At 37.8% G+C, this 72,089-nt stretch overlaps 2 long non-coding RNA genes across 3 annotated transcripts; both read right to left on the bottom strand.

The window, feature by feature from the left end:
• Positions 1-41,321: 41,321 nt before the first annotated feature.
• LOC122027515 lies at positions 41,322-47,505 on the bottom strand. Of its 2 annotated transcripts, none has more exons than XR_006124434.1 (5): positions 46,971-47,505; positions 46,761-46,888; positions 46,569-46,661; positions 46,044-46,137; positions 41,322-41,470 (listed from the first exon to the last, which is right to left on the bottom strand). It is a non-coding gene; the product is annotated as an uncharacterized LOC122027515 (long non-coding RNA). The 2 variants fall into 2 exon arrangements; XR_006124433.1 differs by lacking the exon at positions 41,322-41,470 and adding an exon at positions 44,728-44,969.
• A 5,115-nt stretch (positions 47,506-52,620) lies between these two features.
• Positions 52,621-55,334, bottom strand: LOC122027525. The gene is made up of 5 exons (XR_006124442.1): positions 54,801-55,334; positions 54,591-54,718; positions 54,387-54,501; positions 53,879-53,969; positions 52,621-52,841 (listed from the first exon to the last, which is right to left on the bottom strand). It is a non-coding gene; the product is annotated as an uncharacterized LOC122027525 (long non-coding RNA).
• Positions 55,335-72,089: the final 16,755 nt, after the last annotated feature.

Raw genomic sequence — 72,089 nt, 5'->3', positions numbered from 1 at the left:
TTGTACGCGAAGTTCTCCAAGTGCGAGTTTTGGTTCGATCAAGTGTCCTTCCTAGGTCACATTATTTCCAAGGATGGGGTTATGGTAGACCTAACAAAAATAGGAGCTGTGAGTAACTGGAATAGACCCAGGAATGTCAATGAAATAAGAAGTTTCCTTAGACTAGCAGGCTATTATAGGAAATTTATTGAGAACTTCTCAAGAATTGCCTCTCCATTGACAGCACTTACCAGAAAGAATAGAAAATTTGAGTGGACAGGAGATTGTGAGAAGAGTTTCATTGAACTAAATAGGAGACTGCTGTTAGTTAGAGCCCTAGAGCCAATCATATGATGATTGTTGTATGGACCCGATGTATCATATTCCTATATATATATAAAGGCATTTCTTTATGGTTATTATGCTTACTTGTATTGGTGCCAAATAACTAAGTATAATAGCATCCCTGAGTAGAAGGTTCATATCTATATCAATTGATTGGTTGAATCGATAGCAAGATGATATAGAGAACACTACTCTTAATCATTCCTAGTCAAGTATTAACGTCCAGGGACATGTTAATACGACGAGACTAGCATGTAGGTCAACTTGATGACTTGATCTCACAAGTCATGGATATAGAGATATCAAGTTGACACATGGGTATGCATTGGAGAATGTATACTGAATGACCCACCATGAGAAAGTATCATGGATCGTTATATGAGTGTCATATACTTTCTCATGCGACTATTAGTATGAATATTAGTCCTTGGACCTGAAGTCACCATGGTTCCCTACATAAGGAGTTGCATACTTTGACTTCGTCAAACGCCACCCGTAATTGGGTGGACCATAAAAGCGATTACTGGGCATGTAACAAATTATGCGGAGGGATGTGAGTGATGTAGATGGGATCTATCCCTCCTATATGACAGGAGTGATATCATTATTCTTGATAGAGTGAGACCACTAAGTGCATGGCCATGCCCAAATGAGTCAATATGAGATATTGAGCTCATTTGATTAAAGTGAGTCTACTTGGAGTTCAAGATTTAGATTGATTAGAGGATGACACGGTCTATGCCTCACATTAATCAATCTAGATGTTAAGGATAGAAGGACATTATCATATATTGTGAAGGGTCACAATTAGTAGTCACAAGATGATGTTGGATCTCAACATTCTTGTAACTTGGGTAGTAATGATGTGTTGCTAGATACCGATCATTACTTATGCTTCTAAATGGGGTTAGGAGCATTGCCAACGTTATAAGAACCTATAGGGTCACACACAAAGGGCAATTAGATGGAGAATTGATTCATATGATAAACCAAGAGGATTAGGTTCATATGATGAACCAAATTGGATTAAGAGTAATCCAAATTAGGCTAATTGAGTTCGACTAAATTTGATTCATGTGTTGAATGAGTCTAATTTAGATAATGACTCATTAAATTAATTTAATTTAATGAATAGAGATTCATTAAATCAAATTGGCTTGAATCAATGGTTAGATTTGATCAACCATGGGAGAATTTAAGTCAAGTTTGACTTGACTTGAGAGGGAAGATGAAAGGTCAAGTTTGACTTGACCAAATGCCACTTCATTATTCAAGTTTGACTTGACCAAAACCACATGGCATGGGACCGGCCAATGATGGTGTTCCACATCATCATGGCTACATTATGTGTGTGCCACCTCATGGAGAAAACCAAGAGGCATGACTCTTGGTATCCCAAGAGTGGCCGACCACTTAAAAGGGAGAGGAGTTACATTTTTTGATTATTCAAGACAATTGATTTCATCTTCTTCCTCCTCTCTTCCTCTCTTCTCTCCCTCTCATCCTCCTTGTCCGAAACATCCAAGAGTGCTAGCACACTCTAGGTGTTTTTCTTCCATCTCTTGTCCCGTGTGGATACTTCTAGAGGTGTGTACACTTGAACACACTTGAGATCTGAAGAACCTTGGACGAGCGGGATAAGTGAAGGGCTTCGCATCAAAGGTATACATTCTTTCATGTAGATCTAGGATTACAAACATGTACATGTAAAATTTTTAACCTTCGCACGGATCCGGTGGCATGACTTCGGGGTTTCCGCAACGCAAAAAGTGGTTTTTGCGGCCCGAAAGTCCCAACAGTGGTATCAGAGCCACGTGCGAAGCATGTACATGTTTCTTTTGTATTTTTATGAAAAATATCATATCTGTAAGTTTCTGTAAATTTACGATTTTTATAGATTTTATGAGTATTTTTCTTGGAGATGCGAAGCAACAAGTGCTTGGACACTTGTAGGCTTCGTATACCGAGAAAAACCTTCCGAAACGGCAAGGTTTCGCCCAAATAGTTTTGGGACAGTGGCTTAAGGCGCTGTAAGATCATAGTAGGATACTCGTGAGACTCATTTCATGAGAAGGGGCGCTTCCCCTAACCCCGCAAGGGGCATTGTCCCGCAATCGCGCCCGAAAATCGCTAAATGGGACCGCCGGGAAATTATAACTCTTAAAATTGTAAAAACAGTAGTAAAATTACAGAAATTTATATAAAATACATAATTTAGAATTATGTATGATTTTGTGATGGTCATGGCCCAAAACCTAATTTGATTGGACTAAATGTGTTGTAATTCATAATATGGCCTGCGCGCCATTTTGTGTAATTGTGCGTGTTGTATTTGTTATATGCGACCTTCGCGTCGTACCTCTCTTTTATATTCCTGTTGTAAAATAATTTTAGACTCGAATGTAACTCGAGTTTCATATTTGTAATGTACAAAAATTGGAGCGGTGGAAGGTCCACTCGAGAAGGAACGACGAGGAGGGTGCCAGCAACACATGGTGGTCAAAGGGAGGAGCTTGGAGAAGTTGTTGACCCTAGGTTGATCGTCCGATCTTTTCATTGGTTGAGAAGATCGTAGTAGGGCCATGACCTAATCAAAATTTAATTAATTGCTTGTGTGTATGTGATGCATGCTAGAGTAGAGTAATTAATTAGTGCCTTAACGATTAGATTAGATCTTAATCGTGTATATGATACATCTTAACGATTAGATTAGATCTTAATTACGTATATGATACACATTAACGATTAGATTAGATCTTAATCGCGTCAACTCGAAATGCCTACCACGTTTTGATACCCATCACTACCTCGATCACATGTTGTTGTTGAATCTGCCAAAGCATAGCAACGCATATTATCTTGGTAGGGTGCGGAGGGACAATCTTGGTCCTGCCTATCAAAGCTTGGGTGAGTACAAACTCAATTAGATTGAGTAAAACTAGTTAACTCAATTGAATCGGGTTTAACTATAGACATTTTTTCAATGGTTGGAAGATAGGTCAAAATCACATTTATATTAACTCTTGGGCGTTTAGCCAAAGCTAACTCAAGTTTTAATATACATGCAGATCTTGATCCTATAAACAAGAGTTGCATAGAGATGTAATTGATAATTAGTTACCTACCGATCATACTAAGTCTTGGGCGATTTAGCCAAAGCTAACTCAAGACATAGTATGATGTGGATCTTGTCCCGCAAGAATTATAGCTAGTTGGTTAGAATCTAGTGAGTGTGGTTTGACCACATCCATGACTCGATTCTACAAAAGTTCTATAATTCAGTGGGAGCATCGTTTAATTAAATACCTAATTAAATGATTAGTGGAATATGATATTTATTTTCTGTATTTTTCTGTTGTAGATTGTCATGTCGACAAACACGAACACCTTCTCTCTGCGTTCTGTCCTTGATAAGGACAAGCTCAATGTAGCTAATTTCCTGGACTGGTACAGGAATCTGAGAATAGTTCTCACTCAAGAAAGAAAACTGTACGTCCTAGAGCATCCCATTCTTGAGACACCTCCTGCCACTGCCACGCGAGCTGACCGAGATGCTTACAAGAAGCATCAAGATGACACATTAGATGTGTCATGTCTCATGCTCGCAACCATGAACTCTGAGCTTCAGAAGCAACACGAGTTGATGGGTGCTTATGATATGGTTGAACATCTTCGTCAACTATATCAAGGACAAGCAAGGCATGAGAGATTCGAGATCTCTAAGGCACTATTTCAGTGCAAGATGCAAGACGGGACTCCCGTAGGCCCATCTGTACTCAAGATGATTGGGTACATAGAGAACCTACAGAGGTTGGGATTCCCACTTGGCCAAGAGCTGGCCACTGACTTGATCTTGCAATCCTTGCCAGAGAGCTACAGTCAATTCATCATGAACTACAACATGAACAAAATTGATAAGTCACTACCCGAGCTGCTTAGCATGTTGAGAACTGCTGAGCTCAACCTTAAGAAGGTTAAGCCCAACTCCATTTTGATGGTACAAAAGCATAAGGGCAAGGGTAAGCCTAAAGGTAAGGGAAAGTCTCAAGCCAAGGGCAAAGGCAAGGCACTGAAACCCAAAGGAGGGGTCGCCAAGGATGCTACCTGCTTCCACTGCGGTCAGACCGGGCACTGGAAGATGAACTGCAAAGTTTACCTGGAAGATCTTAAGAAGAAGAGAAGTGAGACTTCTATTTCAGGTATATATGTTATAGAAGTTAATCTCACTATTTCTTCATCATGGGTATTAGATATCGGATGTGCTTCTCACATTTGTACTAATGTGCAGGTGTTGAGAAATAGCAGGGCATTGACAAAGGGTGAGGTGGACCTACGAGTAGGCATTGGAGCACGGGTTGCTACTGTTGCTGTAGGGACTTACTTTCTATCTCTGCCCTCTAGGCTTGTACTAGAATTAGATGAATGTTGTTATATGTCTGCTCTTACTAAGAACATAATTTCAGTTTCTTGTTTGGACAAGAAAGGTTTTTCGTTTATAATAAAGAACAAATGTTGTTCAGTTTATTTAAATGATATGCTCTATATTCTAGACTTAGAGAACTCCATCTATAACATAAATACCAAAAGGTTCAAATCAAATGAAATGAACCAAACCTATCTCTGGCACTGTCGCTTAGGTCATATAAATGGCAAACGCTTATCCCAGCTCCATAAGGATGGTTTGCTGGACTTATTTGATTTTGAATCATATGAGACATGCGAGTCATGCCTACTAGGCAAGATGACCAAGACTCTCTTTAGTGGACACAGCGAAAGAGCGACTGACTTGTTAGGACTTATACATAGTGATGTATGTGGCCCTTTCAATGTCGCTGCCAGAGGTGGTTATAGGTACTTCATTACATTTACTGATGACTTCAGTAGATATGGTTATGTGTATCTGATGACACATAAGTCAGAATCCTTTGAAAAGTTCAAAGCATTCAAGAATGAAGTACAAACCCAGCTTGGCAAAAGTATTAAGATACTTCGATCAGATCGAGGTGGTGAATACCTTAGCCATGAGTTTTGTGACTATCCAGCTGAGTGTGAGATTCTATCCCAACTCACTCCTCCTGGAACACCACAGTGGAATGGTGTATCTTAAAGGAAGAATCGTACCATATTAGATATGGTGTGATCTATGATGAGTCACATAGATCTTCCTATATCTCTTTGGGGTTATGCTCTGGACACAGTAGCCTTCATATTCAACCGTGTTCCATCCAAGGCTGTGATAAAGACACCATATAGGATATGGACTGGGAGAGATTCCTAGGTGTCTTTTATGAAGATTTGGGATTGTGAGGCTTACGTTCGACGTCGGATCTCGGACAAACTGGGACCCAAATCTGATAAGTGTTATTTATTGGATATCCCAAGGAAACGAAGGGATATTACTTCTACATTCCCAGTCAACACAAAGTAGTTGTGGCTAAGACTGGGATATTTCTAGAAAGGGACTTTGTTTCTAGAAAAACTAGTGGGAGTAAGTTCAATCTTGAAGAAGTTCAAGATATGGACCAAAGCACTGAAGCCTTGATGGAAGTTGAATTGGAACCACAAAGTGTTGTGGATGATGAGATTGTTCCACAAGGAGTTGAGGAACAACAACCAGTTCAGGTAGACCTACCTCTTCACAGGTCTGATAGGGTACGTCGTCAACCTGAGAGATACTCATTTCTCTTGTCTGACCATGATGACGTTATGCTCATTGAGAATGAGCCTACCTCCTATCAGGAAGCTATGATGAGACCAGATTCTGAGAAATGGCTAGAAGCCATGAGATCCGAGATGGAATCCATGTACACCAGCCAAGTATGGATTTTGGTTGATCCACCTGAATGGGTCAAACCCATTAGGTGTAAGTGGGTCTTTAAAAGAAAGACTGACATGGATGGACTTATATATAAGGGTCGTCTGGTAGCTAAAGGTTTCAAACAAATTCATGGTATTGATTATGATGAAACCTTTTCTCCAGTAGCGATGTTTAAGTCCATTCGGATCATGCTTGCTATTGCAGCATACCACAATTATGAGATCTGACAGATGGATGTCAAAACCATGTTTCTGAATGGAAACTTGCTCGAGGATGTGTACATGACACAACCTGAGGGTTTTGTAGATCCACAGCATACTGGTAGAGTATGCAAGCTGCATAAGTCCATTTATGGACTAAAGCAAGCTTCTCAGAGCTGGAATCTTTGATTCGATGATGCAATCAAACAGTTTAGTTTCATCAAGAATGAAGATGAACCCTGTGTCTACAAGAAGGTTGTAGGGAACACAGTTGTCTTCCTTGTGTTGTATGTGGATGACATACTACTCATTGGGAATGACATTCCTTTACTGCAGTCTGTCAAGACTTGACTGAGGAATTGTTTCTCAATGAAGGACTTAGGTTAAGCAGCATGTATTCTAGGCATAAAGATCTATAGAGATAGATCTAAGAGATTGCTTGGCCTAAGTCAGAGTGCATACATTGACAAGGTATTACTACGGTTTGCCATGCAGAATTCCAAGAAAGGTTTTCTGCCGATGTCACATGGTGTGAGTCTTTCGAAGACTCAAAGTCCCTCTTCTAGAGAGGAGAGAGACCGTATGGATAAGATCCCTTATGCTTCATCCATAGGATCTATCATATACGTCATGCTATGTACTCGTCCTGATGTTTCATATGCTTTGAGCATGACGCGAAGATACCAGTCAGATCCAGGTGAGTGTCACTGGATAGTGGTCAAGAATATTATTAAGTACTTGAGAAGGACTAAAGAATATTTCTTGATATATGGAGGCGTTGACAAGCTAGCTGTAAAGGGTTACAGTGATGCCAGCTTCCAAACTGACCAGGATGATTATAGATTGCAGTCTGGGTTCGTGTTTTGCTTGAATGGAGGTGTTGTGAGCTGGAAGAGTTTGAAGCAGGACACAGTTGCTGATTCTACAACAGAGGCCGAGTATATTGCTGCATCAGAAGCAGCAAAGGAGGCAGTTTGGATCCGCAAGTTCATTACTGAGCTTGGGGTGGTTCCTAGCATTGCAGATCCTATTGAGCTCTATTGTGACAACAATGGAGCAATTGCACAGGCTAAGGAACCTCACTCACACCTACGGACCAAACACATACTACGGCGCTTCCATCTCATTCGAGAGATTATTGATAGAGGAGATGTGAAGATTTACAGAGTACCCACAGAGGCTAACATCGCTGATCCCTTGACCAAGGCTTTGGCACAGAGAAAGCATGATGGTCACACTAGGTCATTGGGCCTTAAGCTTACACTGATTGGCACTAGTGCTAGTGGGAGATTGTCAATTAGAGCCCTAGAGCCAATCATATGATGATTGTTGTATGGACTCGATGTATCATATTCCTATATATATATAAAGGCATTTCTTTATGGTTATTATGCTTACTTGTATTAGTGCCAAATAACTAAGTATAATAGCATCCCTGAGTAGAAGGTTCATATCTATATCAATTGATTGGTTGAATCTATAGTGAGATGATATAGAGAACACTACTCTTAATCATTCCTAGTCAAGTATTAACATCCAGGGACAATGTTAATACGACGAGACTAGCATGTAGGTCAACTCGATGACTTGATCTCACAAGTCATGGATATAGAGATATCAAGTTGACACATGGGTATGCATTGGAGAATGTGTACTGAATGACCCACCATGAGAAAGTATCATGGATCGTTATATGAGTGTCATATACTTTCTCATGCGACTATTAGTATGACTATTAGTCCTTGGACCTGAAGTCACCATGGTTCCCTACATAAGGAGTTGCATACTTTAGCTTCGTCAAACGCCACCCGTAATTGGGTGGACCATAAAGGCGATTACTGGGTATGTAACAAATTATGCGGAAGGATGTAAGTGATGTAGATGGGATCTATCCCTCCTATATGACGGGAGTGACATCATTATTCTTGATAGAGTGAGACCACTAAGTGCATGGCCATGCCCAAATGAGTCAATATAAGATATTGAGCTCATTTGATTAGAGTGAGTCTACTTGGAGTTCAAGATTTAGATTGATTAGAGGATGACACGGTCTATGCCTCACATTGATCAATCTAGATGTCAAGGATAGAAGGACATTATCATATATTGTGAAGGGTCACAATTAGTAGTCACAAGGTGATGTTGGATCTCAACATTCTTGTAACTTGGGTAGTAATGATGTGTTGCTAGATACTGCTCATTACTTATGCTTCTAAATGGGTTTAGGAGCATTGCCAACGTTACAAGAACCTATAGGGTCACACACAAAGGGCAATTAGATGGAGAATGGGTTCATATGATGAACCAAGAGGATTAGGTTCATATGATGAACCAAATTGAATTTAGAGTAATCCAAATTAGGCTAATTGAGTTGGACTCAATTTGATTCATGTGTTAAATGAGTCTAATTTAGATTATGACTCATTGAATCAATTTAATTTAATGAATAGAGATTCATTAAATCAAATTGGCTTGAATCAATGGTTAGATTTGATTAACCATGGGAGAATTTAAGTCAAGTTTGACTTGACTTGAGAGGGAAGATAAAAGGTCAAGTTTGACTTGACCAAATGCCACTTCATTAGTCAAGTTTGACTTGACCAAAGCCACATGGCATGGGGCCGGCCAATGATGGTGTTCCACATCATCATGGCTACATTATGTGTGTGACGCCTCATGGAGAAAACCAAGAGGCATGACTCTTGGTATCCCAAGAGTGGTCGGCCACTTAAAAGGGAGAGGAGTTACATTTTTTGATTATTCAAGGCAATTGATTTCATCTTCTTCCTCCTCTCTTCCTCTCTTCTCTCCCTCTCATCCTCCTTGGTCGAAACATCCAAGAGTGCTAGCACATTCTAGGTGTTTTTCTTCCATCTCTTGTCCCGTGTGGATACTTCTAGAGGTGTATACACTTGAACACACTTGAGATCCGAAGAACCTTAGATGAGCGGGATAAGCGAAGGGCTTCGCATCAAAGGTATACTTTCTTTCATGTAGATCTAAGGTAGATCTAGGATTACAAACATGTACATGTAAAATTTTTAACCTTCATACGGATCCGGTGGCAAGACTTCGGGGTTTCCGCAACCCAAAAAGCGGTTTTTACGGCCCAAAAGTCCCAACAACTGCCCAGTGCTCCAATACTGACTCTTCCAGAAAATGGCGAGAGCTTCGATATGTATAGCGATGCTGCTAAATTGGGACTCGAAGCTGTACTGATGCAGAATGGCAGAGTCATTGCCTACGCCTAGAGATAACTCAAAGATTATGAGAAGAACTATCCCACGCATGACCTCGAGTTAGCAGCAGTAGTCTTTGCTCTTAAAGTCTGGAGGCACTACTTATATGGAACTCAGTGCAAGATTTACACAGATCACCAGAGTCTGAAGTATTTCTTCACTCAGAAAGACCTAAACATGATACAACGGAGATGGCTTGAGTTAGTCAAAGACTATGATTGTGAAATCCTCTACCACCCAGGGAAGGTGAACAAGGTAGTAGATGCGCTAAGTAGAAAATCTAGCGCAACTTTATTGTCCTTATTTGCTATGTCTCAACCCCTACGAAAGGAAGTAGTAAATTTTAGGCTAGAAATTATTACTAGGCAGCTCTCCACCTTGACACTTGTAACGCCCCAAATTTCCTCAATTAGAGTCCTAAAAGTAATTTAAAAATATTTAAAAATTCTATAGAAATATTCTAGATATTTTTAGAAATTTTTAGAGTATTTTTATGTAATTTTTGGAGGTCGTTTGATAATTTTACTAAACGAAGGAAGTTTCGACAAAAAATGTTCAAGTCGAGATTCGAACCGTGGACCTCGAACCTGAACCGAATCCAACTAAGCCAACTATTCCAACGAGCGTTTCTTATTAAAGAAGGAGAAATATTCTATTTAAGCAGTAGTTAATGAATAGGAAATAAATAGGAAGAAAAATGGTTGCAGCTGAGTTTCGAACCAGCAACCTTTGGCTCGGTCGAAACCCGGCTGACCAGGTGTGCTGGCAATCGTTACTAGTAAAATAAGAAGCGAAATTTATTTAAGCAATGATTAAAACAGAAAATAAATTGGAAAAAGGGTTCGGCTGAGGATTCGAACCAGCGGCCTTTGACCCAGTTAAAACACAACTAACCAACTGTTCTGCAAGTGTTTTGTGAACAAATATGGAACGATTTATATATATGTTATAATTGAAACCCTAGTTATAAGAAAAGAGAACTTAAGTTTTCTTTTTCCCCGAACCTTTCTCTCCTTTTCTCCTCTTCCCTTCTGCGACGACGCCGATTCTGTCGAGCGAAGAAAACGAAGCCCTAGCTTCGTTTCCAGCGGCCGACGAGGGCGTTCTCCGAAGGTTCCTTCACCGTCGTGATTCTTGCGTTGAGGGGAAGCCAGGAGCACGAAGAGGAGGCCAAGATCTCAGCCAACCGAAACCCTAGAAGTTCTTCTCCTTCGGTTTGAATTCAGTAATCGTGGTAAGTTGCTACTCACCTGTGGTAGGAGTAGTTCTGGACCCTAGTTTCTTCTCTAGTTCATGTTTTTTTTGGGATAGGCTGCAGGTTGTGTGTTTTTCGGTTGTACATGCAGTGTTTTTAGATCCATTGATAGTGTAGTTTAGTATTTCAATTTAGAAATTTCTTTGTTAAATTTGAGTATGAAATAGTTTAGTTCTTTTGAGCAAGTAGTCTTTATTTCATTTGTCACAGTGATGAGTAGTTTCGGATTCCTTTATTTACTGCCATGAATTGAAGTTTCATATTCCAGTTTCCATTTGTTAAAGAAGAGGAGAAGGGAGTTGAATGGATTTAGCATGCTGTTTAGATTTTTCTCTTGCTGTTTAGTTTTCATTTGCTGTTAGTAAAGCATGAGCATATTTCTTTTCCATTGCTAATAGAAGTGCAGTTTTCTAGCTTTATCTTAACTATTTGTAAGCATGAGCAGATTTCTTTTCCATTGCTGATAGAAGTGCAGTTTTCCTTTCCTTGCTATCTTATTTAGCATGAACATAACATATATGTGTGTGATGCCTGGACTATAGAAGCCTTGGGATTTAGCATAAGAATTTATTAACAAAGAGTTGAGTAGAATGTATTAGATGAGTCATTTAGTCTTCCGCTGCTAGTTAATTATATGTTTTGAGTTCTCCGAGAGTTTTAGGAATTACTATCAACATATGTGCAATGTTAGTTAAGTAAAGTTAGTAGTCCAGTAGTGCTCCGCCCTCACAGTCCAGTAGTGAGGAGGGTGGGGTGTTACAACACTAGTGTCAACCTTGCTTAACGATATACAGAAAGGGTAGGACGAAGATCCTAATATTCAGAAGATCAAGCAGAGAATACAAGAAGGAGAAAATGGAGAGTTTCGAATATCAGATCGTGGGATGATATATTATGGTAATCGTCTTTGTGTCCCTAATCAAGAAGAACTGCAAAAGAAAATTCTATATGAAGCCCATAGAGCACCCTATGCAATGCATCCTAGTTCTACCAAGATGTACCAAGATTTAAAGGAATGCTTCTGGTGGTCTGGAATGAAGAGAGATATTGCAAGATACATCAGTATCTGTCTAACGTGTCAACGGGTTAAAGCGGAACATCATAGACCAGGCGGAGTTCTGCAGCCTATCCATATCCCAGAGTAGAAGTAGGAGGATATATCTATGGATTTTATAGTAGGATTACCCAAAACTACGAATGGTTATGATGCTATCTAGGCAATAGAAGACAGATTGACCAAGTCTGCTCATTTCCTAGCAATCAGAACATCCTACTCTATTGAGCAGTTAGCACAATTGTATGTGAAAGAGGTTATCAGATTGCATAGAGTTCCCAAAACCATAATTTCTGATAGAGATTGTCGCTTTACTTCACACTTCTGGGAGTGTGTTCAGAGAGCTCTTAGTACTAAGTTGCGGTTTAGCACTGCATTTCATCCTCAAACTGACGGGTAAACAAAACGAGTGAACCAAGTTTTGGAGGATATGCTACAGGCTTGTGCCTTAGATTTCAAAGTGTTGGTGCAATCGACCTCCAAGGTTTTAATGTCAGACAAATATGTTTAAGTATGCTTAAGTATGTTTAAGTATGGAGTTTGATCTAGGGAAGTCCTAGTTGTAGGCTAGGCAAGGGTAGTCCTAGTTGGAGGCTAGGAAAGGAGAGAAATCTCGGTATATCGTGGAAGCCAGGTGGATAGGTCTGGAGGACTTGATCCCTGGGTAGCCGAATACTGAGTCCTAGTTGTAGGCTAGGTAAGGAAAATCTCAGTATGTCATGGAAGCCAGGTGGATAGGTCTGGAGGACTTGATCCCTGGGTAGCCGAATACTGAGTCTTGGTGAGTGAAGCCAAGTGGAGAAAATCCTAGGGGGTGGTAACCTTAGGTAACGAGAAGTCTTGGATGAGTGAACTCCAAGCAAGGTTGATCGGATGGTTTTCGGTCGACCGCGCGCGGTCGACCGGACTAGCGGATCTCAGTAAATCTAGGTTTAGGTTTACCATTGTTTTCTGTATTACTATTATTGTTGTTGGCTAATATGGTATTGCAGAAAAAGTCTTAGTTAGTGGATCAGGCGATCAGACACTGAGCAGACAAAAGACCAAACATGTCTGGAGGATCATGTTTGGCAGGTAAGTTGAGGTATGCAACTGGAAGAGCGACAGTGAGGTCGGGTTCCTAAAGGGAACAACCTAAGGTCGCTGATCCAACTAAAGAAACCGGGAAGGTTTCCAAGTTGAGATCAAGACAGCCCTAATTGTCATACTAATGCATTATATATTACTATGCTAACCTTTGTGTTGCAGGGATACTTTGCTTAATACTGTGTTGCAGGTTTGGCCGGATCGGTCGACCAAACCAAGATGACTCAGCATAGTTCAGTTTAATCAGCAACGATCAGATGCAGAAGGAAAATACACTGATCGGTCGACTGAACCCGAGGATTGGTCGACCGAACCATCAATATTAAAGGCGCAGTAAAAGCAGATCATGGCAAATCTCGACGAACAGGGAAGGAGCCTGTTCGGTCGACCGAACAGAGGGATCGGTTGACCGAACCATTGAAATCCTGTTAATGCATAATATGGAGCCAGCGTCAGACTCCAGCTGGAAGGGATCGGAGCTGGTTCGGTCGACCAAACAGAGGGATCGGTCGACCAAACATCCATCATACCTATAAATTGAGGCTCGAAGTCAAAGGCCAGTGAGAATCTTTTCTGATCAATTCTGGTGCTACTCTACAAAACTGCTCGTGCAACACAGTTCCATCAACACTGTAAGCTACTTCATCAGATAGTGCCGACCGAGCTTCGTCTTTCAATTACTTGTCGATATATTTAATTTTAGCTTGTATTGTAATTTCATTTAAGCAAGATAGTAGGGTGTTACTATCTTGATCCATTGTACGATTCACTTCTTTCCGAGGACTTCGGAAAGAAGGATTTTAGTGCTTTGCCCATCGGTGCGGTCAAGGACTGCGAGCCTTCGAGTAGAAGTCGAGCTAGGCTCCGAACGAAGTAAATACCTTGTCTCTTTTTCTTATTTCCGTTGCACGACTTTGGTTTCAAAATACGAAAAGATTAGTTTTAAAAAGCGCGATATTCCCCCCCCCCCCCCCCTCTATCGCTTCAAACGATCTATCAATTGGTATCAGAGCCTCGTTAGCTCTGAAATAACTTAACCATTTTTCAAAGCATTTTTAAAACTTTTTCTTTTCTTCAATTTATTTTCTTTTAGAATATTTTTTCAAGCACTACTAATCCCAAGACGAAAGTCTTGGAAATCAGTTTGTTATTTTCTTGCAAGAATGTTGACATCTTATCAAGAAGGGAGAAGTATCTACGACCCTCCGCTGTACAATCAAGTCTACTTCAATTCCTAGAGGCAAATGATGGAAAGCTTCATTGGAAGCAACAATTTCGACAAATGGATCGCACTGAGACAATTTTCTCAAAACTCAGAAGCAAACACAAGGGTAATAGATATTTTAATTAGTATTTTGCCTAATAATGTTTTGTGTCAATTACAAGATTACAAGAACGCATTTGAGATGTGGACCAAATTGATCGAGCTTCACGAGACTTCGTCGAGGCTAGAAGATCAAGGCGAAAATGAATTTGAACTTGACTCTGAATCCGGACAGCTATCCTTAGAACCAGATCTAGACCAAATCAACTTCATCGCACTAGTGGCTGAGGAGGAGGCTGATGGATCTAAACCCGAGCACGACCAAACACTCGAGCCTGATTTCGAAATGGCAATGATCAAGGGGGAGAATCCTAATGAGGATTCAAAAGGTAATATTTTTAATTCAAAATTTAAAGAACACATAACATGTTTTAGTTGCAGAGAAAAAGGACACTACAAAAATAAATGCCCGATGAGTCGATCTGCACAACCGGAGGCAAAGGAGGAGCCGAAGCCTAGAGTACGGAAAAGGAAGGACCACATCGAATGTTTCAAGTGCAAAAAGATAGGACACTACAAATCTCAATGCCCAGAGAGAAGACCCAAGGATTCAGGGGGAGCTAGTATGGTAAATAAATTTAAATTATATGAAAATTTGCATGCTTTAGATCCTTCTTGTTTGAATTGTAATATGAAATTAAAAATGCATGAAAATCCAACATTAAAATTACTTAACAAAAATAATCTAACTAATAAAAACTTAATTAATTCAAATATAGCTAAAATTGACCAAATCAACCAAAAACTTAATCAAGACCCAGATCCAGTTAATCAAAATTGTTTAACAAAAAATTTAAATAAAAATAAGAAACTAAACTATAAATCAAAGTTTAGAAAATTAGAAAAACAAAATAATGTTTTGAAAAACAAAATTAATATATTAGAAAACATTATTAATAATTTTATCAACTCACAAAATCTAGATTTAAGTTATAAATCAAAACCAAATCTAAAACAAAATCTCCACAAACCTAATTATAATCATGTTCCTTTTAATTATGAAACTAAATAATAATAATAATAATAATAATAATAATAATAATAATAATAATAATAATAAAAATAAAAATAAAACAACAATAATAACAAAAATACTAAATAATAATAATAATAATAATAACAACAAATCAATAAAAGAACAGCAATAAATCAATAAAACAACAATAACACAATAAATAAACAACTAAACAATAATAAATCATATATGACTTGTTTGAATTGTATGACTTGCCATGTTCATGCATACTTATCTATTATTTAATATGTCATGCATCTTTTCTTTATGTTACTAGTTTAGAACGATTAGTTAAAAAGGTTTACCAAACCCTAACAACATAGCACCGCAATGGATTGGGATGATAGTACGTCAAGGAAACTTTGTCTAAGGCATGTCTAGGCTGAATATGGAATTCTACCTGGTGCACTAGACTTAGTGGATCTGACCGAAGCTACCCCAGTTAAACATGGGCTAGTTAGACCAAAGTTTAGTATTACGTTTTTTGGGCAGGAACAGTTTGGAAAGTCTTCAGCAAGTGGTCTAATGATATTCAAGTAGGCCATATGCCTCGCCACTGAACTGAAACTTATCCTTAGGACGTCTGCTTGATTAACCCAAAGCTAAGTTTGAATCTAACATGGGTTCAATAACCTTTTTCAATAAAATCTAATTCAAACGTAATTCAAACCTAACTTAATTCTAACTTAATTCAAACCTAACTTAATTCTAACTTAATTCAAACGTAATTCAAACCTAATTAAATTCAAGCGTAATCTAAACCTAATTCACACCTAATTCAAATCTGATTCAAACCAAATTATTTTTAAAAACTTAATTATTTTAAAACTTAATTAAAATTATTTTTAAAAACTTAATTATTTTAAAAACTTAATTAAAATTATTTTTAAAAACTTAATTATTTTAAAAACTTAATTAAAATTATTTTTAAAAAATTAATTATTTTAAAACTTAATTAAAATTATTTTTAAAACTTAATTAAAATTATTTTAAAAAACTTAATTATTTTAAAACTTAATTAAAATTATTTTAAAAACTTAATTAAAATTATTTTAAAAAACTTAATTATTTTAAAAACTTAATTAAAATTATTTTAAAACTTAATTATTTTAAAAACTTAATTAAAATTATTTTAAAAAAACATAATTATTTTAAAAACATAATTAAATTTATTTTAAAACTTAATTATTTTAAAAACTTAATTAAAATTATTTTAAAACTTAATTAAAATTATTTTAAAACTTAATTAAAATTATTTTAAAACTTAATTATTTTAAAAAATTATTTTTAAACCTTAATTAAAATTATTTTAAAACTTAATTATTTTAAAAACTTAATTAAAATTATTTTAAAAACCTTAATTATTTTAAAAACTTAATTAAAATTATTTTAAAACTTAATTATTTTAAAAACTTAATTAAAATTATTTTAAAAGTAATTAATAATCATACTCAATTGAAACTAACTTTTAAATTATGTTTAAACCAATTATTAATCTAACAATCAACCTATAACCATAGCAATTAAAATTAATTCTTAACCTAATTAATAATCATTGAATTTTAAATTAATCCTTTATTAATTAGTTAATACATTTAAAATCTCTAAACTAAATGTTAGTTCAAATAATGTTACCATTAATTAATCATTCATTTTAACCCAAAATTAATTTAAGTTAAACTAAAATTCAATTTAAGTTTTTTTTAAAAAAAAAAACTCAAAACCAATAAAGTCATCTCACACAATTATAGGATTACCATACTTGGAAATTTAGAATGGGTGAGATGCTAAGAAAATTAAAATTTAAACTATTTTCTTAAAAAGGATTTTGAAAACTTATAAATTTATTTTCTTATGATACATTTTTCAAATCTTGATTGATGATTGATTGGGTGTATTATATATATAATTATTGTTATTCACCGCCTAAGTCTTTAGAACCTTACGTCAATCGTGACCCTTAGACACACATAGAAAAGTCTTCCTTGTGGGTAACAAGGATATCTAAAAAGTAGTGTCCAGTTAAGGGGGAGAGACTTGGTTGAAGGACATATTTTTTTCAAAATCATGCTTTTGAAAACTTATTTTTTAAAAAAAATGTTTCGAAACACTCTTGATAAAACACTCTTTGAAAATTGCTTGATAAAACTTCTTTACAAATCTTTTTGAAAAATATCTTAAAATCTCTTAATCAAATACTTTTTGAAAATTATCTTTACATACTTATTTAAATAAATCTGATTTTGAAAACCTAGAGAATTCAAAATTCTTTAGTTTACAAAACTCAAAATACTACTTTTTAAACCTAGCTCAAGCATTATCTTTTCAAAATCATTCTCTTCAAACTTTTTGAAAACCTTCTGAAAAATCATAGTTTCCAAAATACTTTGAATATTCCTTGAAAATAAAATTTTACTTAGATAATTCCTTTGAGAATTTCCTTGAAAATTACTTGAAAATATTTTTTGACCTCAACTTTAACAAGGATGCTTGATAAAAACTCTTTCCAAATATTTTTGAAAAGTATTCTTGAAAGAAATTCTGAGAAATTTTTGCAAGCATTAAAACTTCTATATCATGGTTTTGCAAAAATACTTTAAGTCTTGAAATACTTTTTGAGAGATTTTACATAGTGCATTCTTCAAAATTATTTTGAAAAAGATACTACAAATTTCCTCAATTTTTTAATGGAATGAGGCTTTTTCAAAATCTCTATGACTCATTTTTGAAAACTCTATTATACATCAAATGGGTGAGGGAATACCTTAGACATATCTTGAAAATATTTACAAGTATTCCATCATTGTTGGTGCAAAACTTAGGGATCCTTAGCAATTAAAGCCATTTATGGAGAGTTCTTTTTGTTGTATGACAAAAGGGGGAGAAGAAGTGTTTAAGTTAGAAATCTAAAACTTTTTGAATTGACCTAACTTAAACATATTTGTCAAACATCAAAAAGGGGGAGATTGTTGGTGCAATCGACCTCCAAGGTGTTAATGTCAGACAAATATGTTTAAGTATGCTTAAGTATGTTTAAGTATGGAGTTTGATCTAGGGAAGTCCTAGTTGTAGGCTAGGCAAGGGAAGTCCTAGTTGGAGGCTAGGCAAGGAGAGAAATCCCGGTATATCATGGATGCCAGGTGGATAGGTCTGGAGGACTTGATCCTTGGGTAGTCGAATACTGAGTCCTAGTTGTAGGCTAGGTAAGGGAAATCTCGGTATGTCGTGGAAGCCAGGTGGATAGGTCTGGAGGACTTGATCCCTGGGTAGCCGAATACTGAGTCTTGGTGAGTGAAGCCAAGTGGAGAAAATCCTAGGGGGTGGTAACCTTAGGTAACGAGAAGTCTTGGAGGAGTGAACTCCAAGCAAGGTTGATCGGATGGCTTCCGGTCGACCGCGCGCGGTCGACCGGACTAGCGGATCTCGGTAAATCTAGGTTTAGGTTTACCATTATTTTCTGTATTACTATTATTGTTGTTGGCTAATATGGTATTGCAGGAAAAGTCTTAGTTAGTGGATCAAGCGATCAGACACTGAGCAGACAAAAGACCAAACATGTCTGGAGGATCATGTTTAGTAGGTAAGTTGAGGTATGCAACTGGAAGAGCGACAGTGAGGTCGGGTTCCTAAAGGGAACAACCTAAGGTCGCTGATCCAACTAAAGAAACCGGGAAGGTTTCCAAGTTGAGATCAAGACAGTCCTAACTGTCATACTCATGCATTATATATTACTGTGCTAACCTTTGTGTTGCAGGGATACTTTTCTTAATACTGTGTTGCAGGTTTGGCCAGATCGGTCGACCGAACCAAAGGATCGGTCGACCGAACCAAGATGACTTAGCACAGTTCAGTTTAATTAGCAACGATCAGATCCAAAAGGAAAATACACTGATCGGTCGACCGAACCAGAGGATCGGTCGACCGAACCATCAATATTAAAGGCGCAGCAAATGTAGATCACGGCAAATCTCGACGAACAGGGAAGGAGCCTGTTCGATCGACCGAACAGAGGGATCGATCGACCGAACCATTGAAGTCCAGTTAATGCAGAATATCGAGCCAGCGTAAGACTCCAGCTGGAAGGGATCGGAGCTGGTTCGGTCAACCGAACAGAGGGATCGGTCGACCGAACATCCATCATACATATAAATTGAGGGTCGAAGTCAAAGGCCAGTGAGAATCTTTTCTGATCAATTCTGGTGCTACTCTGCAGAACTGCTCGTGCAACACAGTTCCATCAACACTGCAAGCTACTTCATGAGATAGTGTCGACCGAGCTTCGTCTTTCAATTACTTGTCGGTATATTTAATTTTAGCTTATATTGTAATTTCATTTAAGAAAGATAGTAGGGTATTACTATCTTGCTCCATTGTACGATTCACTTCTTTCCGAGGACTTCGGAAAGAAGGATTTTAGTGTTTTGCCCATCGGTGCGGTCAAGGACTGCGGGCCTTCGAGTAGGAGTCGAGCTAGGCTCCGAACGAAGTAAATACCTTGTCTCTTTTCCTTATTTCCGATGCACGACTTTGGTTTCAAAATACGAAAAGATTAGTTTTAAAAAGCGCGATATTCACCCCCCCCCCTCTCCTCTATCGCTTCAAACGATCTATCACAAAGGAAGCTGATGTCGATATCTATGCTTAGCAGAATTCGCATACAATAATAGCTATCAACCTACTATCGGAATGGCACCCTACGAGGCTCTATATGGGAGGAGATGTAGATCTCCTATCTATTGGTATAAAGGTGGTGAAAAGAAAGAAATGGGACTCTAGACAGACCTTATCGAAGACACCACCAAGGTTATTCAGAACATTCGCCAGAGAATAGAAACTGCTCAGAGCCGGCAGAAGAGCTATGCGGATGTGCAACAATGATCGCTAGAATTTGAGGTCAGGGATTCAGTATTCCTCAAAGTATCTCCTATGAAAGGAGTGATGCGGTTTGGGAATAAAGGAAAGTTGAGTCCACGATATGTGGGGCCATACTTGATCACCAAAAGAGTTGGCAAGGTAGCTTATGAGTTGGAACTACCTCAGGAAATGTTAGCTATTTATAATGTATTTCATGTCTCAATGCTGAAGAAGCATGTTCCCGATGCAAACCAAGTGATTGAACCACAGACGGTACAAGTTCAAGAGGATCTTAGTTATGAAAGTCGGCCTATTCAGATAATAGATCGAGAAGTTAGAAACTGAGAAACAAAGAGATATCATCAGTAAAAGTGTTGTGGCAAAGTCAACAGTATAAAGAAGCAACATTGGAACATGAGGATGATATGAGAAAGAAGTATCCACAATTGTTCTAAGTTCGAGGACAAACTTTTTATAAGGTATGAGGAATTGTAATACCATAAATTTCCTCTATGTCAAAAGCGCAAAAATAAATAGGAGACAATAAAAGAAATTAAAAAAATAGATTTATAAATAACCTTGGCTAGAATTGAACCCAAGACCTTTTATTTAAGATTAGTTGAAGTTACCATTAGGGCGGTGGTAAAGCATCACATTGGGAATAGGAAACAATTGGTTATAAGTAGATTTTGTGTGAAAAGATGCTTCAACTTCCACCTAGTATAAAAGGGAAAAGAAGAGATGAAAACATAGCTTTTCATCTTCCTCTTCTCCTCTCTAGCCAAAATCTCACCTCCCTCCTTTCAAGTTTCGGACAAGAAACCTAGGGCTACAAGTCTTTAAGATTTTCAAGGGAAGAATCTAAGGGGAGGGTCTCTCCCAAGGAAGTAGAACGTGCAGGAAGGTGTCTTGGGAATTAGGGAGGGCAAGAGAAGCTTGTCTTCCCTACATCTTATACTAGTAAGATTTAGCGAAAGGATGTAAGTACTTCTCACCTACGGTATAAGTTGCTTCGTCGATGCATGTTGTAGTATGTTTCTATGTAAGTTAAAAGAAGATTCATGCCATGATATGTTTTATGTATGTTAAAGGTGATAGATATTATGATTGTAAAATGCCCTCTAAAGGTTGGAATTAAGAGCACATTTAGAGTATTTGATTTGCTTCCCATTAAGTTTTGGGACTAAGAAACATAATCAAGTGCCCAAGGTGCTTCCCTATAAGTGTGAGAGATTAAGTGCACACAAGGTATTTGTTGAAATGACAAGTTAGTACAAGTATAAGAAAGAAGTATTAAAAAGAAAGTATTTTACTTTAAGATGACATGTACTGGACACAAGGTCCATGGGTGGGCTCCTAGATCACCCCTAGATCACCTAGTAGTACCTTAATAAGTTCAGGATTAGCTACCTTAGACTTTATTAAAGATGCGCGCAAAGTGGTACAATGTCGGAGCCTAAAGTAAGTGATTATTATTTTCACTAGTATGTAAGATAAAGCTTTCAAAGCTCATTGATTTTTTAAAGTGAAAATATTATTAAGTTGAGAACTAGAGTTAGAGAGTGCAGGGTTTGATCTATATAGCATAGCAAGTTTTATGTTTTCATTGCATGGGTTTAAGTGGATATTTTGCATGATAAACTGATTTTAAAATGCATGTCATATACATATTTCCGAGTTATGTATTTTAGCATAAATAATTGTTAAGTGCATGTTTTGGTTTCCGCAAGCAGTTTGAAAAACATGTACTCTTTGAATGCATTATTTTGTGAGTAGATGGTACTTACTAAGCATTGACTTATAGATTACTTTTCCTTATACTGCAGATAAAGGTAAAGGAAAGCTCGAGTAAGGAGGGGTAGCAGGAGCAATGTTTGCTGGTGTGTGTGACGGAACAGTGGGAAGTGATCTTGGAACTTGCTAGTGTATGGAATATGTTAGATTTTGGTACTGATGGACCTATTGTCTTATTCCGCTTAGTATAAAATGCTATTAAGAGTTGTGTATGATGAAATTGACAGTTTGTTAGTAATTAACATGTCAAACACTCTTCCTAAAGAAATCGGAGAGAACGGTAAGCCAAGAGGGAGTACAAAGGGGAGAACCAACCTCCTTTGTAGTGCTGTGTGTGACCCCTGCATGGCCCGTGACACGGCTATGTGGATTCACACGGCCATCACCTACCCCCTCTCGGCCTGGGTGGCATGGCCATGTGGATTCACATGGCCATCACCAGCTCCTTCTCGGCCAGGGTGCCACGGTCGTGTAGTTTCACACGGTCGTGCACCTCTTCCTGTCGGCCATAGTGACACGGTCGTGTGGCTTCACATGGTCGCGCATCACTTTTGGTCTCGGTCAAGGTGACATGGTCGTGTGAAGCACATGGCTGTGCACCTCTTCTTCTCGGGTAAGATGACACGATTGTGTGGTTTCACACGGTTGTGCACCCCTTCGTCACAGCCGAGGTTACACGGTCGTGTGAGACACACGGTCATGCCCCTCTTCCTCACTGCCAGGTGACAAGGCCATGTGGAAGCCACACGCCCATGCCCTGCTCTAGCAGGGAAGGCCTTACACGGCTGTGTGGCGCACACGGTCATGCCCAAACTTGGGTCTGGTAAGGCCACACGGTCGGTCATCACCACACGACCATAGCATGCCCCTTCACGGGTATGGCCACAGGGCTAGTTAGGGTCACACGGTCCAGACCCCTTCGTAACTATAGAGTACCTCTCAGCTCTGCTTCACTCTAAAATATGGTTTAACAGTCAAAACAAGTTCAGACTAGATTTATGAATCGAGCGATGTGCAAATAACAATGTCCTTAGAAGGTATGAAAAGAGTAACGTCCGTGCCCTAAGTTAGGGTTTCAGAAAGGCGATCGTTACAAAAACAATGTTAGATAAAATATCCTGCAAAATATATGTTAGCACAATAATATTATAATGCATGAGTAATATAACAGACAGTAGAACTGTCTTGATCTCAATTTGGAGACCTTCTTGATTTCTTCAGTTAGATCAGCGACCTAGGTTGTTCCCTTCGGGAACCCGTCCTTACTGTCGCACCTCCAGTTGTTTACCTCAACCTACCTGCCAAACTTAGATCCTTCAGATCTAGTTTGGACTTTTCACTTAGCTTTGATCGGCTCGCCAGGACTTTTCTCTTGATCTTCAGTCCTCTAGACCTCTCGATCACACCGCCAAGCGTCGGGTCCCCTCGACCCACTTTGACTTGCACCTGGGTTCCATAATCTGCTAAGATTTCTCCTGCCTAGCCTCCAACTAGTTCTTTCCCGGTTGAGTAAATAGCCTGCACACTCAGTCAACTTGTTAGATCACAATAAGACTTAACTTGAACCTTTGACAACATCAAAACTTAGGTTTGATTCTGGTGTAACTTGCACCAACATGGACATCATTAGAGTAACCATACCTTTGAGGTTTTCCAAATAGTCTCATCACTGAACTTAGTACAAAATCTTGGTCTAACTAATTAGGATTTGTAAGGGGTAGCTTCAGTTAGTTCCACTAAGCCAAATACACTAGGTCGAAGTCATATCTTCATAGTCATGCATAGATAGAGCTTCCCTAACCTACTATCATCCAAAACTTCACCAATATCGTAGGTCAAGTTAAACTTTTGTCCCTTTTTACTCCAATCCTAATTACCCTACCGGGTAGGTTATTTTTGGAAGTGTCAACTAGTTTGGAGTCTCCCTCTGAATTATTGATCTAGATTTCTTAAGTTTTAGTTTTGGGTTTATGTCAGTTACTTTTATAATTATAATAGACTTGATGATAGTTTAGGTTTGAGTTGGTTCTGTAGTTCTTTCTATGATTTGTCTTTGGTTTAGTTTTATGTTTTGGACTTTAATTTGGTTTATTTGATTTTACATAATATATTTTGTTTTGGGTATATAGTATTAGTTAATTGCTACTTGCGTGGTTAGGCACAATTTTGGAACTCAAGCTTTAGTTTGTGTTTTATTTTGAGTTATGAGTGATATGAATGATTTATTTGTTGAACTGGACTTGTATCCAAGTCCAGATTTATTGTATACAGCTTTTTGATTTTTAAGGATTAGATCCAAGTTTTTAGATCTAGTTGTAAAATTTTCTAACAGCCCTATAGGTTTGTTAATTTCAATTTTTAACATTGAGTTTTCCTCCTCAAGTTTTATAACTTGATTTGGATTAGAATTTTCGATCTGTTCCTTGAGATGTTGATTTTCCTCAAGGAGTATTTTAATTTGATTTTCATTTTTGGTTAATTTTTTATTTAAGAATGCAATGATTTTGAAAAAACTTTTTGTTAAATTAAGGTATACCTCATCGGAGTCTTCGAAAATGAGTACGGACTCGTGGCTCTATTCGGGTTCAGACTCGTCTTCTGATTCATCTTTTGATTCTGATTCACAAGCCATCAGCGCGAGGTAACTTTAGTGCTTCCGTTCTTTGGCATTAGATTCATCCGAAGATGATTCGTCCCACGTCGCCTTGAGTGGTGTCTTCTTGGTTTTGTCATTCTTCAACTTTAGGCACTCATTCTTGTAGTGCTCCTTCTTGTTGTATCCGAAATAGGTTACATTTTTAGGATCGGTGGTGGAGTTGATCTTCTGCAGGTCATTTCTACTGAAGTTCTTCTTTCTCCTGGTGAATATTTTTCTTACCAAGTTCACCAGGTATTCTTCATCTTCTGGGTCTTGGTCATATTGGTGTGGTTAGCATTGACGGTCTAACTCAGGTTTTGATGAATAACAAAGTAAGGTTAAGTTAGTTTCAATATGATCTGACACTTTGACAAAGTGTGCAGGAGAAGTTCAGCTAGGTCGACGGGCTGAGCTGATAGATGGCACGAAGTCCAGACTGGTCGACGGGCTGACCGGATATTTGGCACGAAGCCCAGCAAGGTCGACAAGTTTACCTGATAGCTGGCATGAAGTCCAGACTAGTCGACGGGCTGACCGGATGTCTGGCACAAAGTCCAGCTAGGTCAACGGGCCAACCGGGTAGCTTGCACAATGTCCAGACAGGTCGACGGTCTAACCAGACGTCTGGCAGGTAAGTTAAGGTAAGTCACTGGAGAAGAGTGACTTGGTGAGGGCACGTTCTGTAACGACTCGACCCACTTGGCCCATTTGGCGGCCCATTTGGCGACCTCTCATGTCGTCGACCGTCGGCCCTTATGTCGTCGGCCCATTTGGCGACCTCTCATGTCGTCGACCGACGACCCTTGGCCGTGCCGTTACTCACTAGGACTTTCCACCCTTTATTTTGGCCTTGCCGAGATTCGAACTCCAAACCTCCGGGCTTAAGTATTAGAGTTTATGAATCCGGAACCAAGTGAGATCATCTCACTTGGTTGCCAGGATTCATAAACTCCAATACTTAAGCCTGAGGTTTAGAGTTCGAATCTGGGGGAAAACACTAGGCAGGTGGAAAGTCCTAGTGAGTAACTACACGGCCAAGGGCATGCGAGGTCGCCAAATGGGCCGACATAAGGCCGATCGATGACGAGGTCGCCAAATGGTCAAGAGGGTCGGTCATTACAATAAAAGGCGCCTTTTTTATTTGACCCGGCCCATTTGGCGACCCTCGGGTCGTGGACCGTCGGCCCTTATGTCGTCGTCCCACCTCGACCGACGACCCTTGGCCGCGTCGTTACTCACTAGGACTTCCACCCCTGGTTTGCCTCCAGATTCGAACTCTAAACCTCCAGGCTTAAATATTAGAGTTTATAAATCCTGGTAACCAAGTGAGATCATCTTACTTGGTTACCAGGATTCATAAACTCTAATACTTAAGCCTGGAGGTTTAGAGTTCGAATCCTGGGGGAGGCAAAAATCCACTGCCAGGGGTGGGAAGTCCTAGTGAGTAACGGCACGGCCAAGGGTCGTCGGTCGATGACATGAGAGGTCGCCAAATGGGCCGACGACATAAGGGCCGACGGTCGACGACATGAGAGGTCACCAAATGGGCCGCCAAATGGGCCAAGAGGGTCGGGTCGTTACATGTTCCCCGTTCGAAGGAATAGTATGCGTCGATCCAACTTAGAACCATTTTGGGAATCTAAGTTAAGGTCGTGACTATATTCCGATCTCGATGAGATGGAATCTAATTACTACTCTTTTACTATAATTGTGCTAACTTCTATTTTGCAGGATAGTTTAGCTTTTATTTTGCCTCGGACTAACACTCTCTTGTAGGAAAAGGACTTTCTGGAGAAAGGTAGTCTGAGCGCTCGGATCCCGAAAGGCAAAATCTATCTCGTCATAAATTTAGAGCTCGCTGATTGGTTGGACCTATGTCACGATCTGGGTGCCCGGTGTTAGAGTGTATACTAAAAGCCTAGCTTTTGTATAAACATTTATTTAAAAATAAAGAATCACAGTGGTCAATATCTACATTTATTTGTTAAATGTAATTGTTCAATTAATTTATATAAGTAGATAACATGGTGTGTGGTGTCACACTCAGAAGATCATGTTGTCCGTTCTTTATAAATTATAAACGGTTGCTCACGACTAAGATGGAAATGAACAAACCATCGGAATAGTCGTAGTGTAATTAAGTATTAGTTTATCTTCATTAATAAATTACACTGGTACACTCTAAGTGTATTGAGTAGGACCATTTAGGTAAGTTCTTTTTGTACTGACTTAATAAAAGAACTAGACCTTAGTTATTATGGAAGTGTATGCTCTTAATCCTAATATAATAACAAGCGCATATATTTAATATTTATTTCTTTGACTTATCAATGGGTGAGATTTAACTCGATAAGTCAATAAGTCCGATATGTTGGGAAATGATATTAATTATAGTGTGTGTTGTTGATTATAGAAGGAATCTGTGTCCTAGTTATCTAGGTTGAGAATGCCCCCAGGAGGAGCTCATAAGGATTGTCATGTTAAACCCTGTAGGTGGACTTAGTCTGACATGACAATGAAGGTGAGTGGTACTACTCTTGGAGCTATATATTAATTAAATGAGCTGTCAGTAAATTACTTAATTAGTGGACATTTGTTATCTTAAACACAGGGAGACTAACACACTCATGATAAGAAGGAGCCCATAATGTAATTTGGGATTGGTGCGGTAGTGCGATAATAATTCTCTAGTGGAATGAGTTATTATCGATGAACTTGAGTTGTATGTTCGGGGTGAACACAGGATACTCAAGCTCATCGAAAGGCCAAAACCAATTTCTCCTCTAGGTCCCTGTCGTAGCCTCATTAAAGCCTCAAGTCCATCTAAATAAAGGTTCATCTTGGTGTCCAAGAAGGGGGTCGGTCCATTGCTTGGTGACCAAGCAATGGCCGACCATCATATCCTCTTAAGGGGGCTGGCCCCTTGCATGGTGCCCAAGCAAGAGGGGGTCGGCCACAATAATTCAAACAAAGAGGGGTGTTTTGAATTTTTAAATCTTCTCTTTGTAGAAAACTACAAGTTTTAAAAGATAGATTTTAAATTTAAAAACTTTCCTTATTTGAATTAGGCCACATGTTTTAAAAGAAAGTTTAAAAGTTTTAAAACTTTCCTTTTTATACTATCCTCATGGTTTAGAAAAAAAGGAAGAGAAGTTTTAAAATTTAAATTTTCTATCACCATGTTAAAAAAGGAAATTTTATAAGAGAAGTTTTAAATTTTAAAACATGATTTTAATTTTTCAAAACTTTCCTTTTTTAACTCCTACTTTAGGAAATTGAAATAGAGCTTGTAAAATTTTATAAGAGAATTTCTTCTTATAAAATTCTATAATATATATATATATATATATATAGGGGCCGGCCACCCTTGCTTGGTGTCCAAGCAAGGGGTCGCCCAATAGGATTAAATCATTATCCAATCAAATATATGATTGGTGATTGATTCAATCAAGATGAAAGAAAAGGAAAAATTAAAAGGTAAAAGAAAAAACATGAGGAAGATTTTAATTTTTTGTAAAAAGTTTTTCCTTATTTGCCTTGGACAAATATTATAAAAGAAGGGGAGGAGAGGTTTCATGACTTAATGAATTCTTTTTCTCTCTTCTCTCTAGTCTCCTCCTTAGGGTCGGCCCCTAGCTCTTTATCATGCTAGGGCTGGCCACATATTGCTTGTGGTTCTTTTAAGTGGTCGGATACAAGAAGGAGAAGAAGAAGAAGGAGGAGGAGGAGGAGGAGGCATCTAATTCTAGTCTCTTGCTTGTGCTCTCTCATGATGGCCGGATCTCTCCCCTTCCCTTTCCCTTTGCTCTCTTCTCCTTGGTGGTGGTGGTGGCCGAATTTTAGAGGAAGAGGAAGAAAGCTTTTGGGTGGTGTTCATCTTGGAGGATCGTCGCCCACACAACGTCCAAGGCGAAGCGAGGAATACAGCAGAATATATCGAGGTCATTAGTTTACAAAGAGAAGGTATAATTAGCAATTATTTTCCGCATCATGCTAGTTATTTCTTTTTGTAAGAATTCCTAACACAAGAGGCATTAGATCTAGTATTTCGAATTAGTTTTTCGAATTTGTGTTTTCTTTGTTTTCGAATTTGTGATTCGATTGTTCTTTTTGGTTAACTTAAAGTTATTTAAGGAAATTAAATATTATCTTTCCTTAAAAGGCTTTGTCTAGGCGGTGGTGGTTGCTCTCATATCCAAGAAGGCCATGTGCCTCGCCATGCAGTCCTGGAAGCTAATTTTGAAAATTAATATTTAATGAAATTAATAACATAGGTGGATTTGAATCAATAGTGTTAAGTTTCGCTTGCGATTCAAATCTAAACCATTAAGAACATATAAGTTAAATTTGGAATCAATGATGTTAAGTTCCGTCTGCAATTCCTAATTTAACTTCTAAAGAACACAATAGGTTATTTAAGGAAAGGTTCGACACTTGTACAAAATTTTTGTACAGTGGAACCGGTACGTTTTCCTAGGACTAACCAACAATTGGTATCAGAGCTACGGTTTGCCTCTGTGTGTTTAGAATTCAAATAGGTTATGCACATGTCATACATAATTTAGGTAGGATAATAGTAAGATGTGCTAACTTTTTGGTTGTAGGCTCCAACTATTATGGCTTATAGATGTTGTGTGTGATTGGACCCTTGGACATGTCAAGGGCATTATTGTGTGTGTGCATGATTGTATGTAACTAATACAGCAGGAGCTGTATTAGCCCTAGGATTTTAGAATTTTATTTTCAATCTAGATTTCATGTGCATTCCCTCGTGGAATATAGGATCGACACATGTAAAATTTTATTTTTGTCGCGGATCGGATGCTTGTGAGGTGTGGTACTTTTGAAGCACCAGAGGCGCAGCGGAATAAGAAGCAAGCGACGTCTCGACCCGATGGCAGTGGCTAAAGGTGGCAACAGTCAGGGTTGGAGCACATGGAGGACAGTGATGGAAAAGGTCATAATAGTTGGAAAAATAATTTTCATATTTATTACTTTTATTTACTGTGATGTGTATGTATGCATGTGATGTATGCTAGGATAGTTTAAAATTCCTCACTTTAAATAACTAAGTGGGAGAGGGATTTATTTTAATAAATTCCACGGTCTCCATTACTGGTTTGTAAGTGATGCAAACAAACTTGCGCGTTGGCTCTGAGTGCCTTCCTCCATATCAGATGAGTTTGTTTGCGGATCACTAGATCAAACTTCCATTTAGGATAACTATAGGAAATTAATTAAGAGTGTGTGATCTTCCCCATCGGAAGGGGCACAATCTTATTAATGGACTTAGTGTCAAGTAATGGTATACACTTAGGCACGTCTAATAGTATCCTCTCCATCGGAGTCACTGCTATTATTTGTGTGACCAAAGGAAAATCAACTATTAATTTGTCAAAAAGATAAGTTGACAAGATAATAAAATTAAAAACCCCCTCTTACAAATGTCGAGTTTTTGTATACGCCCACACTATCGTGGCATACAAAATTCACGGTGTGTGAGGTAATTTTATTTGTCAGGATGACAAGAAAATAAAATTAATGGGAAAAACTCCTCTTACAAATGTTTGGTTTTGTATACATCAACACTATCGTGGCATACAAAATTCACGGTGTTTAAGGTAATTTTATTTCTCATAAAGATTTATTGACAAGATAATTAATGGGTAAAACCCTCCTCTTACAAATGTTCGAATTTGTATACGTCCACACTATCGTGGCATGCAAAATTCCCAGTGTTTGAGGTGTTGGTGAATTTAAATAATATTGTTTGAGGAATCAATGTTATTTTAAATTCAAAGTTTTGACCAAAATATTTGATCAAAGATAGACCAACTATTAATTTTATTTGTCATGAAGTTAGGATGATGAGATAATAAAATTAATGGACAAAATCTCCTTTTTGAATTTGTATACGTCCACACTATCGTGGCATACAAAATTCACGGGGATTTTAAAATGTTGGTCTTGACCAAATATTTTTGTGATTCTTAGGATTTTAAATGTTTGTCAATCCCCTAGTTGTTATACTATAGAAAAGACTTAGTAGTCCCAATTATAATGATTGGAAAAGGACTTGGGCATTAAGGTAGATTATCTTCTTAGAACTGAGAGCAATATAGGTTTATTTAATTCATTAGTTGTTGAAACATGTTTAGTGGTGTTATCTACCAGTACCTGGAGTGTAGATACAGATGTCACTAATCATGTCTGCAATTCATTGCAGGGTTCCAGGAAACCCGACAGCTAAATGAAAAGGAAAACACCATCTACATAGGCACTACTGCAAAAGTAACAACTGTTGTAGTGGGAGATGTTTATCCTCTGATAGGAATAAAATATGGATTTTCAAAAATTTTCTTTACGTACTAAGTTTAGAAAGAACCTAATTTCGGTTTCTAAACTATTAAAGAATAGATATTCTGTCTATTTTGATAACAAACTTATTATCAAGAAAAATAGGGAAGTTATCTGTTCTGGTACGTTGGTTGACAATTTATAATCCGATAACTCCCACGATGCAATAAATGGAAATTAATAACACATTTTCTAACTTTAATAAGAGAAAGTAACCTTCGGAAATGAACCAATCATATTTTTGGCATCTAAGGCTAGGTTATATTAACTTTAGTAGGATTCAAAGGATAATAACCAATGAACTCTTGGGTTCATTGGTAGTGGAAATCTTTCCAACCTGCGAGTCTTACTTGGAAGGAAAAATAACCAAAAAGCTTTTAAGTCTAAGGGGTATGGAGCCAAAGATATGTTGGAATTGGTTCATTCTGATTTATGTAGACCTTTGACTATCCAGGCAAGAGGTTGTTTCGAATATTTCATCTCTTTTATAGCCGACTATTCGAGATAAGGATACATTTACTTGACGCGCCACAAGTCTAAGTGCTTTGATTAGTTCAAAGAGTACTAGGCTGATGTGGAGTAACGTCAAAGTAAAAGTATCAAGACACTACGGTGAAATCGTAGTAACAAGTACCTCTTAGGAGAGTTTAGGAGTCACTTATCAGAAGTCGGGATTTAATCCCAACTAACTGCACCTAGTACACCCCAACAAAATGATATAGTAGAAAGAAGGTATAAGTCTCTTATCGAATAATTAGATCGATGATGAGTTATTCAGAAAATTACCAAATTCGTTTTAAGGATATACACTGGAAATGGAAGTGAACATAGTACCTTCTAAGTCAGAACTCTCTACTCCCATAGAATTGCAGAATGGGCGTAAGCCTAGTCTGAAGCATATTCGGATTTGGGTGGTCTAGCACATGAGAGACACTGATAAGTTGGACATGAGTTCACTTGTTTGTGAGTTATCCTAGAAAAAATGAAAAGAGGTTTATAATCCTTAAAATCGGAAGGTCATTGTTGGCACCAATGCCCGATTTTAGAAAAGGACTATACTATGAACCACAAGCCCATGAGTAAAAATTGTTCTTAAGGAAATTAAAGGACACGTCTAATCTAGTACCAACTGTACAAAATGAAATATTACAAGAAACTGCAACACGTATCACAGATGATACACAATTACAGAAAGTGCCTTGTCGTAGTGGGAGGGTTGTTAGGCAACCTAAAATATTCATGTTTTGGGAGAGTCTCTAGACTTGATTCCTGGTGAACATGAATCTAATTCCCGGACATATGACAAAGCACTCCAAGATAAAGATGCAGCATCTTTGTAAAGAAAAATGAATACAGAATTAGAATATATGTATTCTAATAAAGTCTGGGAGCTTGTAGAACCACCAAATGGTGTAAAAGTCATTGGGTGAAAATAAGTCTACAATAGGAAAAGAGGGATAGATAGGAAGGTTCTACTTTCAAAGCAAGGCTTGTTGAAAAAGGAAACTTTTTCACCGGTAGTCATGCTTAAGTCTATCCGGATTCTTTTATCTATTACTTCTCATATGGACTATGAGATTTAGCAAGTGGATGTCAAGACAGCTTTCCTTAATGGAAGTCTTGAAGAAAACATCCATATATAGCAACCAGAATGGTTCATTGCAAAGAGCATCTTGTGTGTAAGCTCAATCAGTCTATGGACTGAAGTAAAGCTTTAAGGTCTTAGAACATCCGGTTTAATAAAGTAATCCAGACCTATGGATTTATTTAATAACCGAATGAGTCTTGTGTATACAAGAAGTGGGATGGAAACGTGGTGGTATTTCTTGTACTATACGTAGATAATATTTTTGGTAGTTGAAAACAATATCAAAGTGTTGTCAGAAGTAAGGGTATGGTTGTCCAAACAATTCGATATGAAGGACTTGGGAGAATGTATATATTCTTGGGATCAAAGTAATAAGGGATCACAAGAAAAGAATATTTTACTTATCACAAGCTTCATATATTGTAACAATCCTTGCTCGTTTTAAGCATGCAAAACTCCAAGAAAGGTTTCTTACCTTTTCAGCATGGAGTAGCTTTATCTAAAGATATGTCTCCGAAGACATCAAAGGAGATAGAGGAAATGAAGGCAGTTCCTTATGCTTCAACTGTCGGAAGCCTAATGTATGCTATGCACGAGATCAGAAATCTGTTTTGCCGAGGGCATAGTTAGCAGATATTAAAGTAACCCTGGACAAGGACATTGGGCTGTGGTAAAGCATATATTGAAGTACTTTAGAGGCACTAGAGATTATATGCTAGCTTACAAGGCAGATAATTTGGTCCTTGTGAGTTGCACGAATTTTGACTTCTAATCGAATAGGGACAATATTAAGTCGACCTCGGGTTTTTTGTGTTTACTTTAGGAGGTGAAGTCATAACGATGGAAGAGTGATAAGCAAAGGTGCTTTTTCGGACTCCACCATAGAAGCTGAGTAAGTGGCAGCCTCTGAGGCAGTCATAGAAATTGTATGGCTCAGATACTTCATGATAGACTTAGACATATTTTCTGGTTTGCCCAAAAATTATTACAATAATAGTGGTGCAGTAGCAAACTCGAAGAAACCATAAGACAAGTAAACATAATAGAGCGCAAGTACCACCCAATACGAAAAATCGTATAAACAAGGAGAAGTTGTTGCCACCTAGATTGCATCAAGTGATAATCTGGAAGATCCTTTCACTAAGGCCCCTAAGGTAAGAGCTTTTGATGGGCATGCTGAAGGTTTGGGAATCAGATGTATGGCAGGATATATAGCAGCATAGTCTTTTAGTATAAGTGGGAGATTATTAGAGTGTATTAAAAGTCTAACTTTTGTATAAACATTTATTTAGAAATAAAAAACTACAGTGGTCAATATCTACATTTATTTGTTAAATGTAATTGGTCAATTAATTTATATAAGTAGATAACATGGTGTGTGGTGTCACACTCAGAAGATCATGTTGTCGGTTCTTTATAAATTATAAACAGTTGCTCACGACTAAGATGGAAAGGAACAAACCATCGGAATAGTCGTGGTGTAATTAAGTATTAGTTTATCTTGATTAATAAATTACACTGGTACACTCTAAGTGTATTGAGTAGGACCATTTAGGTAAGTTCTTTTTGTACTGACTTAATAAAAGAACTAGACCTTAGTTATTATGGAAGTGTATGCTCTTAATCCTAATATAATAACAAGCACATATATTTAATATTTATTTCTTTGACTTATCAATGGGTGAGATTTAACTCGATAAGTCAATAAGCCCGATAAGTTGGGAAATGATATTACTTATAGTGTGTGTTGTTGATTATAGAAGGAATCTGTGTCCTAGTTATCTAGGTTGAGAATGTCCCCAAGAGGAGCTCATAAGGATTGTCATGTTAAACCATGCAGGTGGACTTAGTCCGACATGACAATGAAGTTGAGTGGTACTACTCTTGGAGCTAGATATTAATTAAGTGAGTTGTCAATAACTTACTTAATTAGTGGGCATTCGTTATCTTAAACACAGGGAGACTAACACACTCATGATAAGAAGGAGCCCATAATGTAATTTGGGATTGGTGCGGTAGTGCGATAATAACTCTCTAGTGGAATGAGTTATTATCGATGAACTTGAGTTGTGTGTTCGGGGCGAACACGGGACACTCAAGCTCATCGGAAGGTCAAAACTAATTTCTCCTCTAGGTCTCTGTCGTAGCCTCATTAAAGTCTCAAGTCTAAGTAGGGGGTCAGTCCATTGCTTGGTGACCAAGCAATGGTCGGCCATCATATCCTCTTAAGGGGGCCAGCCCCTTGCTTGGTGCCCAAGCAAGAGGGGGCTGGCCACAATAATTCAAACAAGGAGGGGTGTTTTGAATTTTTAAAATCTTCTCTTTGTAGAAAACTACATGTTTTAAAAGAGAGATTTTAAATTTAAAAACTTTCCTTATTTGAATTAGGTCACATGTTTTAAAAGAAAGTTTAAACGTTTTAAAACTTTCCTTTTTTAACCATCCTCATGGTTTAGAAAAAAAGGAAGAGAAGTTTTAAAATTTAAATTTTCTATCACCATGTTAAAAAAGGAAATTTTATAAGAGAGGTTTTAAATTTTAAAACATGGTTTTAATTTTTTAAAACTTTCCTTTTTTAACTCCTACTTTAGGAAATTGAAAGAGAGCTTGTAAAATTTTATAAGAGGATTTTTTCTTGTAAAATTTTATAATATATATATATATATATATATATATATTTCCTTCCTTATAGGGGTCGGCCACCCTTGCTTGGTGCCCAAGCAAGGGGTCGACCAATAGGATTAAATCATTATCCAATCAAATATATGATTGGTGATTGATTCAATCAAGATGAAAGAAAAGGAAAAATTAAAAGGGAAAAGGAAAAACATGAGGAAGATTTTAATTTTTGTAAAAAGTTTTTCCTTATTTACCTTGAGCAAGTATTATAAAAGAATGGGAGGAGAGGCTTCATGACTTAATAAATTCTTTTTCTCTCTTCTCTCTAGTCTCCTCCTTAGGGCCGGCCCCTAGCTCTTTATCATGCTAGGGCCGGCCACATATTGCTTGTGGTTCTTTTAAGTGGTCGGATACAAGAAGGAGAAGGAGGAGGAGGAGGAGACATATAATTCTAGTCTCTTGCTTGTGCTCTCTCATAATGGACGGATCTCTCCCCTTCCCTTTCCCTTTGCTCTCTTCTCCTTGGTGGTGGTGGTGGTGGCCGGATTTTAGAGGAAGAGGAAGAAAGCTTTTGGGTGGTGTTCATCTTCGAGGATCGTCGCCCACACGATGTCCAAGGCGAGGCGAGGAATACGGCAGAAGATCTCAAGGTCATTAGTTTACAAAGAGAAGGTATAATTAGCAATTGTTTTCCGCATCATGCTAGTTATTTCTTTTTGTAAGAATTCCAAACACAAGAGACATTAGATCTAGTATTTCGAATTAGTTTTTCGAATTTGTGTTTTCTTTGTTTTCGAATGTGTCATTCGATTGTTCTTTTTGGTTAACCTAGAGTTATTTAAGGAAATTAAATATTAGCTTTCCTTAAAAGGCTTTGTCTAGGCGGTGGTGGTTGCTCCCATATCCAAGAAGGTCATGTGCCTCACCATGCAGCCCTGGAAGCTAATTTTGAAAATTAATATTTAATTGAATTAATAACATAGGTGGATTTGAATCAATAGTGTTAAGTTTCGCTTGCGATTCAAATCTAAACCATTAAGAACAGATAAGTTAAATTTGGAATCAATGATGTTAAGTTCCGTCTGTGATTCCTAATTTAACTTCTAAAGAACACAATAGGTTATTTAAGGAAAGGTTCGACACTTGTATAAAATTTTTGTACAGTGGAACCGGTACGTTTTCCTAGGACTAACCAACACTCGGAAGGGATCCGGGCGCTCGGGGCATGCCTATAAAAGAAGGCCTCCACGGAGCATAAAGAAACAACGTCTTTCAATGACTGATCTACTGCGTTGTGCTCATGTGACGCTGCGAAGCCTCTCCGACAACTTGCAGCTCAAGTCTCCTTTTTCAATTGTTGTCGGTATTTCATTTTAAGCATTCTTATACTTACATTTGTAATCACTTTTTCGAACTGCTAGTGAATTTCCCAATGAAAGCACTCGACGAGTGCGGGCCTTGGAGTAGGAGTCGACGAAGGCTCTGAACCAATTAAAAACAAGTTGTGTTAGCGTTGTGTTTTGTTTTTATTTTTCCGCTGCTTACTCTAACTCGACAATGAATTTTAAATTGCTATTCATCCCCCCCCCCTCTAGCGAGCTCTATGATCTAACAAGTGGTATCAGAGCGGGTACCGCTCTGAATTGGTGCAACCACCAATCAAGCAAGGGGGGTTCATTCGAGGGGTGTCCAAATATAGCGAGACCTGAATCGCTCCAACTGGTGGAACGGTATGAAGAAGTACATTGTGGACTTTGCATCTCAATGCTTAGTTTGTCAATAAGTAAAGGAAGAACATTAGGGTGACGTGGCGGAAGTGTTGTGAGCCCAAAACCCACGAAGAGTGTCAGAGATCAACAAATTTACTTTGAAAGATTTTGTATCCAAGTGGAAAAAGGGAAACATAGGACAATGGACTCGGAGGGTGCATGTTTAGATTTGAGTGATCATTGATCGATTAACCAAGTTTGCCCATTTCCTATTGATCCGCTAGACTGACTCTTTAGATTAATTGGTAGAGTTTCCAAGGAGTTATGTGTTTCATTTTGTATAGAATTTTAGACAGATGGATGGAGCACACCAATCACAAATTAGAGGATCCACTACAAACATGGGTAATGGACTTTGGAGGCTGCTAAGAAGACCATTTACACCTAGTAGATTCTACCTATAATAGTTAGCTAGACAGTAATGTGGGAGTAGCGAAAGCACAGAGACTGTCAAAGCTAGCCAAGGCCATCAACAAAGAGGAGAAAGGATCTCCTTCCTTTTTTTTCTCTATCTTAGTAGCTTTTTATTTCATTTCTTCTTCCTTGTTCCAACCAACAACAACAAATATTGTTGTTTATTTTTGTACCTCACAATAAGCATGGATAATTCTACCATCTTCTATAACCCACTACCAACGCGCCAAAGGTAAGAGACGACAACTCTTATATTGCCCATACTAAGGGGAATCATAGTTTTCTTTATTTTTGAATCTTTCACTATTCTCATTCAAAGAGATTGTCATAGGTACAAGTACAACAATCAATTTAGGGTAAGAATTAATAAATAAATATTTATTGATATTGAAAAAAAATAGTTAATTTGAATTAATTATGATTTGTTGTATATGTTTTGATTGAGAGTGGGCTCGAGTGAGAATTTTATCCATTTGATTTAGTTTGATTTTCAACTTATATATCGTGCTAATATGTTTATTGGTTGGTTTATTGTTGTAGCCTTTGAAATTGTGTGATTTGAGATAAAATTCAACAACTTTAAAATTATTAAATTTTTAGAAATTAGTTGTGATTATTTGAGTTACGATAATATTGGACGATGATGTTTATGAATTTTTAAGTTTAGATTTTTAGTTAAGAAATTTATTATTGTAAATTTTGGACGGCGATTAATCTTAGGTAGTTTTGAATCCTAACTATACCTCTGATCACAACATTTTGATTGATGGGGCAACTATCACCGCGTCACTCCTAGTGATCAATCCGATAGCCAGGTTGATTTGTATGCCCTTTCGCACTTCATATCGAACAACCTAATTTGATTTGTCGAGGAAGCGGAGAAGTGTTGGTGCAATCATGTCCTGAATCAGAAGTTTCAATGTTGATAATTATTTAAGCTTAGGTTAATACGTTGGATCTCACTTGAGTTACGAGTGTGTAGGATAAAGGAATTCCAAGAAGGTCGAGGACTAGATTCTTGGCAAGAAGAAATCCATGTAGGTCAGAAGATTGGATGTAAAAGCAAGAAAAGACCGCGAAGGTTGAGGACTAAATTCTTGGCAAGAAGTACATGCAGGTTAGAAAATTGGATGCAAGGCAAGGAAAGATCAAGAAGGTTGAGGACCAAATTTTTGATAAAAGGAGGAAACTTGAGCAAAGTTCACGGAAGATCGGATGTAAGATTAGATGAAGACATAGAGACAAGGAAGCTCTAGGCACAAAGTTCAAGGAATAGGAGGTTTATTTGACATGAAGTAATTGGGATGATTGGTACATTAAAGGAGATATGCGCTTGAGGGTTTAGGGATGAAAACCCCTATTTTAGGTTTCACCAATTGATTGGTGAGTTATACCAATCGATTGGATTAAATCTAGAATTTTATGTTTAGGCAAGTATTGTATCAATCAATTGGCACGTTTTGCCAATTGATTGGTAACCAATTCTAAAAACATAGAAGCTTCCCAAATCAGTTAGTTGATCATTTATCAAACATTTCTTAAGAGAACATAAGCTTGCCAAATTGACTGACTGATCGATTGGGCATTTTCAATCTATTGGCAAGTGTTTCTCAAGAGAACAGAACCTTGCCAAATCAGTTGGCTGATCAATTAGGCATTGTCAATCGATTGGCATGCATTTCTCGAGATAACAGAACTTTGCCAAATCGATTGGCCGATTGATTGGGCATTACCAATCGATTGGTGCAATCAATTAGTAGACATTTCTATGGAGAACAGAAGTTTGATAAATCGATTGGTGGAGACAAAAAGTGAAGAAACAACCTAATTCTGAGTTTTTTAAAAGGGGGCTTAGGCCATGAGAAGGTACTACTTTCCATTGTGATTCTTCTTATCAACATCAGTTTCAAGCTTTCATTTACAAGATCTTCAAGCAACCAAGAGAATGAGAGCTAAGCCGAACTTGTAATCTCTTCTTTCCTTCTTTCTTGTTGCTCCATTACTAAAATTTGTAAGCTGTTGTAATACTGTTGTAAGAAGATTTCTCTGACTTCGGTTTTCATTCGAAAAGGAGAAAGTTTAGTCAAAGTGAACAACAAGGAGTGAACCCTTAGATTAGTTATCTCAAGAAGGCAGATACCAAGTAAAATCATCCGAGTTAGCATTATGCTTGTGTAGCTTCAAGCTTTCCACTGCCCAATCTCAACGATGAAATGATTTGAGCTATTCAACCCCCCACCCCCCTCTCTAGCTTGCAAGATCCTAACAAGTGGTATTGAAACAAGGTCCCTTCAGAGGATTCACATCCAAAGGAGTAAAAGTTTTGAGCTGCAAAGATGTCTTTGAAAGAGGGTCATAACACTACGCGATCACCTTACTTCAAAGGAAACAACTTCGCCTACTGGAAGAGTAGCATGGAGACTACCTTATGACTCCGATTGATATGTGGTTCTTAGTGACGAAGGGTTTCGTTGCACCAACTTCAAAAGATTCAAAAATTCTAGAATCTTCAAGATGGTATGTTGAACAAAAGTGGAAGGCACAAGGAAATGCCAAAGCTATCGTAACTCTTCAATGCGATCTGAGTTCGGAGCAACTAAAGAAAGTTGGTTCATTCTAGAGTATCAAGGAATTATTTGGACAAGCTCATTGAGCTGAATGAAGGCACAAAGAATTCAAGAATCATAAAGAAAGATCCTTTCATAAATCAAATGCAGAATTTTGCCATTAAGGAACGAGAAACCCAAAGTTCACTATATGGGAGGTTCAATGAACTCCTCAATGGTCATCATTCGGTTGGAAAAAGTTTGTTTTCTCTCTCGCATCTCTTCACAAGGTAAAAGGAGGGGGAAAAAACTTTTTAATTCAGGATAATTATTTTTTCTATTTTTAATCCACCCATGAAATAAACATAGATAAAAAAAATTTAAAGAGGTAGAAGTTAAGAAAAATAAATATAATATAATTTCTAACTTTATAAAATATAACTACATCAAATAAATTTCAATTAAATCTAGTTTAAACCTACTTTATTTTGTCATGTCTACTTGTTAGACTTCGGTTAATCCTAGATTGACTTTTACTCAATAAGCGTCAAACATTTCACAAGATAATATCAAAACTTAAATTTAATATTCAGCAGCTCAAATAATTTAATAGTAAACATCTATTGTGATTAAATATTAATAAAATATTTTTTAATTAATATTTTTATATTTAAAAAAATATCAAAGTTGTATCAACATAACCCGACACTATGCTGAAACCGAATCATTCTAATCATAAATTGAAACTTCAGCATGACTCAAAATTTTATTACACAAATATAATTGTTTCAAACTTGAACCGTAATTTCAGTTAAGTAATGAGACAAACATATACAAAGAAAAACCATTAACCTAGAAAGTGGAACAAATTTGTAAATTTTGAAAAAAAAAAACAAAAAAAAAACATAGGCAACAAGTGAAATCATGGGGCAAAAGAATTATGTTTTATATCTTCTACTGCATGTGTTTCTATATATAGAGCGGAGAGGAATCTATATAGAATTCATAGTGCATTAAAATGAGATATTCATTGAGAAAAACCATTGTTTTAAATCTCAATCCATGCAAGTTGGCACGGAGAAAAGTTTTCATTTTGCTCATAGATCGACAAGCAAGAAGCTCCAATACCTTGATACAACATAATAACATTATTTTTGCAGTTTCACATTTGTTGCAAGCATCTTACATGAGGATGAAATCCTTCCACTTGATCGCCTCCGATCCATTGCAAGCATCTTCTACATCGTCACGAGCATCTTCTACCACCCTTTGTCTATGCCACAAGCTCCTTTTACGACCCTCGATCCAAGCTCAATCATCTTCCATGACATGCTTGTGCTACTAGCTCCTTCCACGACCCAAAACACTCGAGTGGCGAAAGGGAGCATCTAGTATTCGCAAGAAGCCTGCAAGGGAGCTGCAAGTCTCAAAAATGTCTCCTCTAAATAAGCCTTTTCCTCTTCTTCTTTTCCCTATTGTTCATTGGAATGATCACCACCACTTGTTGGCACAGTCGAAACGACACGGTATTGTCGCACCTTGAGAGTATATTTGTCCGTCAAATCGGATGGTACCCCTAGTGATAATGCAGTAAGCAACGATATTGAACTCGATCCATTTAAAGTAAACATCGATGCAAAATAGAAACTCACTAACTTTTTAAATGTTGATGCGTATATATATGTATGAACATATGAACATACTAAAACGAAACAAAACTAAACAAGGTAAAAATTATTACAATTTTACCAAAACTCAGAGTCGATATGCAACACAAAAAAAAAAACTGAATCACAACAACATAAAAATGAAACTCGATAACTCAAAGTCAAGCAAGACTGGGAAGCATTGATCTTTGAGAGATACTAGGGTAGTCAACAAAACATGTCCTCTATCTGCTAACCTAGAAGTCAAAGAAAAGCAAAGGGTAGTGAGTACAAAATACTTAATGGGTATAAAATAGATAATACATAATACTATATATAAGAAGATCAAACGAAGCAGTCTCAAATAATGTTACTTACTAACAAAAGTAAGAGTAAGAACACCAACATAGCCATCTACAAATATGATCAACCAGGTATAACCAATAAAATCAGGAGTACAAATAGTACATTACCATACTAATCCATTCTAATACCTTGAGAAATCCTAAATGCTAGGGAATAAGGTTTCCTTGTAAAACTACATGATAATCTACTTCTAAAGTAGATAATCACTACTTTGTGGTTTATAGTCCCACACTGACTAGCTTTGATGGGTGCTATTGGGTTCTATTATCGGTGGGAAAAGAATATTGTAACTAGGGCTACTTTGGTTGAGAAGATGAGAGACAAAGGATGTAGTTTAGTGGTAGGATAAGAAAGAGTGGGGAGAAGGAGAAGAAGAAGAGAAGGGTGGTGTGTCAGGTGAAGTTGTTGGCGCATGGAAGAGGGCGGTGTGTAGCGATGGGAGCTAGGCACGTGGAGAAAAAAAAAAGAATGTTTTCTTAAAAATATCCTAATTTATTTTAAATAGATCAAATCTATTTAACTTATCATTTAGTTTGGTCATAACTAGGCCAAATCAATTTCAGCTTGAATCAATGTATTCGTTATCTCTAGGACTAACAGTTGAATTTAATTCGCACCTAATCCATTTAAATTCAACGCTCTCATTTTGTATTCCATAATTCAATACATCTATATTTTATTTATTTATTTTTCAATCAGGATTTTTTTCATTACTTAATTATTTTGATAGGGATGCAATATTAACAAAATCAAAAACTAATAATTTTTTTTTGAAAAAGTTAGTGGGGATGGATCCCACCCTAGTCCAAGGGTGGCTCCGCCCTTGACCCTGATAGTCTTGGAAACCGATGTTGATTACACACAACAATATTAAATACCCAAGGACGACACCTCAGTCATGCGACTGATACGTGATCTCGCATATCATCCGTTTTAATGATCCTTGTCTCTTCTAATGGTTGGCACAAGAAGTGCCATGAGGGACAAGGACATGTTAGTTTGTTACTCCACCACATGACAACTTAGCACCTGGACCTTTTGCCATCGACTTCGACAAAATACAATAATCTAATTCGTTAGACTAACATCTCCTTTGATTATACACAACACGGGTGACTTGTGATGTGGCTAATGTTATCTACTTCCACGTGAGCTCGTGGAGTCTACGGTCATGCTGAGTTATCAGTCAAATCGCATGTGATGCAACAAATGTTATTGCTTCCACGTAGCTTTTCCTCGACCGAACGTGATTGATAAAAGTGCAAATAGAGGAGGCCTAGTCACCATCAAAGAGGTCAAAGAGAAGTCCATTCTCATGGGCACAAGTATGCACACATGCACAATCACTAATATAATTCTCCTTCCACTCTTCAACCTTTAGTGGTATCATACTAACTTAGATGTCGGAAAGATTATACTAAGAGGAGTGTATTCAATCAAGAGATTGAATGACTTTCATTAATTTTTTTAATGATAGACTTTTGTGTAGTTGGTAGATTTTTATTGACTTTTATAGAATCTCATATAGTTATGAAAAGAATTCCATGGAGTTCTATAGATATTTTGGCAAGACTTTTATAGACATTTGTAAACTTTATGGAAACTTGTATATTTAAGGAGGTGTATTCAATCTTGAAAAAACATAAGTGGTCATGGTTTCGCATGATATTTATTTTCAAATAAAACCTAAAATACCTAATTAAATTTATTTTTTTAATAAAATAATAAATTGCATATTTGTCCATATTTTTTTCAACTTTTTATATTTTTATTTTGTTTTCGGTAAAAACAAAGAGAGGATAACGTCTCAATTTGTAATTTTTTAAAAAAAAACTTAATAATATAATTTTAAATCTAACAATATTATAATAATTTTAAATATTTTTATTTACAAATTTAATCTAAATTATCATGAAAAGTTAGTCAACCCTTTAATTTGATCAAATTTTTAATAAAGTGCTGAAATAATAAATTTGATTAGTAATAAAATTAATAATAATATTATTACTTTGATGAGTAATAATATTATAAAAATAAATAAATATAAATATATTAAATTTATTTACGAATTTTTAAGATTTAAATAAATTTTATAGAAGATTTTTAAGATCTAATTTCATTAGACTTTATTAAATTATCTATTAATTAAGTTGAGAATTAATTTGATTTATTAATATATATTTTATATTAAAACCTAACGTCTCAAGTTTCTCTTCCCTGTACGCATAGTGCTACAATCCAAATCGACTTTGACTTCGACCTGCTCGCAAGTAGCCAACGGAAACATCACTGACCACCTCAAATAATTTTCCTCTTTCTGACGCACCGCAAGCTTCACCTGATGACGCTCCTCATTGTTTCCCATCACGAGCAACCGGAGAAAATTCTCCACATGTAGCCTGCCGCCATGAGCCACCGCCGAAGAAAAAGTTGGCGTTCAATTCCGACCGTTTCGATCCATTATTTTGCTGTTATAATGTCAGAAAATGATGTTTCAAAGGACTCTCAGCGTCGCATGAAATGCATGCTGAGAGGTTGATGCAGGCCGCTAGAGGTTGAATGTCACGCCGTGAAGAGTCCCAGCCAGAGAAAAATCCTGCTACATCCCCCCCTGTAGTAGTGACAATCTGAATCATTTCTACATCCACAGATATACATCAGTCACACACAGCTGGAACAGCCCACTCGGCTGTAACAACAATAAATACAGCCATGCAATTATATATATATATATATATATATATATATATATATATATATATATATATATATATATATATATATATATATATATATATATATCTAACAGCCCAGCGGAAACTATAGAAAAACCATTACAAACAAAAAATAAGACTGCTAGCCACTAGACTTACACAACACCACAAATAATACAAAACACCACATCAAAATACTCCGGAACCAAAACCTAAATTTACATTGCTAAGTAAACCAAAAGCATAGACCAAATAAAGTACAAATAAAAACCATAAACAGGTCTTCGGATGTGACGTGAGAACTGGCAGACATGATACTCCAAGCGACGCCAAAAAATCTACCTACTACCTGAAATAGAAATAGTTTAATGGTGTGAGTTCAAAGAACTCAGCGAATAACAAGCTGACATATCTAGTAAGATATAACTAACAGAAATAAACATAGAGTTACAGTCTTCTGATCAATAATAAGAAATGCAAACTGAAAAGATGATAGAAGAAGAACTGTGCTCACCAGGACCTCCTATCCATATGTAAGGGTCGTCAGACCAGATATATAATGTCTCCTGTATGCATGTCAATCATATGCAATACTAAAATGCAGCAAATAAAGTGCAGCAATCACAAACAATAAATGTCATCAATGCAAAATGGTGCAAAATGACATGTGTCACCTCTGACGCCAGTCAGTCATCTCACACGCGATGGTGAGACTAAGTGGGTAGGGCTATGACAACTGTGCACTCTGTCATCACTGCTCCTGAGTAACCGAGTAGACAGGATGTTTTCAGAGTACACCTATCCTCCTACCCCAAACAGAGTGGGGGAGTGCAATGCTCTCATGTCCCTGAGTCAGTCCAGAGGAGGGATCCCTAACGTGCTACCACGCTGCGTCACGCTATCCATGAGTGGACCAATGGAGCACTGACAGAGCAACTGCACACACCTTGTTTGATGTACCACTAACCTATGAGTGGTTGTGTGTGCAGATCATGTAACTGGTGATGTGCTCAATAATAATGGAGCCGACAATCACACAACATGCAATCATGCAAGATGGTGCATGACACTAAGCATGTAAATCCTAACCATAATCACCTCCACACAATAGGTACCAGACAGGAAAATAAATCATACCATGACCTAGGTATCACCGATCTAAGTACAAACGCCAGATAATAAAATCCAAAAAACTAGTCTTATACTCAGTGAAGCCTAGTATGTCACTTCCTCTAGAACTAAGGTACACATGGCAATAATCAAAAGATATAAACATGGATGCATAACAAGAAACAAACAGAATATACTATAGGTATCAAATAGTGACATACCAAGGGCAAATCTAAGCATTATCATTGCTACTAGCTATAAATTACTATGCATATCAAAATGACAATATCATAAAAGATAAGTCAAGAGATACTTGTCTTTATCGTAGATCGTGCCAACATAACTCCACATCAAAACGATCGTCTCAAACTACCTCCACGTCGGGATACTCGTCTTGAATCAACATCCTACAAATCACATATTGTATAGTTTAGCTAATCACTTCTACAACAATTAGCCAAACTTCAAGACCTAAACTAATAGGGGAAAACCCTAATCGAAACGATCATTAATTAACACTAATTAATGATAATCCAATAATCCTCAATCAACCAATTGTTTCATCTTCCAATTCAAATTCATATCTAACTGAACCTAGCATCATGAATCATTTAATTCATTACAAATTGATCACTAATCGGATCTTATCATAAATCATTCTAAATCCACTAATCACTAATTATCCAAGTAACAACATATTATAAAATCTCCAACATAATATGATGTCTATCCATATCCATCCCAGCAATAGATCACATCTAAATAGAATTAGAACACCTAACCATTCCACAACTAGAATTAAATCTAGTTCGTATTCGAAATTACCTCCACAACTTACCCAATTCCAAAGTTAACAGCTCACAATCGAAGGTTCACTGTCGAAACACGATGACCAGAGCCATGGATCGCCGGTGCATAATGCTGGTTGAAGCTACAAAGACCGTCAAATAACAAATCACCACCCCCTACATAAAATGGAAACCAGCTTGCTACAAAAGGTCACTACCAATCTGATACTAAGTATCCTTACCCCAATGTCGCTTGCTCTCCTTCTCTAACAGTGGGTTATGATGGCTGGAGAGGGGTGATGCACAAAGGAGACCTTCGACTTCTTTCTCTTGGCATGGCAGTGCACGGGAATAGCCCAATTGCCTTCACCTGCAATGACGACGATGGATAGATCAAGCAACAGTGAAAGATTCCGAGGTAGATGTCGGCATTAGGAAACTAGGGCACTGACCAGAGGGTACTCGGAGAAGAAAAAACGTCGGGGCAATTGAACAGATCACTGCATCAGGTGGCGCTTAGCCCGGCGTCGGTGGATCAGGAGCTAGAACACAGCCAAAAGGCTGGTGACCTCGGGCAAGATCGAGAGGAGTCCGACGGCTAAATCTCACGACAGCGACGACTACGGCATCGCTGATCTAGACTCATGTGGAGGAGGCAATGGCGTCGGGCGTTGGCATAGATCGACTACAAAGTTCTGCCGGAAAGATGGGCTCGAATGCTCGGCTCTCGGTGAGTTCTTGGTGTCCGCAGCTAGGGCTGGGAATGCGGTGGCCAGCGTCGACAATTGGGAGGCACGACGAGGGTGGATCCAGAGAGGGGCGATGACCGGATCTACGCCGCTTATGAAGGGGAAGGGAAGACGTCGACGGTGAACCGGAAGAGGAGAAGCTTCGGTGGCGAGGAGAAAAGATCGGGAAGAAGAAGAGGAGAGGATTGAACGAAGAGGAGAAGAGAAGAGGGATCGGGATTTAGAATGAGGGAATTAGGTTTTATATATATATTTAACTTAGGTTTAATTAAATAAATCATAAGTTAATTTCTTAATCAACTCTCATTAAAGGGGTATTCCAAACAGACTTTTCACAAGCCTATTCATCCCCCTTAAACTTATAATACGAGTTCCGAAAAATTCTAAGAAAATTCTTAAAAATTTCTAAAAATTTCCTTATGGTTATTCGTCCTTTTCGGTATTTTACATTCTCCTCCACTAATAAAAATTTAATCCCCAAATTTCATAATTTACCATAAGCAAGTAGTAACAGTATAAATGCTAAACTAAAATCTAAACCACATATCTCAAGTTAAAAGATGGGGGTATCGAGTTCGGATCGTATCCTCGAGCTCTGAAGTAGCCTCCTCGTCAGAATGATACTGGCATCCGACTTTAACCAGTTGAATAGTCTTGTTCCGCCACTGACGCTCCTTGTAGTCCAGAATCCATACCAGAACTTCCTCGTAGGTGACATCAGGCTGAATGGGAATTGATATATCTGACAAAATATGTATTGGACGGATACGTATCTCCTCGGCATGGACACATAGAATACACCGTGAATGCCTGCCAGCGATGGCGGTAGCGCCAGACTGTAAGCTACTGCTCCAATTCTCTCCAAGATCTAGAAAGGTCCACAATATCGTGGAGCTAACTTACCTCGAAGGCTAATTTGGGTTGGTTCTCTGTTCAGCATAACTCTTCTGACAGTTATGTGCTTCTAACATCCTCCGCCTAATAGTGTGAACTAACTCTACCTCCTGCTGAACTCTATGAGGTCCTAGTAGTTGGGCCTCCCCAACCTCCTCCCATAGGGTGGGTGTCCGACATGGCCTACCATACAATACTTTAAACAGTGTCATCTGGATAGCCGAATGATAGCTATTGTTGTAAGCGAACTTTACTAATGGCAAGTGGTCCTCTCGGCTGCCTCCGAAATCCATAATGCAAGATCTCAGCAGGTCCTCTAAAGTCTGGATGGTCCGCTCTGACTATCCAGCTGTCTGCGGATGGAATGTCATATTAAAACGGAGATGCGTGCCCAAAGCATGTTGCAAACTCTACCAATCGATCCAGCGAATCAGTCTTCCAAATCGGTAAGAAGTGTGTGCGGATTTGATTAATTGATTCACGATCATCCAAATCACGTCATGGCCTCATTATGTCCTAGGCAATCCTACCACAAAATCCATAGTCAGACTAAACATCTAGCTACAAACTCCGCGATATCTTCATTCATGTTGTTCCACCAATAGGAACGCCTCAAATCTCGATACATACGGGTTCTACCTGGGTGGATGGCAAATCGAGAGCGATAAGCCTCCTAAAGTAGCTCCTCCAAGACTGGATGAGATTGAGGTACGCATAATCTACCTCTGAAATAAGTAATACCCTCGTCATCTCGAGTGATCTCAGTTTGCTGCCTGGAAGCTATCTAGCTACCACTAGACTGTAAGAGTTGATTACCTGTCTGGGCCTCTCGGATCCTCGTCCTGATCGACGACTGAGCAACCATGGTAATAAGAATACCCTGCTCTGTCTGTCCCTGCTCCTCAAGGCCCAACTAAAAACAAAAAACCCTGAATCAAGTTCGTGACCACAACTCGGTGGCAAGCTAAAGTCCCTCTGGACTTCCGGTTAAGCACATTGGCAACCACATTAGCTTTCCCTGGGTGGTAGCTAATAATGGTACAATTATAATCCTTCAGGAACTCCATCCATCTCCTCTGTCGGAGATTGAGTTTCTTCTGGGTGAAAAGATATTTGAGACTCTTTTGATCCGTAAGAATCCCAAATGTAATACCCTACCAATAATGCCGCCAAATCTTCAAAGAAAAGATAATAGCAGTTAACCCTATATTATGTACAAGGTAATTCTTCTCTTGCTCCTTCAACTAACGAGAAGCATAGGAGACTACTTTACCAAGTTGCATCAAAACAGAGCCCAAACCCTGTAGAGAAGCGTCGGTATAGAGTACGAACTCGTCTTCTCCAAAGACAAAACCAGAACTGGTGTCGATTCAGTTCCTGGAAGCTAGTCTCGTCGGCTTCTAGCCACGTGAACTTCATGCCCTTCCTGGTCAGGTGTATCAGTGGCATAGCAACGCGAGGAAAACCTTCAATGAACCTCTGGTAATAACTAGCTCGACAAAGGAAGTTGCGAGTCTCCTATATAGACTACGACAACTCCTAACTGATAACAACCTCTATCTCCTGTGGATCCATGATATACCTCTACTGGTGACCATGTGTCTCAATCATCTCACAGAAAACAATCAAAACACGCACTACTGAATTTCACATATAAATGTTCCCGTTGAAACATCCTTAGAACTATGCGAAGATGGTGTACATGATACACCTCGGATCGGGAATAGATCACCACGTCGTCAATAAAGATAACAGATACTGATCCAATATCCTAGGGATACCCAAAGCATCGAGTCCATGATAACATCTAAGGCACTATAAGCCTAAATGATAAAACCAAGAACTTATAATATCCGTACATCAGACATCCTCAACCATAAGATCTCCGACAATAAACACCAAGGAATAGATCATCAAATATGATAGCAATGCTCCATCACAAGAAAAACAACGTATGTGGGAGCAACGCTCTACCATAAGCAATCCTCAATATGTGGGAGCAAGCTCCACCACAAACGATCCATAATATGTGAAAGCAATGCTCCACCACAACAATCGATAATATGTGGGAGCTACGCTCCACCACAAATAATCCATAAATGACCAAAACATCTAACTATCTAGTTAAAGACTGCATGTGATCACTCTACCACAAATTGCTGTGGGCAGCCAAGGGTATAACAACCTAATAAGCATATCAAATCCTCTGTCAACTCCCTCAACATCATAACAGGCCACTCACCAGTAGGAGAATTAGTTGACAGGGTAATACAACCAATGACATAATGTAGACACTCAACCTAAGTAGAATCATCATAATACTGCCAATAATACACCCGGCATACGTGCATACACTACATCAGTATGATCAACATAATCCTCCAATTAGTACACACCAAAACACACTCATAACACAGGTATAGATCAGCATGATACCTCCAACAATACATACCGAACCCATGTGCATATATCGACGTAGGTATAATCGACAATACACCTTAAACAATACTCACCTAACATATATACACATACGCCAAGAGTATAATCAACGTAATACTTCCAACAAATCATAATAGACACGGGTGTACACACAGAAAAGATATAACCAACAAGATACCTCGAATAATACACCAAATCACATGTACACCTGCCACAACACAGATTTAATCGACAAGATACCTCTATCATAACACCCAAATACATGTGCACCTACCACTACCTAGATTCAATCGACAAGATACCTCCAATAAAACAATCAGATATGTACACCTGACCACATAGGTATAATCCACAAGAAACCTACAATAACCCTAACTGGACATGTATACACACACCACCTACAAATGGACAGTCTAACATAGGACTCCTACAACACATACTCATCATATATACACACAACCTAGATATGCATAATCAACATTTTTAACCCAATCAACCAGACAATCTCTATACTACCTACTCTAAAGGGTATATATAATAGAGTTCAGGAATCAAGACACGAGACTGTACAAAACATAAACCTCTAAAAAAATCAAGCATAAGTACCACACAAGAAAACAACAATCATAAACAATCCAAGGTATAGCAGCCTAACCATCCAGTATTAACCATACTCTAAGTTCAAAAGAACTAATAGAGAAATAAAGAAATACCCGCTATGGTTCAACATTGCACGTCCATGTTGTACCACTACAGAGATTGTACCTAATGAGGAAAGTTTATTATCATATACCTTAAGTACTCTCCACATTATACACTCTAATAGCGGTTGCATCTTATAATTGTTAAGCAATTAGCTCTACACCTTCTTACATCAGTGGGTGTCACATAACCCAAATGTATCTTCTAAGTTATCTAACCAGGTACATACAATCTAAGATTAAAGCCCTCATGGAATAGGATACATCGATCCTCTATAGACTGACCAAGCCGACAATGGCATATGGCTAATTCAGTCTTTCCCACGTTGATACAAGTCATGCACTCAAATGTGCTTACAATATCTAACTAAGCATGTGTAACTCAAAGATCAGCATCTCTATAAAATAAAGTCAATCCCTTGCTGATCGGACCAACCAAAAATTAGATCGGTCATCTACTAACTAATCCAACAAGAATACATTAATCCTCTACAAAGTTACTAAGGTAAATCGATCCACGACTACCCATGTCCACTGACCAATCTAACAAGAGTAAATTAATTATCTACTGTCGAAACAAACTAAGTTAAATCGGTACTCTACTGGCTGAGTCAACATGAATATACAAATACTATCCATTTCTCAGTTAATAATAGCAGAGACTGGTATGTGCCTCCAATTCCTAACCAACTAATAGTAATAGAAGCTAAAACTACTGATGGTATGATATGAAAAATCACCTAAGACTGTAATTCTTGATCTCTATTAAGGTCGACCATTATCAACGGTTGACCCATCATATGTAATATATGCTACAATAACCAGAAGGGTACTAAATAAAAAGTGTTAATACATATCATAACTATAATAGACAATAATGCATATACCTATAGAAATGTATGATAACAATATACCAACATACCTCCTATAGCTTGGAGATGTCCTGCGCTGCCAGGCCCCAAAACTCGAAAAAGTCGCATCGAGAAAACCAAAACATGAAATCAAAACATGAAAAGCAAGCCTCGTAAACTTATGGCTCATATACCAAATAAATTATAGCGCCCCGAGGAGTCCTAGCCAGAGAAAAATCTGGCAGCATCCCCCCTATACCAGTGACAATCTGAATCTTTTCTACATCCACAAATATACATCAGTCACATACGGCTGGAACATATACACAACCACGCAGTTTATATTCAGCCCACTCGGCTGTAACAGCAATAAATACAACCACGCAGTTATATATATATCTAACAGTCCACTCGGCTGGATCAAAATACCAAAAATACAATGAAAATGATAGAAAATCATTACAAACCAAAAACAAGACTGCTAGCCGGCTAGACTTACACAACACCACAAACAATACAAAACACCACATCAAAATACTCCAGAACCAAAACCTAAATTTACATTACTAAGTAAACCAAAAGCATAGACCAAATAAAGTACAAATAAAAACCAAAAATAGGTCTTCGAATGTGACGTGGGAACTGACAAACAGGATATTCCAAGAGACTCCAAAAAATCTGTCTGCTACCTGAAATAGAAATAGCTTAATGGTGTGAGTTCAAAGAACTCAGCGGATATCAAGCTGACATGCCTAGTAAGATATAACTAACAGAAATAATCATGGAGTACAGTCTTCTGATCAATAATAAGAAATGCCAACTGAAAAGATAACAGAAGAAGAACTGTGCTCATAATGTCTCATGTATGGATGTCAATCATATGAAACACCAAAATACAACAAATAAAGTACAGCAATCACAAACAATAAATGTCATCAATGCAAAATGGTGCAAAATGATTTGTGTCACCCTTGACGTCAGTCAGCCATCTCACATGCAATGGTAAGACCGAGTGGGTAGGGCTATGACAATTGTGCACTCTGCCATCACTGCTCCTGAGTAACCGAGTAGACAGGATGTTTTCAGAGTACACCTATCCTCCTACCCCAAACAGAGTGGGGGAGCGCAATGCGCGCTCTCATCTCCCTGAGTCAGTCCAGAAGAGGGATCCCTAACATGCTACCACGCTGCGTCACGCTACCCATGAGTGGACCAATGGAGCACTGACAGAGCAACTGCACACACCTTGCTTGAACTACCACTAACCCATAAGTGGTTGTGTGTGCAGATCATGTAACTAGCGATGTGCTCAATAATAATAGAGCCGACAATCGTACAACATGCAATCATGCAAGATGGTGCATGACACTAAGCATGTAAATCCTAACCATAATCACCTCCACATAATAAGTGTTAGACAGGAAAATAAATCATGCCATGACCTAGGTATCACCGATCTAAGTACACACGCCAGATAATAAAATCCAGAAAACTAGTCCTATACTCAGTGAAGCCTGGTATGTCACTTCCTCTAGAAATTAAGGTATACATGGCAATAATCAAGAGATATAAACATGGATGCATAACAAGCAACAAACAAAACATACTATAGGTATCAAATAGTGATATACCAAGGGCAAATCTAAGCATTATCATTGCTACTAGCTATAAATTACTATGCATATCAAAGTTACAATATCATAAAAATAAGTCAAGAGATACCCACCTTTATCGTAGATCGTGCCAACATAACTCCCACATCAAAATGTTCGTCTCAAACTACCTCCACGTTGGGATGCTCGTCTCGAATCAACATCCTGCAAATCACATATTGTATAGTTTAGCTAATCACATCTACAACAATTAGCCAAACTTCAAGACCTAAACTAATAGGGAAAACCCTAATCGAAATGATCATTAATTAACACTAATTAATGATAATCCAATAATCCTCAATCAACCAATTGTTTCATCTTCCAATTCAAATTCATATCTAACCGAACCTAGCATCATGAATCATTTAATTCATTACAAATTGATCACTAATCAGATTTTATCATAAATCATTCTAAATCCACTAATCACTAATTATCCAAGTAACAACATATTATAAAATCTCCAACATAATATGATGTCTATCCATATCCATCCAAGCAACATATCACATCTAAATAGAATTAGAACACCTAACCATTCCACAACTAGAATTAAATCTAGTTCGTATTCGAAATTACCTCCACAACTTATCCAATTCCAAAGTTAATAGCTCACAATCGAAGGTTCACTGCCAAAACATAATGACCAGAGCCATGGATTGTCGGTGGACAATGCTGGTCGAAGCTACAAAGACTGTCAAATAACAAATCACCACCCCTACACAAAATGGAAACCAGCTTGCTACAAAAGGTCACTACCAATCTGATACTAAGTATCCTTACCCCAATATCGCTTGCTCTCCTTCTCTAACAACGGATTATGATGGTTGGAGAGGGGCGATGTACAAAGGAGACCTTCAACTTCTTTCTCTTGGCATGGCAGTGCACGGGAACAGCCCAATTGCCTTCGCCTACAATGACGACGATGGATAGATCAAGCAGCAATGAAAGCTTTCGAGGTAGATGGCGGCATTAGGAAACTAGGGCACTGACCAGAGGGTACTCGGAGAAGAAAAAATGTCGGGGCAATCGAACAGAACTGCATCAGGTGGTGCTCAGCCCAACGTCGATGGATCAGGAGCTAGAACACAGCCAAAGGGCGGTGACCTCGGGCAAGATCGAGAGGAGTCCGACGGCTAAATCTCGCGACATCAACGACTACGGCATCGTCGATATAGCCTCATGTGGAGGAGGCAATGGCGTCGAGCGTTGGCATAGATCGACTACAAAGCTCTGCCGGAAAGATGGGCTCGAATGCTCGGCTCCCGACGAGTTCTTGGTGTCCGCGGCTAGGGCTGGGAATGCGGTGGCCAGCGTCGACAATTAGGAGGCACGACGAGGGTGGATCCAGAGAGGGGCGATGACCGGATCTACGCCGCTGATGAAGGGGAAGGGAAGACGTCAACGGCTAACCAGAAGAGGAGAAGCTTCGGTGGCGAGGAGAAAAGATCGGGAAGAAGAAGAGTCAGGAGAAGAGGAGAGGATTGAACGAAGAGGAGAAGAGAAGAGGGATCGGGATTTAGAAGGAAGGAATTAGGTTTTATATATATTTAACTTTGGTTTAATTAATTAAATCATAAGTTAATTCCTCAATCAACTCCCACTAAAGAGATATTCCAAATAAATTTTTCACAAGTCTATTCATCTCCCTTAAATTCATCATATGAGTTCCGAAAAATTTTCAAAAAATTCCTAAAAATTTCCTTATAGTTATTCGCTCTTTTCGATATTTTACATTGAACAAGGATAGAGCCTTTTAAATCAAATAAATAATCAAAATCGAGGAGTGTGAGGAGAAAGGACATATTTGTAAAAAATTAAGACGATTTGAAGTCGATAGAAATCTCAAAAATGAAAAGAAGGCTTTTTATTTTATTTTTAAAGTTGTACCAAGTGTTTTGGAGAGTTCTTGTTGGTTAAAATTTATATCCAAGGAATTCTAAAAGAATCCATTAAAATATATTGAAACTTTAGATACGATTTTCATATAGTTTTAAAAAGTCAAGTTTGAATACCACATGACTTTTTAAAATTCTATAAAAATCTAATTTGGATACCATTATATTTCTATAACATTTATAAAAATCTAGATTTAATAGACTTAGATTTTTAAAATCTATAAAAAACATTTAAAATAATTAAAAGTCTACTGAATACACTTCCTAAAATTCACTTTGACTTCATTCTAACCACTCCTTTGAATTCCTCAAGTGCAAGCTGGATTCTTCAGAGTCATCGATCGAGTCAATTAATTCTTGCACAATCACTGATGGCTCATTCATTCCTCCATGGTCTTTGGCCGAAACACTACGAAATGTAGAGGAAAAGAGTCGTGAGATAGAGTGCATCTTAGACCAGAACAATCTTTTCAGAATCTAACTTGCCTACCATTTTAGACACGTGAAGCCTTATAAATGCTCAACTCGTGCACATTTTTCCCCACAATTAATTTATTCCAAACAAATAAGTCCACTCGTCAATTTCGCATATACATAAATTTACTATTTCCAACATGTAACTTTGACTCCATCGACAAAATAACGTAACATTTCCAACTTCTCAGGAGAAAGATAAAATCGCTATAATTTTTCAACTTTTTATATAAAGAAAAAGATTGAGAGAAAGGGAGAGATCGTTTTTGAGTGTATAACAGGTCCTCGATCGTGCTACACCTACCAAAGTAACACACGCACGCAAGAAAGCGTAAGCAAGTTATGATTCCATAATTATGTATTATTTTCAATTTGCCTTGTATAATATCGGGGAGTATAATAACAAAATAAGAAGTTATGATTGATTTTTTTGTTTAAAATTTTATTATGTTTAATTGAAGTAAAAAAAAACATATAATAGCTTATTAATTATCCAATGTAGGAGAAGCAAGAATATCAAGGCAAAGAAGATTGACATAGAAGAGCCCAAGGGAGAAGTGCAACGAGGAAGAAGAGAATAAAAAAGTGAAGTGTAAGATGGGAGATGGTGTGATGCTATTGAAGGAGTTGATTGAAGGCATTGATGGGAGTGGAAGAGACGTTCTTGCATCACATACGCATTGTAGAAAAGGAAGTTAACTAAATGATACGATAGTGGGCACACGTATAGCCATTTCAACTCGTTAACCTTTTCTTCATTAACTCAACTACCTTTTTCCACGACAGCCAATTGTAAAAACAGAAGTTACACTAAACATAATAGTGGAAATAAGAACAACTAAAATTCTTTTTTTAAAAAAAAAAAAGGAAGAAAAAGCATACGACTTTCGTTATTTTTCCCACACTATATTCCATCAACTAACTTGGTCAAGCAACCTTTGCATTGAGATTACATCATTGAACACTAAAAATTAATGAAAACTCCTCCTCCCCTTGCAATTAATTAATTAATTAAAATTCAACAAATTAATTAAATTTTCCACAAATGCACTTGCTTGGATGCTTCCTTCCTCATTCCTCATGCATTCTACCACGTGGGCGCATCTAACAACCTCCATTAGTCACCCCAAAACCCCTATATAAACCCTACTCCATCACCACCCATTTCACTCGTCAAGCTTTGCCTACCTCCTCCTCCTCCTCCTCCTCCTCAATCATCATGGCTTTGGTGTGTTCTAAGTTCTTACTGGGCTCGCTCTTCCTAATTTTGTTAGCAATCAATATAGTTCTCGATGACGTCCTCCCACCCACTGAGGCACGCATTTGGAAGGAGATTGGGGTACTCCAAGGTGATAGGAAGATGGTCAAGTTCGTTAATGATCAAATGACTCTTGAAGCAATGAAGGTAGGAGGGTCAAACCCGGTGATCGGGCATGCAAAAGAGAACAACTATTTATTTGATGCGAGGAAGGATGAGGGACCAAGTGGAGGGATCGGGCATCACTATAAGAAAAATGCTCTTTAAGGGCACACTTAAACACTCTTCTAGTATACTTTTAGTGATATTAAAGTTATGATAGCATCACCGATAAACGTCTTATAAAGTGATGTCGTCTTAGACCCATAGTATTCCTGATATTTTTATAATATCATTATAAAATATCAATACTAATTTCAAGAATGTCTTAATTTTGGAGATATAATGATAATAAAAAATGGCAAGAAAGAATTATGTTTTAAGGACATTTATATATGTGACGTTATTATCGTAATAAGAATAAATTTAAATATCAGTAAAGATATTTTATAAGGTTATTTTAAAATGTCACCTTAACTGACATTACAAATGTCATTCATATATCTAAGATAATTAATAAATGTCATTTATAATAATTTAGAAAGACATTACAAATCATTGCTAATATTTATTTAAAATGTGTAATTCAAATTCAAAATTTATATATCATCATAATCAGGCCCGAACCTGAGGTAAGGCCCAGGAGGCGCTCGCCTCAAGACCAATTCCAAGAGGGGTCCAAATATTATTAATGTATTATGTAATTTAATATTTATATTTTAATTTTAATGAAACTTGCATCATCGATTCCTCTCCCTAATTTTGCCATTGCAACTTACGAAGTGCTCCTCTACCGATTGCTTGATCCTCATCCTAAATTTGTAATTGTGAAGTTCCGTTGTGCTGATCGCCCGATCCTCATCCTAATTTTGTCGTCACAAAGTGTTGTTGTGTCAATCCTCGTCCTAATTTCGTTGTCGCAAAGTGTCAATCCTCGCCCTAATTTCGTTGTCGCAAAGTGTCAATCCTCGCCCTAATTTTGCCGTGAGCTCTCCTCTTCAAGGGTGGTCGTTTCTAGTTTTCTACACTGTCGGCGATAGAAGTATGTCAGCCTCTTTGATTAATCTTTCATTTTGGTAAGTTTTTGTTTGATCTGTACCATTTTTATTTCTGATCAACTTTGTTGTTCTTGCTTGCGACATTAGTACTCTTGATTTTGAATTGTTGTGTGTTTTGCCCGGTTACAAAAGTAAGGAAAAAGGTGAGAGGGAGACAAAAGCAAAGTTAATTTTTCTTGTTCTCTTCTACCGCTCTACTCCTACTCCTTAATTCCTATTAACTCCATCCAATTTGATTCAATTAGTTTGTATCATTAAATTAGTTAGCTTTTTGCATCTGAAAGCGATATGGAAAAAAGGATTCTGCACCTTACTGGGAAGAGCATGAGAGATCTAATAAGCAAATCCACATCTAACAATTCAATTGGGTCTTGCATAACTGATCACTAATGCTCATTGCATTAAATACTAAATATACCAAAAATAAAGATAAATTGATAAATTTTCTAGCAATAATTGGTCAATTGCTTGTGCCCAAAACAATTTCGTTAGACTAGTTTGGCTCTAAGTACGAGAATGTTGACTCGTAAAATTTGATTGTGAACTCACTGAAGTAGGAGCTACGATAAGATGACTATTTTAGATCTAAGTAGTTGTTTTCTTCCTGTTCATCTATTTGAGCTTAGCTCTTTAGCTCTAACCTACCATTTTGATGTCATTTTATGCTCATTTGTCATTGTAAAGGAAAACCTAATTGAATTAACCTCTGAGGTAAAAAATAAGCAATGAACAGGATCCCTTATGCTACACTTGAATTGTAGCAGCATAAAATTTTCATGACTAGTTATGAGTGCAACTATAGTCGTTTGCTATGTCTTTAAATTTATGGTTAGTTTCGAGAGCAAAAAGAGTTGGCCACATTAGTGAGTGTTTCTTTATTTCTAATTAGGGCTTCCTTTTGTTCGCTTTTTGATAGATTGAATGGATGTTAGTGAGCATTTCTTTACTTCGAATTAGATATACTTTTGATAGATATCCCTGACAAAGTTGTGTCTTCCTCACACTATGAATTGAGCTTTTTTAATTTGGATACGTTCTTTTCCAAATACTTATTGTCCTTATATTGTCCGGAACCTGCAGGGGAAGTGAAGTGGACCAATCTGGCATAGCCAAGGACACAGAGTTATTCCCAAACTACACACAATGACGAAAGCCCTCAAGTAAAATTCCCTTCTTTTCTACCCTAAACATGTTTTTTTTCTTTATCTTTCTTTAGCTCTCTTTCCTTTTCCTTTTTATCCTTTAAACTTTTTCTCTTTTCCCTTCTTATTATTTATTTATTTTCTTACACATTGATTTTTAATATTATTTAGGTATAATATACAATCATGCCTCCAAAATATTTATATGGATCACAAAAAAGAAAAATAAAACAAAGAGAAGAGAAGAGACATTTATTTATAATCAGGCGGGAGATATCAATAAATATTTTAATATTAATAACAAAATGACTATGGAATAGAAGATTGAAAACATGATGGATATTGAACAAGAAATTGTGAATGACCTGGATGAAGAAGATAATGATAATATTTCTGATATTCAGCTTAAAACTATAGATCAAGAGATTATTTCGCATTTGAATATTGATGATCCTAAAAAATGAGAAAAAATTGATCAAAATTTAAGAGATTTTTTAGTAGAAAAGGGTCCAACTAGAATTAATGGTATCTTGTTTCCTAAAGATAAAGCTAGTAGACATTTTTATGCATTGCATTATGAACGAATACTGCAAAATGGAGAAAAAAGGATAGAAAATGACTAGTTTATTCATCTTCCTTGGATATAATGTTTTGCTTTTGTTGTAAGTTGTTCATAAATCACAACAACAAGAATACAATTGTTGGTGCAGTTAGCACTAACGGTCTAACTGATGTTTTGATAAATGACAAAGTAGGTTAAGTTAGGTTTGTTGTGATCTAACACTTTGATTGAGTGTGCAGGAGAAGTCCAGATAGGTCGACGAGCTGACAGAATATCTAGCACAAAGCCCAGCTAGTCAACGATCAGACTAGATAGCTGGTACGAAGTCCAGACAGGTCGATGGGCTGACAGGATATCTGGCACGAAATCCAGCTAGGTCGACGAGTTGACCTGATAGCTGGCACGAAGTCCAGATAAGTCGACGGGCTAACCGGATGTCTGGCACGAAGTCCAGCTAGGTCGACGGGCTGACCTGATAGTTGGCACGAAGTCCAGACAGGTCGACGGGCTAACCTAATGTTTGACAGGTAAGTTAAGGTAAGTCACTAGAGGGGAGTGACTTGGTAAGAACGCATTTCCATTAAAGAAACTTAGGCGTCGATCCAACTTAGAACCATTTTGGAAATCTAAATTGAAATCATGACTAGATTCTGGTCTCGGGAAGACAGAATGTAATTACTATTTTTTTTTTGTATAATTGTACTAACACTTTATTTTGCAGGGTAGTATAACTTTTGTTTTACCTCGGACTAACATTTTCTTGTATGAAAATGATTTTATGGAAAATGATGGTACAGGCGCCCAGAAGGCAAAACTTATCCTCGTCACAAACATAGAGCGCGTTGATTGGTCGGGCCGACGTCAAGGTCCGGGCACCCAGAAGGGATCTGAGCGCCCGGAGCACTCATATAAAAGGAGCCTTCCTCCAGAACTAGAGAGAACAACCTCTTTCCACAATTGCTATGTTGCGCTCTGCTCCTGCGACACTGTGAAACTACTCCGACTTTCACGCCCCCAAAGGAGTCCCTACCGAAAAAGAATTTCGACAGCATCTTCCCTGTACCGATGACAATCTGAGGCATACATACATATAAAATACATCAGTCACATACGGCTGGAATATACACACAACCACGCAGTTAATAATGCAACCCACACGGCTGAAACATAGCATAACCATGCAGTTAATAATGCAGCCTACTTGGCTGAAACATAGCACAGCAGAAATCACAAAATAACGAACATGAAACAAACAAAACAACTAACTACGAGTCGGTTCGGCTTGCCACAACATTACCAAACCAATACAAGATATCACAAGACAAAACTCCAAGTCGACATCGAATTATTACAATACAAAGATCACAAAACCAAAACACAAATAACAAAGTAAACCAATACCAGAATATCATACTCAGATATGACGTGAGACTGGCAGACAGGTTCTCCAAGCGACTCCGTAAGTCCTTTACTTGCTACCTGGCGAAATAAACTAATTTACGGGGTGGTGAGTACTAAGACTCAGTGGGTAATAGACAGACAGTGCATGAAAATAATAAAGAACTACAGATACAAAGGTATACAATCTCGTAGGGGGAAATAGTAGATACTACAGTGATATCATAATAAGTGTTCATACTTGAAACCATATCCTAGGCTAGTATAGAAAGTCAGGTGTAGCAAAGATCTGCTACAGTACTGCTCATAACTACATGGGTAACATGTGAGATATATACATATTACCAATAAGTAAATCAGTGTCTAAACTCATACCTCAGGTATATATCTCAACCTATGTGAGCATATCAGCATAAGTAAACAACAGCAGCATAAATAAGTAACAGCAGCATAAATAAGTAATAGTAGCACAAGTAAGCAACAACATCAGCAGGTATAATAATAATAGCGTATGCACGGATGGTCACTCCCGCCCACCCCCCTGTACCATGACCCCTGTATGGTCGAGAGGCCGGGACAATGACAGACTGTACACCACTCCAGCTACCACTACTCTCGAGTGGCCGATGGGGCAGTTGCATAGTAGCTAACTAGCTACATCTGCGACGGGGTCCCTACTGCTTGCAACTCCAACAATCAGTACCCATGATTGAGCGAGTGGGAGCACATCAGGACAAGCGGCATGCTCCAGCTACCACTACCCATGAGTGGTCGTGCATGCGGCCCTGGCCAACGACTCTCTCAATTACAAGGGAGACATGGTCGCCGGCATGTATGCAATGACATGATGCGTAAAATACAGCAGTCATCATATATATATAAACAGAAAATAGGTATGCTACATGAAGCCAGCATGCTCAGTAAGGTATGTAAACATATAACATTCAAAGCAAGTAAACATGGTATCTAGTATCTATATATCCAATATCTAATATCTAGTACCTGGTATATAGTATTTGGTATCTGCTAAATATCATAGATAGCAACGAGAGACTATATAGACATAGAAACGAGTTTCTCAAAGATTAAGTGGATAAGTATCAAGCACAGGAAAAATACGAGTGGAGTCAAGATAAATACAGGAACTATCCGAAAATATAGCTCATGCACTAAGATCAATGTACTAAAGAGATAAAGCAAGAAGTACCCGCCTTTATCCGTTGATCATATAAGAATAAAACCCACGTTGTGACACTCGTCTCGAATCAACGTCCAACAAATTATGTGACGTATAATTTAGCTAATTTCATAAACAACAACTAGCTAAATCCAACCCAACTTAATTAGGGAAAACCCCTAATCCAACCATGAACCTCGATTCACCCAAATCCATTGATTAACTTAGATTTAACCCAACCTTATCAACTCTTTTAATTGATACATATAGCAAACCATTACCAACAAGTCAATTCAATATAAATCCAACATACTTAATTCATCCAATTGATTAATTTAAGTTTAATCATTTCATCCAACAAAAACCACTAATCTTCAATCAAACCGATTGTTTCATCTTCCAATTCGCATTCATATTAAGTAACCCATATATAACCAAACCTAGCACCATAATCAAATAAACAATAATTTAATCCATGAATACAAACAACTTCATATCTCCACTAACTCAACCCCATCATCAATTCATTTATCAAATCTAGTGTAGAAAAGAAATCAAATCTCAACATAACTTACCCCTAAGTCTGGCAACTAGGTGTCACTAAATGTGGCTCACAACTAACAGCAACGATCCACTACTGTTCGCTAACTCCTTCCCTTGTGAACCTAACAATCCAAACAATGAATCCTATTAATTAACCTTGTAATCCAAATCTAGCTTGACTTCAACCTATAAACTAACACTTACCCAATCTCAAGTGAGTTGCTGGTAGCTCATTACTAAAGATGCTCACAGTTGGAACCGGATGGCTGGCACTGTGGATTGCCGGTGAATAGTGCTGGCAGAATCTCAATATATTACTGGCAGACTCCTCTCCATTACTAGATCATCCGACCACCAAGTAATTGAGCGAGGAAGAGAGCAAGGCAGCGTTGATCCAAGCTAGGGTAGCGATAAAGCTCCGAAGGCAACGATGGGATCGATCTGTGGCCACTACCATTGGAGATCACATACACCAGTACCATTTGGCTATGGCGATGGCGATGGTGTCGGCACTAGGAGGGGTCGACCGCAGTAGAGACGAAGACGACAGAGGAAGTGGCGGTGGATCGACGTTGAGGAAGGAAGGAGAAGCAACTTGAATCGGGGTAGTCCAGTACCAATCGGAGTAGAAGATCTGAAAGCTGAAGCTTGCCATCAGTGACCAAGACCCAATCGGAACCGAGCACCTAGTCGAGGAGAAGGCTTGGAGTGAGAGGGTTCGGTCTCCGGCGGTGGTTGGCCGGGACAAATAGTTCCGGTGGTCGAAGTTGTGGAGCGCAAGTGCGACGAGGGAAAATCAACACTAGGGCTCGGATCTGCTAAGAAACAACCCGCACAGATGCGGTGACTCGAGAAGGATGACGATCGCCAAGCGCTCTCGATCGATGAAGAAGATTGATTGCTCAGCAGACGGAGAGTCGATCGACGTCGGCTACTGCTCCGTTGGGTCGGCGATCTTCCGAGGGAGAGTCGCAAGAAAAAGACTCGGGAGGAAATGAGAGTGTTTGGCGATGTCGGAGCTCGGGCACGAATAATGAAGGGAACAAATTATATATAACTTAGGGATTCTTAATTGAACCATAGGTTAACTACCTCAATAACTCCTATCTTTGGGTATTTCCAAATAGGCTTTCTTACACTCTCATAATTGATCCCTTTAAAATACGTCATACAAGCTCCAATTAAATCCCAGAAAATTTTTAAAAATTTTTGAAAAATCTAATAAGATTATTTCTCAAATAATCTTATTATTTATTTATTATTTGGGTGTCATATTTTTACATTAACTCCATAATTGATTATTTCTCAAATAACCCCATAATTGATTGGTCGGGCTGACGTCAAGGTTCGAGCGCCCAGAAGGGATCTGGGCGCCCGGAGCACTCCTATAAAAGGAGCCTTCCTCCAGAGCTAGAGAGAACAACCTCTTTCCACAACTGCTCTGTTGCGCTGTGCTCCTGCGATGCTGCGAAGCTACTCCGACAACCTGTGACTCAAGTATTTTTTAATTGTTGTCGGTATTTCTTTTAAAAAAGTTTGTGTACTTATCTTTGTAATCCTTTTTGCGAATTGCGAGTGAATTGCCCAACGAAAGTATTCGACGAGTGTGGGCCTTCGAGTAGGAGTCGACCAAGGCTCTGAACCAAATAAAATTGGTTGTGTTATTATCCTTACTTTTGTTATTTCCACTGTGTACTCGAATTTATTTTCGAATTCTCGACGATCGCTATTCACCCCCCCCCCCTCTAGCGTTTTCATTATCCAACAAGTGGTATCAGAGCAGGTACCACTTTGATTTGGTGCAACCACCAATCGAGCAAAGGGGGGTTCTTTTTAAAAGAAAAATAGATATCGTTTGTATTTAAAAAATATCCTGACGCCTTTTATTTTTTCCCTCCAAAATTATTTTTCAAAAAGTCATTGTCATATTTTCACCGTTGGTTAGTATTAGCAAAATATCGCATTTACCAAAATTTGAAATAATATTTTTTTATTATTATTTTTGAAATTAGTGAAATATTATATTTTTTTCTCCAACACTACTAATCCAAGACCAAGTTTTGGCACCTCTTTTTAGTTTTCTATCTTCAGTGTTTAATGGCTCAAGTCGTTGGACGAAGCATTCACGAACCATCTCCATATGAGATGTACAAGAGACATGAATTCAATTTGTAGAGGATACAGATGGAAACTTTTATACTCATGAACGACTTCGATGGTGGCATGGCATTGAGAAGATCAACACAAAACTCGGAAGCAAACCAAAAGATAATAAAGTTAGTTTTAGATTTATTACCTAACAAAGTTACTTGCAGGATAGGAAAGGTCAAGGATCAAGGATGCCCACGTGTTTTGGACCTACCTGACCAACCTTCACGAGGAGTCATTGGAGTTAGATGATCAAATCAAAATTGAATCCAGACTTGAGTCAAATCCAACGGAAGAGCCTACCGAATTAGGGGATGTGCTCAACGTTAGTAATATTTACAAAAATACCCCTGCTAGTAGTAATTTAAAAAATATGCATGTTGATTTGTATATTTCTGAAAATATACGTGAAAATAATGTGCTTGACAATACATGCAAAAATTCCCCTAGTATATTATCTGATAAAACAAATCTAAATTTGCATGATTCAAGTTTAAAACCACAAAATAAACTAGATTCTGATCAAGTCAATCAAGACTTTGATCAAATCAGCATCAACCTTGACTTAGTCAGAACAATGACCAAATCAATTCAAAAATCCAAAATTAAGTAAAAATTCAAAAATAATTAATTCAAACATTAAAATAAATTCAAATTTAAGACTTAAAAATAACGAAATAGATTTAGATAAAATCAATAAATACCTTAATAAAGTATTTAATAATCTAGACAATATCAATTTAGAAAATGTTGGAGCAATCTAGGTGCCCTAAGTTTTGATGTTTGGGCAAAGGTTTAAGTTAGGTTTATTGTTGTATTTGATATGCATTGTGAGTGTGCAGGATACAGGTACAACAAGGAAAGTCCAAGGGTGAGTCTTGGCGGTGAAAGTCCAAGCACGTAGTCTTGGCAACGTAAGTCCAAGTGTGATCTTGGCAAAGGAGGAAAGTCCAAGGATGAGTCTTGGCGGTGTAAGTCCAAGCATGTAGTCTTGGCAACGTAAGTCCAAGTGTGACTTGGCAATGGATGAAGTCCCGGAGGCGCGACCTCTTGGCAAAGGAAGACCCGACAACAATGACAAGGCCGATGGAAGCTCCAAAAGGCAAGACGTGAAGGATGGGGAGGCATCCGAGGGACGCAAGGCTGATGGAAGAGGCTAGAAGGCTAGGTCTAGGTTGGTCGGGGCGAGAACGAGTGCTGAGTGAATGTACTCGAGGCAAAATCCTAGAATTAGGGTTTACTGTAGCAGTACTGTAGCAGTCGACTGGTGACCGTAGCAGTCGACTGATGCACTGTAGAGAGCCGTTGAGATAGCCGTTGGGCTGGCACCAGTCGACTGGTGCAAGGACCAGTCGACTGGTAACGGGCAAATCAGGTTCTGATTTGTTCCAAACTCTATAAGAAGGAGCTTGGTATGGTCGGCCAATGTGACGAAATTAGACTTGGTTAAGGTCTAATTAGTAGTCTACAAGTGCTCAAGAGTTTTCCTTGTGTCCAAGAGGTCTTGGTGAGTTTGTGGTGAGGTTTCTCCACCCACAAGGAGTTTGAGCTAGCCGGAGGTCTTCCGGGGAGTAATCCACCGACGGATAGGGATCGTCCACCTTACGGACACGCCGTGGAGTAGGAGCTTTATCTCTGAACCACGTAAATGATCGTGTAGCTTGGTTTGCATTCTTTCTTGTCTTGTATTTTGTTTAGCTTGTTTATTTTTGTATTATTCCGCTGCGCAAGCTAACAACGTAGGAAGCGAACGATTTGGGTGAGCCACTATTCACCCCCCTCTAGCGGACGTCAAGGTCCCAACAATTGGTATCAGAGCGAGGGCGCTCTTCTACGGACTAACCGCCAAGAGAGCAAGAAGCTAGAGGAAGAAGAAGATGGAGTCCGAAGGACCACTCGGATGGGATATCCGAATTCCACCTCCGTACGACAAAGAAGACTTCAATTATTGGAGGAAGCGGTTAGAGACATGGTTCCAAATGGATTGGAACCAATGGGTTGTCTTGAGTGACCCATTTGAAGCTCCTACGGACAAGAAGGGTAAATGCCTCCGACCTCGGCATTGGACCGAAGAGCAACGAGAGCAATCGGAGGCAGACAAGGAGGTAACGAGAATTTTGAATAATTTACTACCTTCTAATATTTTGTTGAGTGTAGGTGAAACCACAAATGCAAGTGATCTTTGGAAAAAGATCATTGCCTATCATGAAGACCCTATAAAAATCCAAGAAGTGGAAGAGCCCAAGGAAAATGGCTCATTGGTCCAAGAGAAGACCCAATCCGATGTTGACAAGAGGTCAACATTCGAGGAGGAAAAGGAAGAGGAGGAAGAGAAAGAGAAGGAAGAGGTGGAAGAGGAGAGATCTTCCACATCCTCAAGAGATGAAGAAGTGGAAGAGTCCACATCTTCAAGTGAAGAGGAAGAAGAGAAATCCGAGGAAGAGGAGATCTTGGAAGTTCAACCCTCTAGTTCAACTACCAAGAAGAGCACAAAGGACCACATCAAATGTTTTGAGTGTGGTAAGATGGGGCACTACAAGAGTAGGTGTCCTTCGCTCAAGAAGGTAAACCCTAAACTCACTAAAGTTAATTTAGAAACTAATGTGAGTTGTAGGAAGAAGAAGAAGGAGAAGAAGCACATTAGGTGCTTTACATGTGATGAGTGGGGTCACTACCACACAAAGTGCCCAAGGAGAGGAGAGCTCAAGAAATTGGCGCACTTGAAGAAGTGGGAGAAGAAGGGAGCTTCCAAGGTAAAAACCAAGGTATCATTTAATGAATCCATTCCGTTGACATATGATAAAAAAGCATGCTAGAAATAACTCTTATCATCTTAATGCTATTTATCATGAGAATAGGAGGCATGATAACCTTAAGGATAAATATATTCCTCCTTATGCTAGATTTACCACACCTAAGGTTAGGAAGGTAAATAACAACTTAGGCAATAACACCAAGGATTTTAGATATATGCCTAAAATTAGAAATGCTCAAGGATTCAATGAAAAACCAAAATCTAGAGATTTATGGGGAGAAAATCAAGTCTTGAGGACAAGACTTGATAATTTAGAAAGGACCTTAACAAGAATGGAAAATATTCTTAGGGGTCAAAATGAGCATAACCTAAGAAAAGCTAGACAAGAGCCATCCAATGGCTATAGAGGTTTGGGATACAAACCTAAAACCAAGAAGGATGTGACTTCTTTTCATAGGGTTCCATATAGTTATGGGACCAACCCTAGGTTTAGAGGTCAAGTTAAAGATACTAGGGAAGGAATCCCTAAGAGTATTTTTGGCAAGACCAATGTGACTAAGGCTCCAAAAAGGCCTAATAAAGTCACAAATAAGGTTACAAAGGGAGTTAACCCTAGAAGTGACCTAGTGGAAGTGACCAAGGCTTCTAAGAAGCCAAGAAAGGTCGTTAGGAAGGTATCTAGGGAAGTCATCCCTAGTGAGTACCTAGAGCATCCAAGGAGCACCAATAGGTATTGGGTTCCTAGGAACATATTCTCTACACCCTAGATGGGTTTAGAGAGTGTCAACTCCAATTGGAAAGGTAGTTAACCCAACATTGGGAAAGTTGACACTTGAGAGCATTTTCAAAGTGATTGTTAACCTTTGAAAATGAAAAGGATGATAAGTGTTACCCTTTGAAAGAGTAAAATGTGTCAAAATTTGAGGAGTTAAATCTAATTTAAATTGACACACTAGAGAGAAGCAAAAGTGATGCCAAATTTAGAATTCGACATTTTCTTATGGAATTAAGGGAAATGTAAACCTTAATCCAAATTGTCACTCTTGGAAAAGAGTAACATGTGGCAAATCTTAAGGAATTATGTTTGAATTAAATTAGCGCAATGTGGAAAAACATAAGAAATACCAAATTGGGATTTTGGTATCTTCTTAGAGTAATTAAAGAAAAATCTAGGTCATAATGTAAGATGTTCACTCTTTGGAAGAGTGAAATGTGTCAAACTTTGAGGTTTTGAACTTAATTTAAATTGACACATTTAGAAAAGGATAAGAAATGCCAAGTTGGGGTTTTGATATTTTCTTAAAAGGTAAAAGGCAAATCTAAGTTTTAATTTGATTTCATTTACTCTTGGAAAGAGTAAAATATACCATACTTTGAGAAATTTGTTTAAGTTAAAATGGCACAAATTTAGAAAGGAAAAAATAAATGTCAAAATTGGGTTTTGGCATTTTCATGGAAAATCATGGGCAATTTAGGGTTAAATTTTGAGTTAGCTAGGGTTAAGAATACTTAGATAGGTAATCTAGGTAAATTTTATTTATGCTAACTTGCCATATTTTGTTTGCCTATCATATGTCATGACATCATATTTATATTTAGCATTCATATTTTATTATGAAAAATACAAAAATACCATGTCATGTCATGTCATACATACATCATGTAGCTATAGCTTGCTTTTCATTTTGAAAATTGCTTATTTTGATGTATGCCATGTAACATCATGCATTACTTTAATTCCCTTGTTATTTAAGGACAAATGGCATCTATTATAAATGGTAAATATCCCAACAAGAGGGATTATATCAAGTGGCATCCTAGATGGATGATCATGATTTTTACAATGCCTAGATAGAGATGCATGATCCCTTAGTTTAGGGCAAGACCAAATATACATCTCACAAAGAACTATAAGGTGACTTGTATGTGTTTTAATACACGTTAGATACAAATGAGATGTTAAGATGGTGAACTAAACTCAAGATGTTGATCTAGTGCATCTTGTTGAGTTTTAGGTTCATCAAAACACATAGTTATGTGTCTTCCAATCATTGGGAAAGCTAATGTACAAGTCATGTGCATTGAGCTCAAAGAACGTGGTTGGATATTGGTTTTAAAAATGATTTCAAAATACTTTTGAAAAACCTTGGTGAAGACTATCTTTTGATAGTAATCATCATTGGAAAGTTAGACACAAACTAGGAGAAAACATTGAAATTTTCAAGAGTTTTTAAATTTGTGTCAATCTTTGAAAATAGGAAGTATTTTCATAGAAAACTATTTTTCCTTGATAAAGTATACTCTAAATAATGTCTACATGAGTTTTCATGATGAAAACAAGTATGGTTTGGTTAAGAAAAACCAAAGTGAAGTTTCGGTTGAGGTTAGTTTCATTATTGAATTTTTAACCTCAAAACTTCAAGTTTTGATTTTCCTAATTATTTAGGAACCCCAAGTCATTGTTGGTGCAATGATAGAAGTTTAACCATGTTTTTAGGAGGAGTTACTCCTTTAAAACATAAAAATCTTTTCCAAGACCAAAAGGACGTCAAATGTTAAGGTATCACATGACATTGGTATGGGAGGTGTTACCAAGGACAAGGGAGAGTCATCCAAGGCCAATAAGAAGGAATATGCTAGGGTAGTATATAATTATAGCAAGGATGAGGTGTCCAAGATTAAGTACAAGAAGAAATTAATCAAAGACAAGGTGTCTAAGGTTAAGAAGGAGAGTTTAGTAGGCCAAGTGTCACCCGAGGTGCATCGAAGTGACCTAGCTATAGTGAATGAGTCACCAAGGGAGGTGACTAAGGTTAAGATTCCTAAGGTTAGGAAGAGCCTTTGGGACCCATGGTAGATGGGTTATCAAATGTGCCAAGTGGTTAGGAGACGAACTTAAGTCTCTAACATAGTGGGTTGACACAATTGAGTTGAGTTTCATGCATAGAAATATGAATTGGGTTCATATTGCATGAAAATTAGTTTTTGATGTATAGATGCCATATAAACTAATGCTAGTGATGCATTATGGTTTAGTATGGGCAGTTACATCAAGAGGAAGCCAAAACTAGGACTTTAAGTCAAGGTTCAATTGAACTTTTTAGCTAGTTTTGTGTTTTGTGTCAATCTTAGGATCTGTGATAAATATATTTTTATATATATTTTTCCCAAGTAGACAAGGTTAAAATAGACCTCTCCACAAAATTTGAGATTTTTTGGAGGTCTGTAGAATTTCTGGTGCATTTCTGAAGTTGGTCAGAAAAAGGCTGATTTTTTCAGAAATAGGGTGCCAGTCGACTGGTGCAGATACCAGTCGACTGGTAACAGTGTTTTTGAGCACAGAATGTCTCTGTAAGCTCATTTTTATGAGGGCAGTCGACTGGTGCCAAGACCAGTCGACTGGTAACAGTAGATTTCGACCACAGAATGCTTCTGTAAGGTTCTGTCGAAGGGGGCAGTCGACTGGTACCTAGTTCAGTCGACTGATACCAGCCTAAAAGTGTTTTTCAACGTTGTTCTTGACCGTGTCAACTCGTTTAAATGTATGAGATCCATGGGGGATAAATACATGAGTTTAGGGTCAATTTGGATGACATGTTTTCAACAATTGGGATATTGTTGGAGCTCTTTTTGATGTATGGCAAAGGGGGAGAAGTCTAGGTTTAAGTGGGAAACCTATACACCTTTGTAAGAAATCCTAACTCGAGGGAGAGCTTAGGTGAAGGGGGAGCGATTGTTTAGGCAAAGGGGGAGAAGTTTACCTTTGCGAG

Source organism: Zingiber officinale, chromosome 1A, assembly GCF_018446385.1.
Source record: "Zingiber officinale cultivar Zhangliang chromosome 1A, Zo_v1.1, whole genome shotgun sequence".
NCBI classification, from domain to species: Eukaryota; Viridiplantae; Streptophyta; class Magnoliopsida; order Zingiberales; family Zingiberaceae; genus Zingiber; species Zingiber officinale.
Note: the sequence above shows the minus strand (reverse complement) of the source record. Positions and strands in the feature narration are given on the sequence as shown.